General features: G+C 47.1%; 1 protein-coding gene and 1 long non-coding RNA gene across 2 annotated transcripts in view; both read left to right on the top strand.

Moving 5' to 3' along the window:
* Positions 1-9,901, top strand: part of LOC120103470 (uncharacterized) — a 23,537-nt gene extending 13,636 nt beyond the window's left edge. Inside the window, exons 5-8 of the mRNA XM_087555186.1 lie at positions 3,432-3,575; positions 7,453-7,553; positions 8,501-8,588; positions 9,444-9,901. The gene's annotated coding sequence lies outside the window, so the exon portion shown is untranslated. The remainder of the gene's footprint in view (positions 1-3,431; positions 3,576-7,452; positions 7,554-8,500; positions 8,589-9,443) is intronic.
* A 25,541-nt stretch (positions 9,902-35,442) lies between these two features.
* Positions 35,443-43,666, top strand: LOC148005049 (uncharacterized). The gene is made up of 3 exons (XR_015622213.1): positions 35,443-35,541; positions 41,806-42,895; positions 43,014-43,666. It is a non-coding gene; the product is annotated as an uncharacterized LOC148005049 (long non-coding RNA).
* The last annotated feature ends 28,423 nt before the right edge of the window (positions 43,667-72,089 follow it).

Raw genomic sequence — 72,089 nt, 5'->3', positions numbered from 1 at the left:
GGTATGGGAAGCTTCACTGGGGACAAGAGATGTCCAGTTGGGGCTTGCTCTTCCTTTGATCTGGGCATTTCAGTTAGGTCATCTCCACACACGCACATATTTTAGGAAGCTTCCACTGTGTTAGGATTGCAGACTGCCCCTCCAATGGCCCTTCATTTTAGCTGTCTCTCCTCACGTTCCCTCTCTCATCCCTTCTCCTCCCCCTCACCACTAGATCCTTCCGATCTAGCACCACTGCCCAGTCCATCCATAGTTCTGTTTCCTTTTCCTAAGATCTGTCTGTTCCCTCTCATCACTTTTTGTACCCACTCTCCATGGTTTCATGATTGTAGCTTGGTTATCATCTTAGCAGCTGATAGCCACATGTAAGTCAATACGCACCATGTTTCTCTTTCTGGGTCTCAGATAGCTTGCCCAGGATGATTTTTTTTTCCTAAACTGAATCCTTTCACCTAGAAATTTCATGTCATGAATTTTTTTTTAACAGCTGAGTAATACTCCATTGTGTGAATGTACCACATTTTCTTTATTCATTCTTCCATTGATGGACATCTAAGTTGTTTCCGATTTCTGGCTGTTATGACAGCAATGAATATGGTTGAACAAGTGTCTCTGTGGTGGGATGAATCGCCCTTTGGGTGTATGCTCAAGACCCAGTAGAGATGCAATCTTCCTGAGGAATCACCATACTGGTTTCCATAGTGACAATACATGTTTGCACTCCCACCAGCAATGAAGGAGTGTTCGTTCCCCTTTCTCCACAGCCTCGCCAGCATGAGCTGTCACTTGTGTTATTAATCTTAGCTATTCTGATGGGTGTAAAATAAAAACCCAAAAATGGTTTCGATGTACAGTTCCCCGGTGGCTAAGGATGTTAAACAATTTTCAAAGTGTTTCTCAGCTATGTGAGTTTCCTCTATTGAATATTCTCTATTTTGATCTGTACCCCATTTCTAAATTGGATTGTTTTCTTGATACCTTTTCTTTTAGTTCTTTATATATTTTGGATATATGGTTGGCAAAAAAAAAAATTGTTTCCCATTCTTTAGCCCGCAGCCTTGTCCCATTTACTCATTGATGATCTTAGTGCATGTTCTGTTAGTGATGATCTTAGTAGGTGTTCTGTTCAGGAAGGCGTCTCCTGTGCCAATGAGTTCAGGGTTATCTCCCACTCTTTCTTCTATCAAGTTCAGTGTATCTGGTTCTTTACTGAGATCTTTGCTCCATTTGGATTTGAGTTTTGTGCAGGGTGATAACCATGGATCTATTTGCATTCTTCTACATGCAGATAGTTAGTTTGTCGAAGATGGTTTTTGGCCTTGCCAGGCAGTTGCTACTGAAGCTAGCCAGGCTGTGTCTGCTTTGTCACGCCAGGGGCCGTATCGATGTCTGTGGTCCATGTTACCACCAAGGCCATGTGGACGCCCGTGGTTTGTGCTGCAGCCTGAGGCCATGTCTATGTTTGTGGACTGTGCTGCCACGGGGGTGGGAGGGATACTGATCAGAGAGGCCTTAGTGCCACTTGAGTCCATGGTGATGTCCAGGTCCCTGCTCTGTTGAGGGCCACGTGTGGGTCCATGGTCCAGCCAGGGTCTGTGTTAATGTCCTAAGGCCATGTAGATGTCTGTGGTCTGTGTTGCTGTTGGGGGTAGGGGGTAGGGGTGGAGAGATGTTGATGTGGGATGTCTGTGGTACTGGCTGCCTCTGAGGGCCTTGACTGGATCCATGGTACGACTACAGCCATGAGCTGTGTTCATGGTCTGTGCTGTTCCCAGAAACAGCTGGAGGCTCTCGCTCCATGCTCCTGGTGACTGTGAAGAACAAGGAAGCCACTTTTGCTGTGATATTGATGATTGCAGCCACATATTTGAGAGGGAAGGACATGGAAGGCTTCCGTGTCACTACCTACCCCTACTCCAGTCCCTAGACAGGAAGCCATCAAAGAAACTCTTTAAAGGTATGACACGGATGCTCTCCACAGTTGACGGCTTCTGGAACGGGCGCAGGGCATGCTGCTGATCTTGTGGCTCTTGTCTTTCAGTCACGATAGCATATACTTATTGATTTATGTATATTGAACCACCCCTGCATCTCTGGGAGGGAGCCGACTTGATCTCGATGGATGACTTTGTTATGGCTTAGGTGTGCACCTGTTCTAATGAGAATGTTTGCATCTATTCTCATCACGGTGTACACATATATCGAAAGTGTGTGCGTGAGATTTATGTCAGGACATTTTTATATTAATTAAAATTTATTTTAAATGCATGAATGCTTTGTCTGCATGGGCATGTGGTGCCACAAACAAACGTGCTGCCCTAGCAGGTGAGAGGGGGGCACAAGTCCCCCCGGAATTGGAGTTACAGTTAGGATCTACCATGTGAGTGCTGAAAGCTAAACCTAGGGCATCATGGGTGTCTTCACTGCTGAGCCATCCCTCCAGCTCCTAGAACGAGTTTAAAGTCAGGAAGGAAGGGAGGAAGGAAGGAAGGGAGGAAGGAAGAAGCTGTGTTAATCCCAGATACGGGAGGGGAAAGATCACCGTCCCAAATCATCATGGACAATAAAGCAACCAAAGCAAGCTTTTTGATTTGAGTACAGCGTGCTTTCCCCCAGGTGGGGTTCTAGGGTCAGCCTTAGATTCGAGGAAGACAAGGTTTTTATAACTCAGGGGTAGGGGGATTTGGTGGGCAAAAGAGGTGGGGTTACAGGAGCATAAACATAACAAGTTAGTCATAATGACCTCCGGAGACAAAGACATGGCTGCAAGGTGTGCAGAGGTGGGCATGGAAACGTTTGAAGCAAAGCTCGGGTTGCAAGATGGTTAGAAACAACTCTGAGACAGAGACACCATGATTGTCATTCCTGGAACCGGAACCATTTGTGGTTAAGGTCACAGGTGGGGCACAGCCCAGCCCTTGAGAAACGGGTTGGGTCGTGGACAGGGACGAACCTAGTTTGTCTTTGTTGTAAGATGCTTTTAAGCCTCAGACGGAGTCGGGCTGGTTCTTCATGTGCCCATGCAAGTGAAACTTGGAAAATTGAGATAAGACTGTGGGTGGTGCTGATGTGCGTGGAGGAGTGGTAGTGAGTTCCAGGACAGCCAGGTCTACACAGAGAAACCCTGTTTTTGAAAAATCCTAAACCAACCAACAAACAAATATGGGTATGCTGTCCTGTCACAGGAGCTCAGGATCAAACCCTAGACCTTGGTCCTAACTGCCTTTTTGAGCTTAGGAAGTTATTTTATCTCATACGATTGGATTTCATCAGTCATAAGTCAGAAGACCTTATGGACTTCATTGATTTGTGACTGGTAAATGAAATAAAATGTGTAGTTCCACTGTGGCACTGTAGTGATTAATTTCATTAGCGCTTACTATATGCCAGTATCCTAAGTAGGGATTGCTATTATTGTCTTTTAACTGCAGCTTAATAAAGCCATTTCTATCTGCTGAAGTAGCAAGACTTCTACTCCTCGCTGTCCAACTTCCTGTTTCCTGATATCCCGTCATCCACTCTTCAAATTAATATGTGCAAGTTCTCCGTGGGGATGGATACACACAGGTATCCGGGTGGGTGTGGGCTAAAGTGCCCTTCCATTTTCATCAAAGTTTCAGCTTTAACCATTTTGGGCAATTTCGAATTGTATTCTTAAAATGTTTTCAAGGAGCGGGGCAGTGGTGGCACTTGCCTTTAATCCCAGTACTTGGGACGCAGAGGTGGCCTCCTGTGCCATTGACATGTGCAGGGTGGGTGGTGGTGGCAGGGGGAGGACGAAAGAGAAATGTTTTGAGCAGAGGTCTGGAGGTGGGATACACAAACGAGACTTTAACAACAGAACCTTGAAGGAATTTGGTTCTAGAAACCCGAAATGAAGGTTCTTTCTCACCCGAATGACACTGTCTCTGTATCTAAATCCAGTACAACTCTGATCCCACAGGAGCCGGATTTACCATCCGAAGGCCATCCGTCACTCAGGCAGCCCCAAGTCTCTTCTCACCCTCCTCCCTCATTCCCTACACATTTTCCATCTGGACAGAGCGGCTGTGCAAGCTTGGCTGGCGCCAAGCATTGCTCGCACGCCTCCCTCAGGAGTTATGGTCATTAAGAAATTCTCATAACTAGCACGTTGGCTCCAAAGCACCCAGCCTTCCCTGCCGGTCTCGGTCTCGGAAGCCAGCTTTCAGGCTCCGCCCTCTCTCATCTCAGACCAGGCACCACCTTCCTACTGTGGGAATTGCCTTGGCTTCCCTTCTCCGCTTCCTTCCTCTGCGAGCCCTCCTTTCCGGAAGTCTAGCGAAGGCTCAAGGCCAAGGGGAAGAAACAGCAATGCTCAATCAGTTCTGCTGCGTAAAGTGTGAACTGTCTCAGCACGCAGACCTAACATGCCTCTTATCCCTAGGCCGGTTCCATTTTCCGTTTCTAATTTTAGCTCTCTTTCTTCAGGCCCCGGGAGTGAGAGTACCCCCAGGGCTGCCCGTTTGCTCACCACCACTGGAGAACTCTAACTCAGGGCCGAGGGCGCATTGGTGGTTCTGTAGCAAGGGGCCTCGTGAACTGAATGGGGACCTAAGAGTTATTTCTTGAGGTTTGCTGTGCCCGACCTCAGTGACAGCCAGAGCTTCTGAGGCTTGGGTGCTGAGAAGACATGGCTTCTGGAGGCTTTCCTGTGGCACGGGCATTCCCCAGAGTCCCACAGTTCCCTCCATCTCTCCCTTTGCTGCTCCATGGTAATTCTTCATGAAACTCAGAACTGGTGTGTTCTTTCTCTTCCCAAATTTACTTTGATTACTCAGGGTTCCCTTTCTGCTACTGACACTGGCTTCTTCTGAGGAACTCTGAAGAGGAAATGCTGGCTGGACGTCCTCTTCCCACCACACCAACTGGCCACACCCTGTGTATGCCATGGTCTCTGCCTTGCAGCCCTCCTCCTTACAGACCTTAGTTTTCAACGGAGACTTTGGTCTGCTTACAATGAGTGGCATTTCTCCTTAGCTCACCCTTGTTTATCTAGGTTTAATCATAGGTGCACAGATAGAGCAAGGCACTACTTCTCAGTGACTCACCCAATCATCACAGTTCTGCTATCTTTAAGCAGTGCCAGTGGTTTATGAAGACCTTTGTAGCCTTACCTCAAAAGAGCCTAACATGTCTCCATACAGTGAGACTCATTATCCGGTGGACGACTTATTCTGATAACAACTATAATGTCAGTGGTGGGCGGGCGGCAGGTGACTGTGTATACACACACACACACACTATATATATATACTCAGCCAGCCAGGTGCACGGTGCAGCCCTCCAAAAATCTACTGGCTGTCATTTAATCAAGCAACTTTCCCACCTACTATTCAGATACTAATTCTAGTTTCCTTTTTCTCTGTAAGGATGGACAGGAACCTTATGTAAATGGTAACCTCATTTTTCATTTCCCTTTCCCTAAGAACTATTGTATCCAAAGCCATGAAACTTTGTAGTCTAGGAACCAGTCAGGGCAGTCCTAAGGAGCCAATAGCCTCCCTTACACCTTTGGAGTCTTAATTCTAATGTCTCTCTTCCAAGGCAGTAAATTCAGGGAGCAGGGACCGGCGCCCCAGGCCTTCCACCAAATCCAGGGCTAGGGGCAGAAACACAGCAAACAGGGCAGCACACTTGAGCCTTGGCCTGCCCGGATAGTGAGTCAGCAGCCTGTGGTCAGCCCTCTGGCTCCCCTCCCCTCCGCTGGGCAGTGGGAGAAAGTGCTGAGTCGTACACCTTTAAGACAACCATCGGTCTCCACAGACCCCAGAGGGCTAGGCGGCCTTAAATCTGAGCCTAGCCTTTATTGAGAGGCCCAGCACCCACCAGCCAGCAACAAACCTCTCTTTAGAGCTCCCAGCTAACAGCCTCCCTCAAGGAGGATCTTGGAGTCAGGGGGTGGGGGTAAGGGTGTCAATGCTCATACCTGCGCAGGCGCACCGCCCACTTCCGGGCCATTGATGGAAGTGGAGCCGGGCGTCATCCATTTTACCCCATGCAGGTTTCCAGCCACGAGGCCAATAGTGGCAGGAGGATGGGAGCTGCACCTTTTAGCTAGGGCTTGAATTGGCTTGCACAGAGCCGGTGAGGTGATGTCATAGCTAAGCTATTCTCTCTAATCTGTATGAGAAGTTTTATTCAAAAAAATTAGCTGAAGGGGAAAGTAAAGAAAGCAAACCAACAACAACAATGACAACCTCAGAGACAGCCTGTTTTTGCTGCCTGCCTGCCAAGGACTGAAGCCATGAGGCAGCCAGTCCCTGCAGAGGAGAAAGACAGCTGCAGGGCTTCAGGTGAAGAGTCAGCGAATTTCCACAGGCCCTGCTGCCACAGACCGCAAAGAGGTTTCAAACAATGATTCACTTCATGATGCGTGTGTACATGCGTGTACGTGTGCATGCATGCACGTGTGCCTGTTCCTCTCAGAGCCTAAGAGGTAAAGGCGGGAGGGTGGGCATGACGGGAATTGAAGTGTCCTCACGCGGCTGCAGAGCAGGCAGGGGCATACTTACTGCGCAGATTAATGAAAACGTTTCTCTGGCAGGAGGGGTTTGATTGCCCCACTGCAAAATTGCTTGCAGATTCGAAAACAGCATGTTTCATTTCAAACCCGTTCTCTCGTCATACATTAGCACTTGTCAATGTAACCATTAAGCGCAGGCAGTGGAGAAATTTAATTACAAAACCATTTATTTTATTGAAAGAAAAATAAACCCAAGCTACCTCAAATGCATTAGGTAGGTTCAAAACATGTTCAGCTGATAACACCCAAGGGTAGGGAGGCTGCTGCAGGAATAAATGCTTCTTTCATGTGTGCTGAGGACTCGATATTAGAAACAGCTGCCTATAGGTTGCTCTTTATTTACATTCAATTATGAATTAAGAAACAGCTGATTTAATGAAGGGACTTTTTATATCTGAAGTCACTGGCCTGTGGTTTTCATGCTCACTCCAGTCTTGCCTCCCCTTTTAGTCACTGGAATTAAACATGTTAATGAGGCGAGCCAGAATGTTTTATTGAATGGGTTTCCCCCTTCTGCACCTCCACCCCCATTTCAGACTTGTCTTTTGTTCCCCTAATGGTGGAGGAATGCAAGGGCTGTGGTATTAAAGGAAGTCACAAAAAAATGTGCTAAACACATCAAAAAGTCCCCAATCTGTATCTTATTTATGCCTCTTCCCATGCTTGTCCTCTCTGAATTTGGAAATCGGGAGAGCACAGGTCACTGGTGAAAGGCTGGATTTGGGTCAAGCGGTGGGCTGATGTCACACTGCAAAGTGCCTGTCCTTAGCGCTAATGTGCTGCCAATAGAGTCTGCTGTACTATTCTGCCAGGGATGGGGGTTATAGCCTCAGCGGTTTGGACCGATTTGTCAATATTAAAAAGCCCACCCCCGCCCTTGTCTGAGATACCTACCCCCAATTTTGCAGACATTCCCCACACAATCCACTTGGAGGAAGAATCTGGAAAGAGAAGTTCCTTTTATTTTAATTTCCCCAGTGACAATACGAACGTCTAAGGTTTCTAGAAGGTATCGTTTGCTCATATGCCTGGGGGGGGGGCGGGGAGCGTCTACTGAAAAAACATTTTTAGCTCTTGTAACTAAACCCACGTACAGCAGCAGACCTACGTGCCCTTGTCCCAGTGAGGGTCCTACATGTGTCCTTACCTCCTTGGAGGGCTTCCTGACCTATTTCAGAGGGGGCTTGGACCCCTGGAGCATCCTGGAGAACCACTGCCAGTGCTCAGGGACACCAACTCACAACGAGGCACTAAGACACCTCCCTAGGAATAAGGTCTGAGCAGACATTGGACACATGGTGACCTCAGGCCCAGGTCTTCTGTTCTGTTCCTAACACATGCTCAGCATCCCAAAGACCCTAGGAATCTGGGGCAGGAAAAACATGTTCAGAAATAGAGCAACTTACTACTCCAGGCAGCCAGTCCTTAACCAGCAGTCTACTAGGGGGAGTGATAGAAGGGCCAATCAAAGAAGCCCGGTTGATGCACTGTTGTAGACTTTCTCAGCATCACTGTACCAGCAAAAGTACCTACTAATACCATGTGGTTCTGCTGATGTCTCTTCCTGCCTTAGCTTCAAGCTTCTCTTCTGGGGTTACAAGTTCATTTTCTATTTTGTAATGTTCCCCAGGCCTGGACTTCAGGCTGTGGCATTTAAAAAATATATATTATATTTATATATATATTATATATTTATATATACACACATTTAATATTTAACATCAAAATCAATTTAATCATTCAACTAGTCATTAATTATTAATCATACTATTAGCCATAATAATCATCAATAGTTGATTAATGACACCTACTAATAATAACAACTAATAACAGACAGTTGTTGATATTAATATTAAATATTAATATATTAAAATCTGTTTAATACACATAATCCTAACTTTAGAAATAGTAGTATTAAAAAAACTTAAGTAATGTAAGAATGACCCCATTTTTCAGGACAGGGTTTCCCTGTGTAGCCCTGGCTGACCAAGAACTCACTCTGTAGACCAGGCTGGTCTTGAAATCCCAAGTGCTGGGATCAAAGGTATGCACTACTATGACCCAGCAAGAATGACTTTATTTTTATGGTCTTCTTTATTAGTAAGAAGTCAATTTCCAGAGAACAGGATAGGTTTCTTCTCCTAAGGGTGTCGTGACAAGGTGGATGGAGCAGGCACATTCTTCTGAACATCCTTGGCCCAAAAGCAAGAGGAAGGTGGGATGGGCCTGCATGTACAGAGCCTGCTGGGCAGTGTGAGAGGACAGCATGCCCAAGAAACAGGGCAGGCAGACACTTTACTTAAGCATCTGTCTCACAGTCAAAGACACTCCTTTTCCCTAAGGGACTTTGGTACCCATAGTCAGATCATGAGAGTTACCACTAGACTAGTGGTAACAGGGCCAGCCCTTCAAATGGAGCGCTTTTGCGCTCGCTCTCTCTCTTTCTCTCTCTTTCTCTCTCTCTCTCCTCTCTCTCTTCTCTCTCTCTCTTTCTCTCTCTCTCCTCTCTCTCTTCTCTCTCTCTTTCTCTCTCTCTCCTCTCTCTTCTCTCTTCTCTCTTCTCTCCCTCCTCTCTCTGTCTCTGTCTGTCTCTGTCTGTCTGTCTGTCTGTCTGTCTGTCTGTCTCTCTCTCTCTCTCTCTCTCTCTCTCTCTCTCTCTCTCCTGGTCTTTCATCCAGACTCATCTCTCTTCCTCTGCGATCTGCAGAGCTGAGCTGATAACATAATTTTAGTATTTGATTATAACCATTTATTGACAACTATGTCTTGGATATTTTTTACATGCTGGGGTACTATGCATGCATTGAAAGAGCAATCGAGGTGAGGATAGATTTTTAATCATGTTATATTCGAAATCATGATATTGCACAGTTCATATGTACACATCTCATTCTTACAGATGTCTACTGCACTTAAAACTTGAGTTGTAGCCTCAAGCTTGAATGGAAGATAGAGTTAGCAGAACATAAATAACTCAGTCTAATGAATGACTGCGTTGGTGAGCTGGAAGATTAATCAACAGAAATTATCCTGTCTAAAGACGAGAGACAAAAAAAGATTGGAAAAAGAAGAGCAGCTTCAGTGCATGTGGGACAATGTCCAAAGTATATAGTTAATCGCAGTTCCAGATGGAAAGGACAAAAATAATGAGGCAGAAATATATTTGAAAAAATACTGGCTGAAAAGCTCCCATATTGAAAGATGGGGATTATACATCCCAAACCAAAATATACCCTAAACAGACACATTATGAATAAAACTTCAATATCATTTTTAAACTGTTGAAAGCTAAAAACAAAGAAAAATCTTGCAAAATAAAATGCATCGAAAATAAAATGCTACGTACATGGTGATGACACTTCCTATGTCTGTGGACTTACTGTGAAGGGACGGCAGGTAGACAATAAGGCAATAAGGTATAATGTTAACTAAGTGCTCTGGGTAAATCCAAGGGTGTTCACTGTAATCACCAGGTCATTTAAAGGAATTAAAGATGCTATGGCTAAAAAAAAATTAGCAAATAAGTTAAAAAATATAAAAGACATTCGAGCCATCCAAAAGAAGTTAACTAGAAAATATCATCCTGAGTGAAATAACCCAGGCACCGAAAGACACCAACGGTGTGTACTCACTTGTAAGTGGACATTAGCCACAAAGTGCAGGACAGCCATGCTGTACTCCACAGGCCCAGAGGAACTGAGAAAGGAGGGCCCAAGGGAGGAATGAAATAGACATCAGAAGTGAATGGAGAAAGAGAAGTGGGTGGGAGAGGGGAGGGAAGTTGGTAGGGGCATCTCTGGGGCAAGCCAGAGACCTGGGATGGGGGAAGCTTCCGGAAGGATATGGGGGTGACCCTAGCTGCGACTCCTGGCAACGGGGATATGGAACCTGAAGTGACCACCTCCTATAGCCAGGCGGGACTTCCAGTGGACAGAAGAGGACACTAACCCACCCACAAAACCTTTGACCCAATATTTGCCCTGCCTACAAGATGTGCAGGAACAAAGGCGGAGCAGAGATTGAGGGAGTGGCCAACCAATGGCTGCTCCAACCTGAGACCCATCCCGTGGAGAGAGCCAACCCCTGACACTACTAATGACACTCTGCTATGCTTGCAGACAGGAGCGAAGCATGACTGTCATCTGAGGGGCTTCACCCAGCAGCTGATGGAAACAGATGCAGAGACCCACAGCCAAACATCAGACAGAGCTCAGGGAGTCTTGTGGAAGAGTCAAGGAAAGGATGGAGGGAGTCTGAGGGGTCAAGGACACCACAAGAAGACCACAGAGTCAACTAACCTGAGTCCATGGGAGCTCATAGAGACCAAACGACCAACCAAAGTGCACGCATAAACTGTACCTAGGCCCCCTACACATATGTAGCAGATGGCAGCTTGGTCTTCATGTGGGTCCCCAACATGAAGCAGTGGCTGTCTCTGACTCTGTTGCCTGCCTTTGGATTCCTTTCCCTTAGCTGGGCTGCCTTCTCTGGCCGCATTGGGAGAGGATGCACCTAGTCCTGGTGAAGCTTGATGAGCCAGGGTTGGTTGGTACTTAGAGGGGCCTCCTCTTCTCTGAGAAAGAGAGGAAAGGCAACTAGGAGAAGGGGGGGTGAGAGGGTTGGATAGGAGGGGAGGAGGGAGGGGGCTTCAAGATTGAGATGTAGAGTGAATAAATGAAAAAAGTTAAAAGGAGGGGGGTGTTACAGAAAATCTTAATTCCAATCTGTGATTTCTACCCTACCTTTGACCATTTAGTTCCCAGATAAAAGACACACAAAGTTTACTATTTACAATGAGCCTTAATCAGCACAAGAGCTGGGCAGATATCTACCCTCTATGCTATTAGAATCTACTTTCTTATCAATAACCCTAAGTTATTGCTTACTGTATTTTATCTGGGCTGCTCTTAATTCCAACTGGCCAATTCTCAGGGCCGTGCTTTCTTGATTCCTAAGGCATGGTGTCTCTCTCCCTCATGGTTCCCCCATGCCAACCCCAGGAACCCTGAACCCCACCTAAGTCTCTTCTTCCCATCTATTGCTTGTCAGCCTCTTTATTTGCCAATTAGAAATAACTTGGGGGCAAGGTCATATAGCTTCACTTGGACCTATGTGCAGACCCTCTCTGTCCTCTCTTCAGGTCTTGGGGGCCAGCACTTAGCATTACAATGCATAGCAAAAGACCCAAGCTCAACAGAGGTGGGTGGAGTTGGGGTAGAGGAACTAAAAACTGCTATTAAAAAAGACTTCTATCAGTGGGGGCTGGTGTGTCTCTCCCTCTTTTGCCTTGAGACTCTTTTTCTCCTATCAGGTGGCCTTGTCCAGCCTCAATATGAGAGCTTTCACCTTGCCCTATTTTATCCTGCTTTGTCCAGTTTGTTTTTGAGGCCTGCTCTTCTCTGAAGAAAAAACAAAGGGGGGGGGGAAGGGGGATTAAGAGTGGAGGGAGGGGAAACTGAGATTGGGATGTATTATATAAGAGAATATATTTCAAAAAAATTAAAATAGAGGGAGGAAATCACCAGAACAGATTTTTTTAATGTACTGACCAAGGAGATTAACTTAAAGAGTCAATTAGCAAGGAAGCCATGAGAATTCTAAGTGCCTGTGTGCCTAAGAATGGAGTTTCAAATTGGGCTCCTGGTTCACTCTCAAATCTTAGCTAGTTGAGAGGCCGAGGTGGGCGACCATAAGCTCGTGGCCAAGCTTGGGTAATTTAGTGAGATCCTTTCTCAAATAAAGTTTAAAGAGGATTTGGGACTTAGCTCTGTGGTAGAGGTCTTGGCCAACACATGTCAGGCCCTAGGTTCAATCCCCACTGCTAGGGCTTAGGGGATAGTAAGCCTTACAATACATGAGGCAAAAGTTGACAGAATAAAAGGAGAAGCTGAAATCATTACAAGTCTAGTAGGGTGAATAATCTCTTCTTTGCAAAAATGATATAGTGCAGGATAAAAAATTCACTGAAGTCATAGAGGATTTCAACAACAGCATCAGCACCTCACCCTATCTGGTTCTCAGGAAAAATAATTCAACAGCTGGCTAATATGCGTTCTTTCCAATTGCACAAATTCATCAAGAAAGACTCTGGTCTAGTGGAATCAAAGGGTTGAAGTAATAGGATTGTGTATCTGTGATCATAATGTGCTTGGCACTATTCAACGTGCTGGCAACTTAATGAAGAACAAGAAGGCAAGGTTCTTGCTAGTGTGACTTATATCCCAGCAGGGACAGCAGACAAGAATCAGGCCCAAAAAGAAGGCCACATATCCTTAGTGCTTGAGTGGAATAAATTGAATATTGTGACAGGCTTTAATAGGGCGATTCTCAGGCTAAGGAGGGTTTGTCAGAATGAAAGAGGGAACAGAAAATTTAAAACTATAGTAGAATATTTGAACATCCCCTTCTCTATAATAAGTTATCTGGGGAGGGAAAAACCAATATTAGCAAACAAAACCACACTTATAAGCAGTGTACAGGCAAAAGAAGAAATCGGACGTTATAAGATGTTTCAAACTTAATGGCATGAATATACAGAAGCTGTGAGATGTAGCTAGAACTACTTCAAGGAATTTTTATGTTAAAAAAAAAGAAAGACATAAGACACTGTTTCATCCTAAATCCAGAATAAACCAAAGTTGACAGATAAAACAATAGAGGTAAGAACAACAAAATCAATGTAATATTAAACAGATACACCACACAGAAAATTAACAAAACCTATTGGTTCTTTCCAAAGAATTGTATCTTTCTAAAAAGATGAATTCTGTAACACTGCTCAAAAACAGATGACAAAAATTGGTAATATCAGAAACAAAGAGGAGTTATCACTATAGATTTTTATAGATCTTAGGACAATAGAGTACTTAAAAATGTTATAAAGAACTTACATCAGTGACTTCTATGAAATGGAGACATTTAATATATATTGTAACACTATAATATATATTGTAATACTAATTGTAGGCTTAGATTTTTCAAGCCCTACTTCAGTAAGGGTTCTCAAATGTTTCAACCTCCCTTCTAGTCCACCATCCAAAGGTAGGGGAGAAGAGATGGAAAAGAGAACAAGGATATGTGGGCCTGTTTAGAATTAGATCTTTGGGGCGATGCCAATCATCATCATCAGGACACTAGCAGTCCAGATCAGTAGGGTCAGGATACCAAGCAGCAGTGGAACAATGCAGCAGAAACAGCCAGGCCTCTGCCAAATCCACGTGACCAGAACCAGCCAGGACACCAGAAGAACTTCTCTGCTATGCTTCTCTCAAGAAGCAAAGATGTAAAACCAACAAAGCTTTGCAAGGCTGGCTATGCAAGTGCCCAGCCATCGTCTGTTGAGTCCTACTCTCTCCAAACATCATGTGAGTCTGCATCACATGACACAACGAGAAAGTTCTACTTCAACTAACACTTGTACAAAATAAAACGGAAAACTTGAATTCTAGACTCTAGGTAATGTCGTAAATTTTATTCCATAACCATTCAAACAAGAAATAATACCAAACTTATACAAACTTTTTAAAAAAAAAAGTAGAGCCAAACAGAATATACTTTGCAACATGGTTTACGGTAACATCAATATTCTAGTAACCATAACAGAAATCAATTTTTTAAGAAGGGATATTACAAGCTAACTCCTGCCATGAACACAGATACTGAACATTAACAGTGTAAGTAGATTAAATATAATAATACATTAAATATAACACATTGATCACAATCTAAAAAGGATTTACCCCCAAAATACAAGATTAGATTAATATTTAAAAGATCCAACCAGTATCACTCAGAATACTAACAGAAGAAGGGAAGAACCATGCAATCATTTCAGAAGTGGAAACTTTTTTGGGTTTTTTTTGGAGACTCGGTTGTGTCATGTGATGTTTTTCTGGAAACTGTCGAGAGGATTGTTTGCTGAGAGGATGTGGGCAGATGTTTTGATGAGGACAGACAGGTAATGTTTCTCTGGAAGCAGCCTGGAAGAAGGGCACGTGATGCTTGGCTAGAGCAGACCCTGGAGAGAACATGTTTGGAAAGGGGTATAAGTACAACCCAACAGACAGTGGACAGTGCTGTGTGGTATTGGTTTGCCTTGCCACTCTTTGCTGATCGTCCTTTGTCATGACTTCATAGAGGAAAACACCACTACAAACTTCTGGTGGTGTTCTGGCGGCGGCCTCTTGCCACTTCCATAGACGAGCCAAATGGCAGAGCCTCAAAGTTTCTTCTGGATCAGACTATTGTTGCTGGTTTATGAATGGCGTTTGCAAGTGGACTGAGTTGCGCTGCTGCTGGTTTGTATAAATCGAACTGCTGAGATCCTGACAACACAGATTAGATGCGTTCCAAAGAACTATTTCTAAACATGTCCACATCCTCCTTTGTCCTATTAACCTTCCCTTTCCACTACCTCTGCTGGGTGGTGGGCTAGAAGGGAGGTTAAAGCATTTAAGAACCCTAGTTAAAAGTGGGTTTCAAGGGGTTGGGGATTTAGCTCAGCGGTAGAGCGCTTGCCTAGCAAGCACAAGGCCCTGGGTTCGGTCCCCAGCTCCGAAAAAAAAAAAGTGGGTTTCAAAAAATATAAGCCTACACCTATAGAAAAACCATTTGACAAAATTGTACTTGTATTCAAGATTTAAAAAAAAAAACTCTCAGCAACCTAGCAAAGAACTGTAAAACCATCATCTTAAAAGATGTAACACTGAACAGAGTTTTCCTTTGTAATTTGGTAATAAAGTTTTATTTGGTAATAAAGCAAGAGGGCCCTCATCATCTCTCTTCATCCGTGTACTGGCATTCATAGCCACTGCTCAAAGGGAGTGGTTCTCGCACCTTCCTGATTCTGCGCCCTTTGATACAGTTCCGCATATTGTGAAGAGCCCCAACCATAAAATTATTTTGTTGCTCCTTCATAACTGTAATTTTGCTACTGTTATGAAGCATAGTGTAAATATCTGAATGGAACCCTACGGGCTTGTGAGCCACTAAGAACCTCTACTCTAAAGCCAGAAATAGGAAGATTGAAAAATCCAGAAAAAAAGAAGTGTCTTTATTTGTTGATGTACTATTTCTTATAAAGAAACATCTAAAGATTCTATAAAATTACTCTATGACCTAGTAAATGGTTTTATGAAGGTCCTCAGTTATAAGACTAATATAAAAATAAATTTTATAACGTGTAGATTCAGCGGTAAGCATGTAGAAAGTGAAAGGTAAAGGTTAGCTTGTAAGGGGCAGAAATACGAGTCTGAGAGAAGGAAGGGAAAGTGTAAGGCTCTACCACCACTGTCTTTGCTTTGTCACAGACTCAAAGCAGAGAATGGAGCCCAGATCTGAAAATGAACTCCTTAAAGTGTACAGTCTGTAGAAGGAGACATAGCAGAAACTTTTTATGAACTTGGCAAAGACTTTGTTCAGTGATGGCACCCAAACCATAATCCATGAAAGACAAAGATAAACTGGGTTTCACCCAAATGAGGGAGGAAGGCAGCTGGGTGACATGTTATTAATAGCTTTAAAATTCACGCTTACACAAGTCACACAGCCAGCGAGGGCTAGAAATTAACTCAGAGCAATCTTTCTCCAGAATTGACAGTTGCATGTGCAATGTTCTAGAATGAATTATTTTCCAGTTGCAAGCTGCCATGCATGGAGCAGACTTCGGCAGCATGGCTCTACCTCGGGACTCATCAATCCCGGACGCCTTCAGCTACAGCCTCCTCCTGGATCGGGGGCAGCCCGAGTGCTGGAGCTGCAGCGACGCCCAGCTTTCAACAGGTCCCGCGATGCTTCATCACCAAAGAAAAATGTTATGACAGAGGTTACAACGGCCATCTCCCCCGAAGCTTGCTAGCTCAGTCTTAATGACTTGTTACTGCTAGAAACAAGGACTGTCCTCATGTCATCCTCAGCTAGGCTAGAGCCTGGCCCTTGGTCAAAGTAGTTCTTGGAGGGACAGATGGGGTTTGGTTTGAACTCAGGCAGTGTGGGTCCTATCAGCTGGCTCTGCTTCTGTTTCCTTCTTTCCTGCCAATGTTAAACTCAGGACAAAATACGTAGTAGGTTTCAGTTAAGAGTGTTTGATGGAGAGATGGCTTGTAGATACCATTCTCGTATTTTATGTTATCTGTATTTCTAAGCCACAGACCTCAGATGGCCACAGTAGCCCTTCTGTGTTGTATAATAAAGCACGCACAACTCTCTTTAAAATTAAGGCTCCACCGTAGTAGATGGGGGGTCAGGAGCTTTCTGACAAGCTTCTAAGTGTCGAGACTGCCCACACATGGACCACATCGTGACCCCCAAGGCCAGAAGATGTTAGTTCCCAAGTACAGTGTCCTTCTTCCTTCCAACCAAGTCAGAACCCAAGAACAAGGCACTTCAGTCCTTCCTGTCCTGAGAAGGAAGGCTCACCTGGTTCCTCTCAACTCTAGTGAACATTCATTTGATTTTGAAAACAGCAAGAGCACACACTACAGCAGCAGGAATGCCACCGGACCAGCTGGAGACCCGGGACTGCCAAGGTCATGCTCACCACTTGCTGCTTACCACGGCCTGAGCAATGGTGTCCCCCCACCTAGCCAGTACATATACTGAAATATTTTCCTCCCTTTCCCTCTCCTCCTCCTCTCCTGTTCACTGAGGTAGGTCAGACACGAAGGCAAAACCCTCATCCAAGCGGTTAGTGTTTCTACAGAACAGGCCTGAAAAAGATCCCTCACTTCCTCTGCGCAGGCGCGCACCGGACACTACAGTGCCTTCGTTATAGACTTCGAAACCTCCAGGATCATGAGAAATGTTTCTGCTGTGTATAGTCTACCTGGCTTGCAGCATTTTGCCACAGGGGGCTGCACAAATTAAGAAGGGCTCTTAAAGAAACTGAGGCGTGTACATTTGAAGGCTGTGCGGAGCTTTGCCTGGGGAAGGTGAGATAGCCCAGGCTACCTTCTTTTGGTCAAACTTATGTTCCCCCGCCAAAAAATACTGGAAGCCTCCGTTGACTGTCCTCAGGGCCCCACGTATGAGCTCTGTGCAACTTGCTGCTGTTCTTCTCATGTTCTGCAAAGAACCTAACAAATACAGGATTTCCATCGTGGTACATGGCCCTAGGCCCCTGGGGAAGGATAGCCCATCCATCACGTATTCGGTGTGGCATACTCCACCTGCTGACAATCTCCCGAGCCATGTGTGGGTGAGGAGAGAAGACTTTCGCTTCCAGGAGCCTTGCCCCCTGCTCAGACGCAGAAAGCCTGCAGCTAGGCAGTAGGAGTAGGCTGTTACACCTCAGATCGTGCTTCCTACACTATAAGTACTATATGGGTCAGCTCGGGGCACTACAGCTGGGAGGAGCTTCGTGGAAAGGGCTGGGCCAGGTTTGATGGACAGGAGCATAAGGTGAAACCAGACAGGGTGAACCCAAAGCAAAGAAGAATGCATAAGGAGGCCTCCAGGAGGCCATGAGACATTGCCTGGGTTTTGAAGCCTTTCTATCTGCATGTTTCTCTAAAGGGTGCCCGGTGAAATGTTGCCCAGACATTTCCATCTCGGTACCTGTCAGGATGGGGTAGTTTGTCCCACAACGGGGAGGGACCAGAGGATTTGACCCCAGTAAACAAAATGGAGGTAGGAAGGAAGCAATGCTTACATTTTCCTCCCAAACAAGGAGGTGGCTATCAGTAACCTGGGCATTCAGTAGGACAGCATCAGGAACTGGATTAGGCGACCTGTGAGGAGTCGCCTTCCATCATTCCTGGGTCTCCTGCAGGAACCGATGTGAAGGTCAAGCTCCAGACTTTCTGGCCCATGGAACCACAGCAACACTGCTTCCTATGAGCTCCTGCTGCTCTTCTGCCTTAGAGAGCTCTGCCCTTACACGTGTTAAAGTGTCTGTGGGATAAAACGCCTTAGCTGTTTGGCAGACGATGGAAGAAACCAGGGAAACCAAGTGGCCCCAGCTCTCCCACCTGACAGGTTGCTCTTTAGAAGAATAGGGAGACGTAGACTTCCTTAGAGTCGGCCTCCACAGTTGCCAAGAACCTCTACCTGGCCGGTAAATTTCTTAGGCGCTGCAGCTGAACCACGAGGAAGGCCTTGGGGATTTACAGTGACTGTAGAATCAGAGCCACAGCACAGGCTTCCACAGGAGCAGCCAGCATCCAGCCCTTACTGCTTGCAGCTTCTGCTCAGGATGGCTTTGAGGACCTTGAGCTATGTGGCATTCAGAGGTAGGTAGGCAGTACAATGGTGGGAACAGCAGTGCAGTCTCCTGCCGTGGATGCTCTAGGTGTATGGGACATATTGCTAACCCATAATGACCAAGAATGCAAGGTCTTTAAAATACAAAGTGAAAATTTACATCTCTTTCATTTCATTTGATTGCCCATACTGCCATGTATTTTTTGCTCACAGAACAAGGCATTTTCCTTTCAAGGCTTAAGTCTTCTAGATCGGCACTCAGCCAGCCGTTCTCTGTTCATTTGCCTAGCGACACTCTGTCTCATACATAAGGGTTTCTAACCTTGTCTTATCATCCCCTGAATTGGAATCTCCTTTAGAACAGGCGCGAAGGATATGATGCAAGGAAAGCTGTCAGGGTAGCACCTAGAATGTAGTGGTAGCTCAACACATGTCAGATATTGCTATTGTCATCGTCGTCATTGTCATCGTCATTGTCACTATCACTGTGCTTTGCATTAAACCAGTGAGATTTTAAGTTTCTTCAGGCAACAGACAGGAGCTAAATAAGTACTAGTTAAATTTTATTGAGAGGATACAGTATCAAGTAAATCGAATGGTGGGTTAGAAGGTAGCATAACATAAAGACAAGAAACAGAATATCAGGGTGGCACATGCCTGTAATCCAAGCTAACGAGCTATGTGGGGGTTGAGACAGGAGGATCTCAAGTTCAAAGCCTTGGCTAGCTTAAAGAGACCCTGTCTCAAAATGAAAAGCCCTCCTCTCTTGTCTCTCTCTGTCTCTGTCCCTCCCTCTCTCCTCTCTCCCTGCCTCCTCCCCCCTTCCCTCTCTGAGCCTGGCCATAGTTGAAGTGTTTGAGCACTTGCCTAGCAGGTGTGATGTTGGAACCGACTGTCCATCCTTGGGAAGTCTCTGCTTCCCTGACTACTGTCTCACTCCCTACCATTCATAAGAACCGAAGGATTATCCAATGGTGCCTCCAGCTGTGACTCCAGCTGGACAGCCAGCTGTGCCTGGGCCCCAGCGAGTCTCACAGAGGTGCCTTAAATGAAAATGTTACCAACTAGAACTAGGTAGACGTGTACCTTAAGAAAAAAAGAATCCCAACAATATCAAGAAGGTTGGCGCTCCATTCTGACTGAAGAAACTAAATTGCCTTTTTCTCTGCTTGTCTTTGCAAACCACTTCGTGTGTTAATTTTATGAACCTTCAGTTCTTCCCCCAAACAGATGCAGAAAGACTCACTTTAAGGGTTGTATTTTTATACACAGACTTATGTGAGCCCTCCTTCCCTGTAGCCCTCCTTAAGGGAGGGAGTTTGTGTGGCGCCTCCTTATATCTCTTTAGGACTCTCTGTAATGAGAGCGTTACAGAGGTCAGCCTGCATCCCAGATCTCCTGTCAGCTGGACAACTCTTGGGGACAGCTACGTCCGAAGGCAGTAGCTGTGGAGACTAGAAACCTGTGCTCTTACCCCAAAGTGGAATAGCTCTGCAGATCGCTAGACTCCAAAGTGCCCGACAAGGTCAGCCAAGGCCATTGATGAGAGAGCATGATGACCAGTGATGACCAGCAGCAGCTCCTACTAGAACTCCCTCCCACCCGCAGGACTGTCCAGGATGCTCCCTCACAAGTGTTCTGCACACTGACTCCCACCCCGGGGAGCTCAGCATGGGATTCCAGCCAGGGGGAATTAATTTGTTCCTATTCCTTGTCCTCTAGTGCACAGTTGCCTGGATTCTGTCTGTTCCTAACCACAGCCTGGTTTTCCTGGGACACCCAATGCTTTAATTGCTATATTATTTCATTCCATGTAGCAGTGCCTTTTGTTTTCAAAGTATTCCCAGTTTGAACAATAAATCACGTAGGACACCCTCGTATCCCCGGGCCTCGTAGACAGGGGGCAGAAGTTAGATCATGTTGACATAATCTGAATTTCCTGAACACACACACACACACACACACACACACACACACACACACACACACACACCTTACAGTGAGTCTTTCACATCTGTCTGGAAAAAGAGCTATACCATTGGAATTCTCTTAAGCATGTCCTTGGGACCTCAGCATCCTCAGAGGCTGTATGGGCTGGCCCTAACTGGCTTCTTCCCCAGGATACTGTGTGACCTTAAGAAGCCAATCCACTCTCGCTTGGTCAGACCGTACCTCAGCCCCGCAGTCAACCTCCTTTGAGCTGTTACTCATACCACAGTGTTGATGGCCTCCTCCCCAACCCACACCTCTTCAACTGCACAGTCCTGCGTGCAGCTCCTGTGGTTCATGTGGCCTCTGAGCACCTCACTACCACAGCTCCGGGAGGCACCCGCATGCTCACCCAGGCTAGGCTTCGCCTCTGTATTCAATAATTCCTTCGGATGTCCATAGCTCATGGAATAAACCAGCACCTTTCTGGGCAGAAGAGCGGACCCCATGTGTGTGCGTAGTCTGTCTCAATGTACCTACAGGGCTCATTCCAAGAACTCCCAATTATGTCGGAAACCTTTACTTATACCAATCATATTGGCTCACTTTTTCCTTCCAGAAGTTTTCTCACACCCTGTATAAGCGTCACAAACAGATGTGGGGAAATTGTATCTAACTCTAGGGGAGCCAGGTCTGGGTATAGGCAGCCCTTGATTGGCACACAAGTGCAGGAACCGTAAAAGGTGACTACGTAATTGAAACCATACAAGGTAACCTTAATAATCAGGAAGGGAAATCACAATTGCCCTGTGACCTTTAAAAGTTTTTGTCAAAACATAAAAAAAATAAATAAACCAACCTTGTTGTTGGTTGTAAATGCAGAGGGAAATGAAAAATTAGTAAAAAAAAAAAAATAATGATGATTTTATTAGCCTATAACTTAAAACATTAGAAACACGGATAATTAAAGTATTTTATTCCTGTGTTAAAAGCTTATCAAATATAGTCCGAGCAGCCCTCCCTCCTCCCTCTCGGCCTGTGACACGGATCTCCACCACCAAGCATCGTTCCTGCCCTGGGGAACGGCCACACTTTGTTCTAAGTCTGGATCTGCCTGCGGATTGCCGGTTATGCTCTTGTGATGCCATAATGCCCCACGAGGACTCTCTGAGCTGCAGTTTCCTGCTGGCTATTTCAGTTCTCTGGGGCCTGTGCATACCTATGCTTGACCTCCTCCAGTCCGTCACTTCCAAACCTGTGGTCCAAGGTTCGTTTGACCAGGCCCTTCCTCTGTCTACTTATAACCACCATTTTCTATTTGTGCAGCATCTGATTCCATTGGGCAAATTAACTAGTATTTTGAAATATCAGTTGCTGACCCAAAGCAGAAGGCGGCACTCTATTTTGACCTCAGCTCTCTATGCCTACTGTGATGTGAACGGGGGATGCTGAGGTGACTGTACCCTCTCCGGTACCCTCTCTGGGTTCTTCCAGTGTGGCTTGGATGAGACCTTCATGCTGTCTGCTTCATCCTAACTTTGCCCTCGTGTCCCCGCCGCCACTCCCAATGCCTTCTACTCTCATTCAATTTCCTTTTCAGCGGCCATCTCTTTGTTTCTTGGTTGTATTTCTGATTTCGGAGGCTCACCCTCTATTACCCATCGTATATATAATTTAAACCTACATATTTAGGCCTACATATGGCTTTTCACTGGCAGACGAGCTGCTCTTACCAGCCCATGCTTGGCTGTCTGTGTATGACCTAACAGATGAGCAGCAACCAATCACAGACAGACCCTCAAAGAGGTGCCGTGATTGGCCACGCCCTGGTACGCCGACAGTCTTTGCCTTGTGGTTTGCGAGCTGACGGTAAAACAAATGGTTAGCATTTAAAACACAGACTTGCTTTGCATGGAGAGATACGTACAAGTTTGAGATTAGTTAAAAAAAAAACGGTCCCTGGCAACTGGGTTCAAATTGCAGTAGAACTTAGACCGCATGCAGTGACAGTTAATATACCGCGGTGGCTGCAATTCAAGCAGGTTGTTGGGAGTGGTATTAGTCGGCAAAACGAAACTCATGCATACCAGTGCTGGCAAAGCAAGACGTGTCTTATTAATGTCATTTACCCAGCATCTGTGAGTATATTCACAGCCCTGGGTCCCTCCTTGTAGTTGGGTGGAGTAGCCCTGGGGAATGGTGAGGAGACGTGCCACATAGAAGTCAGACTGTCAGAGAAGGACATCTGCGTCTCAGAGTGACTCCAGAGAGGAAGTCCTCTGCCAAGCTGTCTTAGGGTAGAAGCAGCCCTTTGCTTCATGGCACTGAGGCACTGGGGTTATTTCAATAACACAATATCCCATTTGTTTGGATTGACATGAAGTGCTTTGGAGAACTCCTGGGGGAGCTGGGGAGACCGTGGCAGCATTCCGAACCCATAAGTTGGCAGCCGAGAGTCTGAAAAACTCCAAATTAGTGGCGGGAAGATAGAAAAGAATTGCAGTCATAGAGATAAAGAAAAAAGAAAAAACTTTATATGTTAAAAATAAGGGAAAGTCTAATTATAGAAAGTATATGCATAGTGAAACAAATTATGAAAAAAGAAAGTCTTGCAACTTGCTGTGGAGTGAAGAAATGAAGTCCTGGGATGTCCAGGTTTGCCTTGCCCCTCCACAGCCCTCCTCTCTGTCTGCGAGTCACCCCTTCATGACAACGTTTCCCTTCCTTCCTTTAGGATATTACCAGTCCCCGTGCACATCCTTCAGCACGGGATTTAGCTTTTACTCTGTAGGGACTGTGCATGCCAGTGAGCTACATCAGCCTGCTTTTAAAACAATGTGTGTATTTGTTTTATTTTCTGTGTATGCATGTTCTGTATGTATCTATGTGTGTACCCTGTGCAACCTGTTGCCTTCAGAGATCGAAAGAGGGCATTGGGTGCCCTGGTCACAGGCCATCGTGTGGGCACTAGGAACTGATTCTTGGTCCTCTGATCTGAGCCAGTGAGTCATCCCTCCTGGCCACACCAGCTCATCTCATGTTATCGAGATCAGGGTCTTACTAAGTTGCACAGACAGGCCTTGAACTTACAATCCTCCTGTGTCTTTGAACATTGTATTTTTCCTCTCACACAGCTAGGATTGCAGTCCCCCCGCCTCTCTCTCTCCCTCCCTCCCTCCTCCTCTTCCTCCTCTTTCCTCCTCCTCCTCTTCTTCTTTCTTTTCTTTTTTCTTTTTCTTCTTCCTCTTCCTCTTATTTTTCTTTCTTCTTCTTCTTCTTCTTCTTCTTCTTCTTCTTCTTCTTCTTCTTCTTCTTCTTCTTCTTCTTTTTCTTCCTCCTCCTCTCTCTTCCTTTTCTTCCTCCCCCCCGTGTGTGTGTGTGTGTATGTGCATGTGTGTGTATGTGTGTGTGCATGTGTGAGTGTGTGTATGTGCATGTGCGTGTGTGTGTGCGTGTGTGTGTGTGTGTGTGTGTGCACATGGATGCTGGAAGACAAGCTTAGGTGTTGGTCCTCGTGTGCCATGGCCCTATTTTTAAGACAAAGCCTTTCATTGGCCTTAAGCTCACCAAGTAGGTTGGGTTGGCTGGTGGTTGAGGCCCAGGGATCCACCTGTCTCTACCTCTCCAGTGTTGGGATTAGACATTAGACATGACGCCATCACGGTCTGCTCCACCCGCCCAGGGGGACTGAATTCATACCCTCAAGCTCAAGGGGCAACCACTTTACCCTCCAGTGCACCAAGACTTGTCTTTAGAAAACATTTTAGGGCCCCGCTTATAGTACAGCCACCTCCCTCATCCCGCTCCTCTCCCCTGTGTTTGTTACCTGTTTGTCTGTAAAACTTCCCACAATTAAGCATCTCAAGCTGCTATTGGTGTGTTTCCTTTAATTTCCTGTCTGCTCACTGGATCTATAGGTCCAGTTTAGATCTGATTCTTTTGAGCAAGATGGCCTCATAAGAGGTGAGGTACATAATCACCTACAAAAACACACACAAACTCACATACGCGTGTGCACACACACATACAAACACATGCACATGTGCGCGTGCGCACACACACACACACACACACACACACACACACACACACACACTGTAACACTCTTTAATTCTAAGATTGTGCCTAGATCTACTCGTTTCTTGGGCTTTCCAAATGGTGAATTCAGATTCAGAGCATGTTCTGTTCTGTTTGATTCGCTGCTACAGTTAGCCCAGAAAAACTAGGATGAATGCCTGACTTTCTGGCCTTGAGCTCCAAGCTCTGTCATACACGGGTAAGTTTCTGAGGTCTGAACTTTGCAAAATAATTTAATCAAGGCCAAGATGTTTCCATTAGCCTTTCTCTAAATCCTCTCATCTTAGAGGTTGGGCCGGGCCCTGAGCACCTTACAGGAGTCTGAACACTAAGGCCCATTTCTCAAACATTCCCTCATGCTATTTTTTGGGTTACAAACAAGTTGCCTCAAGCCCAAACCCACCCTGCAGGAATGTCTGGCTTGGGCCAGCACAGAGTGCTTTTGCTTGGTGGTTTGTTTTGGTTTTAAACTCAACAAGACTGGAATTAGGTAGGGGCCATATTCTCCAGAGGTAGCTCAGAGACCCCAGCCTCCTTGTGCATTCTGTCTGCCTGGTCTCCCCAGCCAGTGCTACACAGACAGAAGCCCATATTTCTTTTTCTTTTATTTCACGAGGACCACTCAAGGAAGCATGATAAGAGGAAGCCTAAGATAATATTTGGTTGTGGGGGTTATGTTTTTGATGGTCCATTTTCATTACATGCCAGGCAGAGAAGTAAAGAAAGACCCACATGGCAGGTGGCAGAAGCTGGAGTCCAATGCTAATAGCTGGAAATATAAGTGATTTCGGTTACACTTCCTTTTAGGAGAGATTTCTTCTTTCTTTTGTCTGAGGCACTCCACAGGAGGAGACACAATGGAAAGGTGCAAGGGAAATCCAAGAAGTTATGCAGGCCAGAGGGTGTTTAGCCATGAAACTTGCTTTTGCCACTCCCAGAATGAAAAGTCAGCCAGGAGGAAAGGATTTATTTCACCCTACACATCACTGGAGGAAGTCAGGGCAGGAACTCAAACCAGGCAGGAGCCTGGAGGCAGGAACTGATGCAGAGGCCATGGAGGATGCTGCTTACTGGCTTGCTTGCTCAGACTGCTTTTTTATCGAACCGAAGACTATCAGCCTAAGGATGGTGCCACCTACAATAGGCTGGACCATCTTCCATCAGTGACTAAGAAAATGCTCTGCAGGTTTGCCTGCCGCCTGATCTTATGGAGGCATTTCCTCAATCGAGGCGTCCTTCTGTCCGATGGCTCTAGCCTGTGTCAAGTTCACATAAAAATAACCAGTACATATACTTTTATTTTACTGTGGGCACACACCACCACGCCCAGTCAGAAGGCAGAGGGCAGCATGGGAGAAGCTAATTCTGCCCTTCAAACATAGTTGCTGGGGTTCAAAGTCAGGTCGCTAGGCTTGGTGACAAGAACCTTGACCCACCAACCCATCTCAACAGCCTCGGTTTGACTTCTGCATGGTGTTGCCTTTCTCATCCCTGCCACACAGGCCCACAGTTAGCAGATGACTTACTGTAGATGAAGGAGAGGGAGGTTGAGAATGTGGCCCCCCTCCCAGTTATGCATTCTGGGTTTTCAGGTCACAACCCCAGCTCTGGCACTGACTGGGTTAACCTGAGTTAATTCTTCATGCCTTGGTTTCCTCCCTTGTAAAAATGGAGAAACCATAAACTCTTGTGGACTGCTGAAGGGATCCGGTGGAAAAAGTGCTTAGGCAGCTCGTGGGCAGTGTCAGCAAACACTTGCTAGTTCCAAGATCTCAAGGTTTCTGAGTTCATCCATTTATTACACGCTACTCTGCAGTGATCATCTGTGTTTGTCAAAATAGATACACAAAGAATGAAAAGACGGTCCCCTCTGCACGCCATGCTGCACTCTGCCCATCCTCTCTCCCAGTGAGTCTCTGCACAGCTTCATGGGCAACCCGACCTTCCTCTCACCAACACACCCTACTTCACAAGGCACTGAGCCCAGGTTACCCTCTCCCTTCGCCTACATCTTCTCAGATCGAGTTCAAGGCCTACCTTGCAACAAGATGTTTTGTGTTTCAAGAGGACCAGCCCAAATTCTCATAAGAACAGATGGAATGTTTTAACTACACAATTGAAAAAGTCCAGGGATAGACGTGGGTCTTGGCTTCATGTAGGGTCTCATTGGAAGTCTTGAGGACCCAGCTTCATCTACTGGCCCAGCCTGGTCTCTTCTGTCCCCACTTTTAGAATCTCTCCCTTGTGTCAACAAGTTTTCCATGCAAAATGGACTGAAAGTTAGAGAGAGAGAGCGAGAGCGAGAGCGAGAGCGAGAGCGAGAGCGAGAGAGAGAGAGAGAGAGAGAGAGAGAGAGAGGAACCCTTTCCTAGCTACTTCAGCAGGCAAGCATGTGCTCCTTGGTGGTGAATGGGTCACAAACCCATGCATGAGCCAATCTTGCAGTTTGAGATTTAGAGAATTCAGTGTTCCTACCTACAAGCCCTGCCTCAAAACATCTCCTGGCTGAAAGCTTCTTTGACCCTTAGCTCAGGGAAGGCACAAGGTCTCTCTAGCTCTCCTCAACCTTTTTTTTATCAGGTGAACAAATAACTCAGGGCACAGACTGGGGACCCAGTCAATAGAGTCCTCTCTCACACAGGAAAGCCCAAATAGGCAACATGTCGCCCACTACCACCACAAGCTGCTGTGGGAGCAGGGAGAAGTGTAGGCATAGCCTTATTTTTTTAGAGGAAGAGAAAAATCACAAACCAGTTGAAAAGACTCGTTCAGGAGAACACAGACCACACTCCTGTCACCCCTTTTCCAGCTGTGTACCTCTGAATAATCTCTCCGGGCATCACCCCATTAACCTTGGTTAGAGGGCTGCCAGGTCACATTTGATGACCTGCTGTCACCTGCTCCACGGAACGCTTACAAACCACATCTCTATCTAACCACCACAATTCCCTCAGCGGACAATGTAGGTCAGTTCCCTACTCGGGTCGGGGCTGGAGAGAAGAGCAAAGTGTGTCAGAGGTGAAGGGTGCCACCCTGGTGATGCTTCTGTGCTTGCCCCATAGCTCTGATCCCCCTCTGCCTCAGCCTCCCCATCTGTGAGAAGCACATAATTCCTGCCTTGTCTGGTCTAACCGTGTGCAGATTCAATGAAGTGAGTTAGACACGGGCATTCAGAACAGGGTCTGGCACTCGCTAGGCACAGACACCATTGGCTGTTGGTTCTGCATGCTTAGGGGCCTGCAGAGCTCTCAAAAGTGATGTCTGAGAGAGCAACAAGCCCAAGGCTGTCACCTTAGGAGAAGGTGTATTTCTGGCCAACCTGAGACCAGGAGGAGGTGCATTTGGGGATCTCGCCTTCATCCTGGACATTGAGTACTCGCTTCACGGTAGAGATTGGACACTGCTTCATCTTCCAATTCCAGGGGTTTGGACATTGTGTTAGCCCTGAAGTGTCGCAGCCTGCGTTTCCCAGGTGTGTCCTGACAGGCCGGATGTGGCCTCGTTCTCCAGCAAGCTCATGCCAGGAGCAGCTCGATTACGGTGGGTCTGTTACAGGTCCTCTCGACATTATCAGCTTCTCGCTTTCACATGCCAGACAACGCCGGAACCTTCCCTTCCTCCGTCATCCCCCTCAGTCTGGTGTTTGCTTTCAGGGCGACCTGTCCTGTAGAGGGGAGTTATCCACCTTCTGTCCTCCGGAAGGTCCTGCTCAGACACACCCAGAATCAACCCTCAGCCCTCATCCCCAAAGCTAGACTCCCTCCTCCTCCCATGGACATGAGAATCAGATGGGAGCTGAAGGAAGGTCTGGCTGAGTCTTAACTCTCCGGCCCAGGCCACAGCAGTTTGAGGCTCTGAAGAAAGACATTTTTTTCCACACTCATGCAACAAGAAAGGCAAAAGAATCAACGGACGTAATAGAAAAGTAAAAAACAGGTGGGAGACATTGGAGTTAGCATCTCTGCTGTGGTGTGGTCCGCTCTCTCGTCTCTTCATGTCCTCCCCAGGTGCAGCAGGGGACCTAAGTTACCATTCCTAGATCAGGAAAATTCCCCTTTGCCAGACTAGTGTCTTAGAGTAGGCCCAGGGGAAACTTCATCTTTGAATAAACAAACCGTTCTTTCACTCACTAAAGAGCTCTAGTGAGGTCTTCCAGGGAGAGGCGACCTTTGGGGAGTTGATCCCCTCCCTCCCCCTGAGCATTCGCTCCTCATGACACTACTATGCTTTCTCCTCACCACCAGACTTGTCTGCCTTGCTCTCCAGCCCAGGTGTTGGCTACACCCCTGCTGTCCCCTTTAACAGAGGCCAGACAGGCTGGAATTCTCCACAAATAACCTCAGAGAAAAAAAAAACCCATGAAATGAACAAAGAGAATATAAGCAGCAGAGCATCCGGATGCTTACCCCACTTAGGCACCTAATCCTAAAACAACCAGAGTCGCACCACCAGTGGGCGAGTCCCTCGTGCCCACTCACTGCCCCAGCCAGGAAGAACATCTACATAATAGTGTGTAGAACTGTCCTGATCCTGTCTAAGCAGTCACGGGTGGGTCTAAGTGAGCTAGGCAGAGCTCAGTAAACAGCTGGGCTGTGTATGAGCTGAAGCCAAAGAGTAAAGAGCCCTCTTCCCAGTTTGCCTTCTAATGCTGTGACCAAAGGAAACATGGAAGTCGAAAGGGTTTATTTTAGCTTACAGTTTCCGGGTCTCAGTTCACCTCAGAGGAAAGTCATCGGAATGGACTCAAGGCAAAAACTGATGCAGAGGCCTGAGAGGACTGCCTACTGACTTGCTCCTCGTGGCTTGCTAAATTTGCTTTCTTATAGACTCCAGGATCACCTGCCCACAGGCGAGTCCTTCAGCGTCAGAAAATGGCCCACAGACTTGCCTACAGGTCAATCTTAGGGAGGAGTTTTCTCAAGCGATATTCCCTTTTCCCAGATGACTTGACCTTATGTCACGTTGACAAAATCCTGACCAGCACAGGTCCCCAGATTGCCTAAAGGGAAAAGAAGGCAGTTGAGCATGAGTCTTCGGAAAGGCCCGTGGAGGAGAATTCAGGCTTCAAGCTGAGGCCATTTGGACATTTGGGCACAGATGCCTGGCTACAGATCTGCCTGTCATTCTGGTCCCTCTCCCTCAGGCCTCAGTTTCCCCACTTGTAAAAGGAGGAAGTTTGAATGGTGGCCTCCAGTGACTTCTCTACGCCTCCTGTTTCTGCTTTCTCTGCGTTTCATCTTCAGCCACAGGTTCTCAGAGGTTAGAAATTCCTCAGTGTTCACGGTAGGTCAGAGAGATAAGTTCCCAACACGATGGGAAGGATCTTCCTGAATACTGAACAGGCACCAGAAACTGCTGGGACCACCTCCAGCACACTGAGACATCTTCTTGGAATAGCCTGAAACCTGGCATCCTCACGGCACAGGCATGAGGCAGAAGCACACCTGGGGCAATGAGCTGAAAGGACAGGGCCCGAGGCCGTGTGGCTCCAGGGAGTGGACTCTGACCTCTCAAATCTCAGGCGGGTTAGAGGGCAGTGCACACAGCGGGCAGAGAGAATAGGCTGGTGTTTAGTAGCAACAGTGATTCTGTTTGGAAGGATGAAAATGGTTTAGAAATGGATCACAATGATAACTAGATATTATAAATGCCACTGGGTTAGATAATTAAGGCTAGATATAATCGAAAGGCTAGATGTAATTATTAAGTACCTAGCAAGGCACTGTTTCATTGAGTGCTTTGGAAGTCAGCTTATTTGACCTTTGCCACAGTCCCATAGGGCAGCTGCCATGTCCCTGAACCTACATTTTAGTCAAGGGGACAGAGGCTCAGGGAATCAAATCTCTCAGGGCTCACAAGCAGTGAGTAGCAGAGCTGATATAGAAGCCCAGGTAACAAGGACAGTGAACCCTGAGGAGAGGGTGGGGTGAAATCTGAGAGATCTGAGACAAAGCCTCAGGACTAGCTGAGACGAACCAGGCTGGGGTCACCTACACCCACCCCTACCTGTGCATGCCAGGCACCCTGAATTCCACATTTGTCCCTCTCACATTTCACCTTTGTCTTCCAGCTAATCAACACCTCCCTGTCCTGTTCCTCGCTAACATCCCCTGTGCCTTCCATTTCTTTGCCTCCCGTCCCCCCCATGCCATCCAGCCTCTCGGGGCTCTCTGGTTGGAGGATGGTGGAGGGTTCAGGATCTGTGGAGGCTCATTCTGTGCTGACAGAAAGGGGCTCATGTACAATGGGAGACTCAGAACAAGCAGGCCCACCAAGGTCCTACAAAGATCTGGTGATTATTGGTAACCCCCATTATTCTATGGGGCACTTCTACGGCCATAGTGGGTTCCTAGTCCAACCCAGTATCAGCTGTCCATGCATGAAAGCAAGTCAAGGCAGCAAGTTCCCCTGACCTCTTTAAGAGCTGAGTGCGTTGCCATTGAGAGAGGACAAGCACCTCCACATCTAAGTTTAAATATAGTGCATGTGGAATCACCCTGTCCAGGTGCCCATGAGACTCTGACCCAGATCTCAAGTCTTTAAAAAGTCTTCGTATGGAACAGTACAGGTGAAATATTTGGAAGCCACAATGGTTTTTACCTGTGTCTGACATGCTCTCCCTGGCCTTGCTTCCCTGGGCAGTTTGATCCCTAGTACCTGAGCCCAGATGCTGCTTGTAAATCCCCAGAAGATTCCCACTGATGAGCTGTGACTCCTTTCACAGGACCCTGAGAAACTGCCACCAACCCCCAAAATGAAGCCCACGGGGGTTGCAGCCACAGGCACAGCGAAGGGGAGAGATGTTTAAGTGAACACCCCTTTAATCATGTCCAGGAAACATGATTGCTCCCAGATGGTGGGTTCAAAGCACAAGCCCCGTGCTCCCGGGAGTCACCACTGCCTAACAGGCAGGACTCTGGTGTCTGATGCCTGCTACTAGCTGACTCTGCCAGCTGTGTGATCTTAAGCAAACTGTGGCAGAGCTCCCTCACTGAAACTGGAGACGACAACAATACCCACCTCCATGTCAACCACGGATAAATTTTTCTTAGCTTGGCATTTGGTGCCCTCTCCCAAGCTGGGGTCCTAGACTTCTCTACTTCTGTACTTTATTCACTATGGTGCCAAATACACCAGAGATTCAGAACTGGACCCTAATTTCCCCGTGCAGGATTTTAAACAGCTTTACCAGGATATGACCCTGTACTAAACAATTTACACCCATTAAAATGCATAGTTCAAGGGCATTCAGTGTATCCAGAATCCATCATGATCTTCAACTTTAGAAGAGCATTTTTATTACCCTCCAAATTAAGACACCATTTAGCCCTGTCCCCTGCCACCAATGTCCCATCCTTTACCCCTCTAGGCAAACATGCCTCTATGTCCACATGCTTAATTTATATAGAGCCATACGACACATGCTCATTTGTGAATGGCCTCTTTCACTTACGATGTGGGACGTATCCTGTATTCCAGTCTAGCCATGCCAACCTTGTGGCAGGGCATTTATTTTATTGCTGAGCAATACGCCATCATGCAAGTATAGCCCGTTATACTTACCAGTTCACCAGCTGGTGGATTTTGGGGTTATGACAAATAACATTACCCGTTTTATTTTTGCTTTTGGACAGCTTCCTTCCAGAATCCCATCTGGCCTTGCTATGTGACCTAGCCTGGCCTTGAACCCTCTATCGCCTTGCCATAGCCTCCCAAGTGCCAGGATTATGCACGTTCACCACCACACCCAGCACGATGCAGACCTACGTTCAAGGGTTGAGTTCAATACATGCTCTAACTTCTCTCAGGTAGATACCCAGGGATTGTCGTCAAGCAGTAACTCTTGTTTACATATTTGAGAAATGTCAGAGGGGTTTCCAAACCAACAGTTCTACTTAAAATACTACCAGCAGCAGGTGGAAGTTTGATTTCTCAACACTTTTGCCAATGTTAGCTGCTCCCTGCGGTTCTGAGTGTAAAGATGAGATAATATCTCATTGTGACTTTGACTTGCATTTTCCTGATGGCTAAGAACACTGATCTATGAATGTTAATGATACTCTCTCTCATCACATACCTACTGGTCAGTTACATTTCCTTTGAGGAATGCCGTCTATTTGGATCTTTTGCTTAATTTTCATTTTTTATTGAGTTAATAGCATTTCCATTCATTCTAGGTTCATATATCTAGATTAAGTACATGTTTTTCAATTTTTCTCCCTTTCACCTTCTAATCGATATCTTTAATTATTAGTTATTGCACGAGTCTTCGTCTACACAAGTATGAACGTCTATTGGTGCCTACAAAGCCCAGGAGAGGGCAACAGGTCTCCTGCAGCTACAGGCAGTTGTGAGCTCTCCAACCTGGGTGCAGGGAACCTAACTCTAACCCAGCAGAGCACTCTTAACCACGGAACCGTTTCCCTAACCTTCCAAATAGTTTAAAATGTGATGTCACTGTGAGTGGCTTTTATATGTGATGTGTCAGAGACAAGACTCTGATGGGTTAGAAGTAGAATGATTTCATATCATGAAATCCCAAGAGAGCCTGCTAAAACCTGCTGTCAGTAAGAAAGTCCAATAATGAAACTAGTCCTAAGTGAATATTGTAAACGGCACCCTTTATACTCACATACAAATAAGGACATTGGAAGGCACAGAGCTTAGAATCAGTGGTTACTAAAACATGAAATGGCTGGTTGTAACCCTGATAATGTATAAAGAATGTATGAAGAAAGCTTTAAAATACTCCCAGGCCAGAGGGGAACTGGGAAAAAAGGGAAAGGTGTATCATATCTCAGACAGAAGAGTCATCACCATGGAAGTGTCCATTCATACCTTGCTGGAGAAGCCTCTGTGTAACTGAGAGCTCCCTTTTCGAAAGTTCACAGAGCAGCCAGATGCGCTGAGAAGCAGCTATGACCCTAGCACTCAGGAGGCAGACACAGGACCACTGCGAGTTCCCGTGAACTGCGGGTACACAGCAACTCCAAGCCAGCCAAGCTACACGGTGAGACTCTGTCTCAGACAACCAAAACACCAAGTTAAGTAATTCAAAGAAAGCTCATTAAGAAAAACAAGCAGTGGGGCTGAGAGTGGCTCAGTAGACAAGCAGCTGCTCTTCCAGAGGACCCAGGGTTCGATTCCCAACACCCACATGGCTGCTCCTAACCGTCTCTAGGACTAGCCCTAGGGGATCTGATACTCTCATCAGACCTCTGTGAGCAGTGCCTGCATGCGACACACAGACAGATATGCAGGCAGAACACCCCCACCCACAGAAGAAATGAAGGACGAGGAGGAGGAGGAGGAAGAAATGATGATGGTGATGATAAAGAATGTCACCATAGCAACTGAGGTAAGAAGAATATTAAATGTTATGTTTGGAGAGTCAAGAACTCAGGCCTTAGCAAACTGAAGGAATACCCATCATTCCTGCTGGGGTTTGAGTACCTCCTCAGTACAGGAAGCCCGCAGGCTAGATGACATCTAATTTAACTTTTCTAGAATGTTCTGGTTTCCTCTGTTAGAAGACTCTTCCTTTAAATATTCTATCCTTAGTTGGTGCTGATACTCTAAATAAGTCCAGGGGAGCTCAGTGTAACAACACTCCTGTCATAGGGTTTGGGGACATAGGTGACCTTCATGGTGGTAGGGGGGCCAGGTCTCAGATGACTCTTTGCCAAAACATGGTTGGGTTAGTCGGTCTCTGCTCAGTATGAGGAAATAACTGAGAAGAGCAAACGAGAGAGTGTCTCAGCTACTTTCTTACTGCTGTAATCAAACACCTGACGCCAGGCCACTGGAAAGAAGGCCTTATTTGGCTCACAGTTAGAAGACTTACAGCCCTCTATAGTGGAGAAAGCACGGGAGGGACATGAACACTGGATCACACTGGGTCTGTAGTCAGGAAGAAAAGAGGTCACGAAATGGGGTGCAAGTACAAAACCTCAAGACCCACCCCACATCCTCCAGCAAGACTACTGCCTAAAGGTTCCACAACTACCCAAATAGTGCCACCAGCTTGGGACCAAGTGGCTAAGCAGACAAGCAGCTGCTCTTCCAGAGGACCCAGCATACAATTCCCAATAGCCACATGGCCTCTCCTAACTGGTTCTAATTCTAGCCCTAGAATTAGACCAGTTTACATGTAAGACTATTTTGACTATTTTGCAATAGAGGAAGACTATTTTGGGGGTCACAGTGTCTGAGGTGTTGGTCCTTCATAGCAGGGAGGACACGGTAGAATAGAGATGCTCACGTTGGCCCCTGGGAAGAAAGGAGAGAATATCGACTGACACCAGAGGGAGTTTTCCATCGGTTCCCTTTGTTCCGCCCAGAACTCTCAATTTGTGGTGGAGAGTTGCGCACATCATAGTCCTTCTGTCTTCACAGACACCTCCAAGGGGTGTGTAACTAATCTCTTAGACGCTTCTCAAAGCAATCAAGCTGACAATGAAGATTAATCTCTACAGTGCTCCCGACTTCTCTTCCCATCGCCTGCCTGTGGAAGAGGAGTGACGTGTTTTATATTGGGAGCCGATCTAGATAGGGAGATAGGAGAAGCCAGTGACCAAGAGGTCCACAAAAAGGGTGAGGCATGCAGGCCTCACTGTGAGAAAGCAGTCACACAGCAAACACGGAAGTCCTCTTAGTGCTCAAGTCCTTGCTGAGAGGGTCAACCTCATTTAGCTAATATAGAAAGGCATTTATTTAAGCAGAGAACCCAGAGGAAGATTCAAGGGAGCCAGACTGGCATGGAGGCAAATGGTCCAGCAGCTTTGTGGATGGAGGTACGCGTATTAGAACCTGGTGGGCTGGATTTGGGCTCGGTCAGCTTTACAGGAGCAGAATCATTTTCACAAGTTGAAGAGGAGAATGTAGAGAGGGCTTTGTGGTTCATAATGCTTCCTGCTCTTCGGGAAGACCTGAGTTCAGTTCCCAGCATCTAAAGGCAGCTGTCATTCTGTCCCCAGAAAGACAGACACCCTCTTGGCTTCTGCGGGCACATACATGTGCACATATGCACACATGTACATATACACAGCCATACTTACAGATAAAAATAAAATTTAATCATAAAAAAGAAGAAGACAAGAGGGAAAACCAACTTTGCTCTACCTAGCCAGAAAAGATTTTTTCTGGAATGGCAAGATAAAGAGTACCTTGAAGGAAAGGGAAGGGGATGCTTTGTCCCCCAAACTCATCGAAGACGCCTGGGAGAGGGGCAGGAGGAAGAGTTAGGAAATTAACCTCCATGTAAAGATAGGGAAGAATGGAAAACTAGAAAAGACGCTGGCCCAGGATGGCCAAGCGCAGTGGCAGTCCGGCAACACAGGGGACACTGGACAGCTTTTCTCAGAGGGGGTGGGACAGTTGATTCTTTAATACAAGCTCCTTTTTGGGAGTTTTGGGGGTAACATCTGGATAGTGGTATAATTCCCTGTGATAGGATAGAGTGGGCATCTGGAGGCCTGTGTATCTAACCACCTCCTATCATGCTTCACCTAACCTCAGAAACGAACATTTGGGGCTGGAATTAAGGTTCAGTGCTTAAGAGCAATGCCCGCTCTTCCAGAAGACCTGGGTTAGGTTCTCAGCATCCACCTCAGGTGGCTCAGAACCCCATGGAGCTCCAGTTCCAGCTGACCCAATGCCTCTGACCACCGAGGGCCCCTGAATGCAGGTGCACGCACCAGCTAAGGGTGGGACCATAGCTTATGTGCGGGTCAATTCACGTCCTCACCAACTTCTGTTCTGCTAACGGCAACAGTGTACAAAAGACAAGCGTGGGGAACGCCCTTGCTGCCAGGAAGTTTATATCTGTGAAAGAATTCCATATTGTAAATTGTATGGTTTATATCACTCACCCAAGTCTAAAAATAATGTAAACACATGGGAAGGACTGAAGGAAACTGGAGTTTGGAGGGTCAGGGAGGGCATCAATGTGGAGTTTGGCCCCATTATGTACTTACGAGCAAGGGCTCCCTCCCGGACCCTTGGACCAGGCACTGGAAGGTGAACCCAGAGGCCTAGGACTGAAAAAGGCTGCTGTCCTCCAGAAGATTAGAAGCAGGACCTTAACTGAGGCTCCTTTTCCAGTGCTGCTTGTTTGGAAAGGGAATTCTTTTTTCCTGTGATAACAGCCAAAAACCAGAAAATAAATTTAAAAAAAAGGAGTGGTGCAGATGGGTCTGGAAATGAACTTAAAGTAGCTAAGCTTGTTAAACATGGCAGCAGGGCCTGCTTCTCTCGGCCCAGAGGCTGCTCAGCCATGGGGGGCAGGGTGGGTGGGCATGGTGGGTCCCTGCAGTAATGGATTTGAGGCCTGATTCTTGCCCTGACAAGCCCACCCTTCCTTCTTCCCACTGGCTCTCCAAAACCCTTTTGCAGATGGAGTACTTCAGTTCCCAGAACCAGTCTGCAGTAACGATTAAAAGACCAAATTTCCAAGATCCTTTTTTTTTTCTTCCTTTGCACTTTGGCAAATGCACTACAGTGAGACCCAGTTAATCATTTAAAAGCAGCAGTCATGATGCCAGAGAAGTAAGGATTCTGCTGGGAAGGAGGCCAGTCCTCAGAAATGCGGTGGTTTGAGGGAGAAAGCCAGGATTCTGGAACATTCTCTTTGGGAACTTTTTATCCCTGTAGGTGCTCAGGCCTCCCTCCTGTCTTACTACTCTCTCTTGTGTTCTCCATTTCTGTAGACAGAAACCATTCCCATTTCCCACATAGTACAGAGTTACAATGCTGGGGAGAGAGAGAGAGAGAGAGAGAGAGAGAGAGAGAGAGAGAGAGAGAGAGAGAGAGAGAGAGAAGTTTCAGAACCCTCTAGAGCTGGAAGACCCAATGATTCTATGATTCTTCCCTACAACACACACTGCCCCTCCAACTTCTGCTCTGGATCCTTTGTCATTTCAGTTTTTATGCTTTTTTAAAATGTTAAATATATATATATATATATATATATATATATATATATATATATATATATATATGCCCTCCGGAGCCAGAAGAGAGTGTTAGCCCTCCTGTAACTGAAGTTACAGGTAGTTGGTAACCCAACCCAGGTCCTCTACAAGGGCAGCCAGTGCTCTTAACTGTTGAGCCATCTCTCCAGCCCCTTGGGGTTCTGTTGTCTATTTGAGAGTCTCTCTCAGACTGTAAAGGTGAAGAAAAAGCGACATACATTTAGAGAGACTATAAATTCATAAAAGAAAATAAGACATCGTGCCTGTTTTGCTTTGTTTTGTTTTGTTTTACCAGACAGGGTTTCTCTATGTAGCTCTGGCTGTCCTAGAACTCACTTTGTAGACCAGGCTAACCTTGAACTCACAAAATCCACTTGTCTCTGCCTCCCAGTACTGGGATTGAAGGTGTCACCACCACTGCCTGGCTGATGTGCTTATTAATTGGATGTGACTCGAACAAGAAATTCAAATGACAGTCAAAGAACTGACTTAGAGGCTACTTAGGGATGACCACTTGTGCATCCTCCCCTTCTCTACAGAGGCTGTGACAAAGGACCACACACAAACAAGGGGGATAAACCAACAACAGTTTGTTCTCTCACAATTCTAGAGTCCAGAGCAACAAAGTCAACACACCACAGGCTCTGTGGAGGAAGGCTTCCTGCTCTAGTGGTCCCAGTCCTTGTCAAGTGGCAGGACAACCCCTCTCTGTCCTTGTGCTGTCCCTGCTGTGTCCCCAATCTTCCCCTGGCCTTCCCTGTGTGTGTCTCTTCTGCTCCTCCTTTTTCCTTAGGAGGACACCAGCCATTGGATTTTTGAGCTCCCCCTAAGTAACTATGATTTCAACTCAAGACCTCTTAGTCACAGCTTCAAACAACTTCCTTCTAACTAAGGTTACATCACAAAGTGGCACGTGGCCATAAATTTGGAAGAGGCAACCTACTGAGAAGTGGAAATAGTTCTTGTCCCTGAGAATGAAAGAAAGGGAAGCAAAGAACCGGTGGAGAAGGAGGGAGGCTGAGGAGAAAACGCTTCTGGAGAGAGTGTTCCCAGAATCCTGCCCTCCCCGCAAACAAGCACTTCTTTGAGGGCTGGTCCCATGCCTAGTGGAATTCTTAAGCCTCAGTACCTCACCATCTACCAGAGGTAGGACTCATATACAAGAGTGTCTCAGTGACGCGTGCTGCTGGGCGTAGAAATGTAACTCAGTGACCGAGACACACACACATCATGCCACACACAGACACACAAAATAGACACTTCTTGCTTTTCCAGAGGACCCGAGTTCAGATCCCAGAGTCTAGGTCAGGTGGCTCACAACTGCCTAGAATCCCAACTCCAGGGACTCCTGTGCCCTTTTCTGGTCTCCATGGATACCCCCCACACACACACACTGGCCCTGCATTCACATGGATACACACATGTCAATAAAAACAAGTTAACATTTTTTTTTTTAAAAAAAGCAGAGTCTGATGTTTTCTGACTGAAAGTTGCTCTGATTTTGGCTGTCAACCTTGACAGCGGGTTTGGATTGACTAAGTTAGATAAAAGGTAAGCAAAATTTTCAAACAAAATGGACTTAATTTATAACTCCAACAACATGTGTTTAAATACACAAACACACACACACACACACACACACATCATGTCCCCCCACAAAATAGACAAATAAGGAAAATGCTTTTTAAAAAAACTTTGTATTTGCAAGATGCATTAACAATATTTTGATTTTTTTTAACTTTCTCAGAACACATTAGGTAAAATAAGGTACATCATATGAGAATAAAAATGACATGATTAAGTTTCAGGCAAATCTCTTCCTTGGAACTTTCAAAGATCAATGTGTGCAATGACTACAAGTCATTTTTCTTAGCCATCCGGCTAATTTTGCATCCAACCAATTGGTTGGATCGAATCAACTCCAGGTCATTAGCAATAATGTCTGGAGTGATTTGCTATACAGCTGGGAAGGGTTGAGGCAGAAAGAATTGAGCGTCAACGCTGTATCTTCCTTTATGCCCCCCTTGTATCTCATGAACACAGTTTCTCTGTGTATTAGGAGACAGTAACAGAGGCATGACACGGTCTCGGGCTGATGCGAATGTAGTCAGGGTGGCAAACTGGCAAAAGAATTCCCTCCTGCAGGAGGGCAAGTAAATCCCTAGTACCCCTCTATTTTAATTATTCGTTTAAATTTCTATTATATTTATAGAATTTTGATCAGTTGCAAAAAAACCATCTCATTTGATATTTGATAAAACGCTGAACACAGAGAACTTTGGATCACAACATATTTGTCAAGTTAATTTCACTAAATACACATATTTTTATTACAAAAAACTATAAAACTCATAAGCACGTTACAATGAAATTGTGAGCAGGAGTGGCTATGCGGACTTAGGCAGGAGGGGAAACCCTGTGAGCTGGGAAGAAAGCGCCTCTCCCTGTGTCTAAAGATGTCACGGCGGGTTCATACTCAACCACTCTGCTTCCCATAGCCCACTGGCCACATTCAAAAGGAAATACTAGAGTTTTGTTTCATAGTTGAATTTTCCATAAATCAGAAATTCCACTGCTTGCAATTACTATTTACGTTTATGATAAACAAACCCCAAACCCATACAGCAGCAGTGCATCTGTGTTGCGCTTAGCTTAGCCCCTCCCTGTACCTACAGTACCGTACAGTGAGGCCCAGGCTCCCAACGCTGAGGTGACCCAGTGAGAATAGGGTGTGTGAGCAATGCCAGAAGCTGAGTGACAAGTATCCCAGTGCTGACAGTGCTCTCATCCTGGTGTCGGCCAAGAGCCAACTAGAGCAAGGACCCTCACCTTCCCTCAGTACAGCAACAGGCAGTGTCCAAAGACATGAAGGGTCCCCATGTCTGTCAGGCCCCAGGCCCCTATGCTGGCCTTCGCCTTCATCAATGATGCTGGGATCTCTTAGAGAAGTGTGCTGAACAGGGCTGGGCTAGATATAGGCACTACACACCACACTCAACATCTACCCTCCCACCTACCCCTGTGTCCATCCATCTGTTCCCTCAGTGAGCACTGGGTATGTATTCTGAGGAAAAAGAGGCAAGACTAAAGCTCTCACACAGCTAGAGGCGGCTGTCTCCGCACAGAGCCTAGGAGTGGATGCTAGAATTTACTGTCACCCCTGTGCAAACAGTGGAACGGACATTTGGAAGATCCCAGCTTCTGAGCTCTTCCCAATGTCCTGCAGGGCCAGCTACAACAGAAGGAGCTACCCACGGAAGCTGCAAATCTGTGTTAGAGCAAGCCGCATATTAGGGAACAGCAACCCTGGAAGGCTGCCCGAAAGAGCGATATTCAACCTAGTTTTAAAAGACAGTCTGGGGGATGGGGATTTGGCTCAATGGTAGAGCGCTTGCCTAGCAAGTGCAAGGCCCTGGGTTCAGTCCCCAGCTCTGAAAAAAAGAAAAAAAAAAGACAGTCTGGAGTTTGGGGAGAGGCGGTGAGAGGCAGGGGTCGGGGGAGGACAGAAAGAGAAGACCACAAGTCCTATCTCAAACCCAGCCACACCGGCCTGCTTCGCTTCGTTACCGAGAACAGGGCTCATGAATGACGACGACACTCTAAGCTGAAAGGTGATTCCCCTGGGAACAGCATATCAGTTGCCTCCGTAATTACAGACCTGCTTCCTGCCTGCCTTCAATGCCCATCTTTGTCAGCTCTGTGACCGGGCCACACCTTCCAGAGACCGATGGCATTTGGCTGTGAAAGGTGACAGGCTGCACAGCACTGGGCCTCATTTGGCAGCCCAGGGAGACCCCACCAAAGAACCATAGTCCTTGGTTCCACCAAGGCAGGGCTGAGGGAGATATCAAGACCTACAGCCTCTCCTGTCCAGGCTCTGGATGCTGAGTGAAACCTGACTCAGCTGCTTGCTCTATCCCTAGCTCCCTGCTCTGTGCTCTGCCTGGGCTGTCTAGATGGTAGAAAGGGACATATCTTTAGCAGAATTCAGCCTAGGAGTGAGTGACCATGTGGCACCCAGCAAATGGCATTCAGCACCCAGTCCCTGAACACAGGGAGTATAACCTTTATTTTATCTGTCTTCAGGCCTGGGAGGTCCTCTGGAAGCCAAGACTCCTGGTGGCCCCAAGGGAGTACACAAAAAATATTCTATTCACAAGCAACAGGTGGTTCTGAGAAGCCAATGAATGTTCTAGATGCTCTCTGTAGAAGTGCACAAAGACATGTGCAAGTCCAGTTTGGGGAGGCCCTGTGGTCTCAGAAGACCATCGTGAAAGCAGAACCACAGCTTGATCTAAACAAAGGACCTTCAGTGCGGCTGCTGGGGAAGAGTCTAGAAAAGTGGCCCACTGACGGTGTGCAGAACCAGGTCGTGGGTCCTACGGATGCCGAGGGACAGCTGCTTCTACTCTCTGACAGTCAGAAGGGCCAGAGCCTACCTACCGGTCATGACTCATGCACAGTGGTGCCCTTTGGTGTTACTATGCCTGTAACTCTACAGTGACCACAACCATCGCCAGAACACTCCCCAGGGGTTAAGGACAAGCACGGAGGGAGGAGAGGGGGCAAGGATTGAAGGCATAGAGAGAATGGCAGAGAGACTTCCCCACTGGGCCTCGCCTCCCCAGAAGAGACGTTCAAACTCTGAAGCCACGTTGGGTCGTCAAGAACGGTGTCAAGTCAGAGTGGCCTCAGGACTGCAGAGACACAGAAATATTCTAGAAAATCTTCGGAGACATAATGAGAACTGACAAGGTCCCTCGGGTCCCGGAACATCTTGATGATGGGAACAGAAAAGAGGTTCCCGAAAGAGGTGCACGGGGACATTTGTTGTGCTCCAGCTATGTACAGACAGTTGGTTGAGTCCTCACAAGGCCTGGAAAAGAAATTATCATTTTCCTTATTAGCAAGTGAAGAGACGTGTGGCAGATATGCTCAAAGTTTCAGTTGGTCACAGGTTCAATTTCCACACTGTGAGGTCTCAAGCCTGAGAGCGTTCTCTACATACGATGAGGGGAGGGCATTCAGCTCTGCTTTATTCCAGGACAAGACACAGATCAGGCCCCAGTCACTTCTGCTGGGTCCACACTGCTCGGAATCCCGGATGATGCAGGACAGACACCTGTGTGGATGCTACATCCGGGATGCCAAGAAGTCCAGCTGCCGAGACACCCAGGTGAATGAGACCGAGCACGATTATCTATAAATTTTATGGTTAAAAATAATGCTGTCTGGGAAAAGTATTTTGTCGCCTGCACACATATCATTTCAGTAACTCATTTTTTTCTTTTTAGGAAGAGCCAGTTTGCCTCTCTAGTTTTCACAAAACAGGGGTGCTCCCGTGAACATGAAAACTGTTGCTGGAGTTGCCATTGCTCAGGACCTCTGCAGCCTAAAGATGGGCCATCATCAAGGCCTGCAAAACCAATGCTGAGGAAAAGATCATTGTTTCTTAATAATAAACAATTTTAATATGTTTATTATGTTTCATTCTTGGATCCTAGCCATCCTCTCTCTCATAAATAAAATTACGTTTAACTAGATGTTTTTGAACAAATTACCCTCCTATTGACCCGGTTAGACAAGGAAATACGAACCAACCAGGGTATTTGATGCAGATAAATATTTCTGCACACCGAGATGATAAATTTGAGGTCTACTTGGAAAGATTTCCCAGATAAAAGCCACTTGGAGGAACTTAAAAGAAACAACTCTTTTCTCACTTAGTAGAAGGTTTTGCAGAAAACGTTTTTTGGCACCTCAAGTTGTCTCGTTGCTAATCAACTATTATTATAGGGGTTTACGCCAGAAGTTCTTTGTCTCAGTTACACAAGCGGAATGGTATTTCAAAACCTCATTTTTAAAAGGCATTAGTCACCACTATAACAAAACACATGCTCTGGATCCATAAAGTTTAATGTCAAATAAAAAATGCCTGTTTACATGCATTTTATTTGCCTTTGTATAAAAGAAACCGTGTTCTCCTAAGATGTTCTTTCTCCTAGATCACTGGGTGGTGTCTCCCACTTTTCTCCGCTGCATGCGAAACCCACCCCCTGTCCCTGGAGAGAAGACTGGCTTCCTAGGGGTCAATGCAAACTCAGAACTAAAACATGACGATCTGAAGCTTAGCATTAACTCTGATGAAGTCAGTGAAGAAACGTTCTACACACAGGCTGCCGGAATGATGTTTCTCACACCTCTTCCCATAGATCTGCCCACTTGGATTCTGGGAGTCCACTGTGCAAAAGGATCCGTCTCTCCACAGTAGCTGTGAGACAGATGCACCAAAACAGTAACAAGGGGTTGAACCCCCCCACCTAACCTTTACACCACACCCCATCTCACCCCACTCCTACCCATTCTCACTCCATCCCCACTCCAACTCATCCCCATCTTCACCCACCCACACTCTCCCCACACACCCCCACTTCACTGTGGTAGTCTGAATATGCTTGGCCCATGGGAAATGGCATTATTAGGAGATGTGGCCTTGTTGGAGAAGGTGGGGACTTACTAGAGGAAGTGAGTCACTGGGGATGGGAGGCTTTGAGGCTCCTTTGCTCAGGCTCTACCCACTGTGGAAAAGACCCTCCTTCTGATTGCCAGCAGAAGACAGTCTCCTCCTGTCCTCCTGGCTGCCTTCAGATCAAGATGCAGGGCTCTAGGCTCCTCCACATCACGTCTGTCTGTATCCTGCCATGCTTTCTGTCATGATGATAATGGACTGAACCTCTGAAACTGTAAGCCAGCCCCAATTTAATGTTGTCTTGTATAAAGATTGCCCTGATCAAGGTGTCTCTTCACAGCAGTAAAACCCTAAGACACCTGCCCATCCCTCACTCCCACTCATCCCATCCCTACCTCACTGCACCCCTAACCCCCACCTCACCCTATTCCCCCTACAACTCCCCCTAGATCCTCTCCACCTACTTGACTCCATACCATTTCTCTCTCTCTCTCTTCAGAAAACAACCCGCCTACCCACCAACTAGAATCGAACCCAGAGTCTTGTCGTTGTTCACAGAGTCTAGCACTGAGCTTCCCATTCTGACACTTCACTCTTCCATTCCTTTTCTAATGTCAAGCCCAGAAGAGCTCTCCACCAGAACAATCACTGCAAGGTAACGCCCTTAAAGTTTGCAGCATGGACGAGCTAAGGAGCTATTAGCAGCAGTTGGTGCCTGGCTTGTCTACTAGGAATCCCGTTTTTAGGAGTGTGGCCAGCGGTAGGTTCCCCGCACCCCCAGTGGGTGACCCCATACTCATGCAAACATGGACATCGCTAATTGGCCTCAGTAGGTTAAATGAATAAATATGGACGATCACAGAGTCGGGACGGGGGATGGGAAGGGGTTCCTGGGGGGAGGGGATGATGAAGATGTGCCTTTTGTTGTTCTGTTCTGCTGGTGTCTTCTGGAGAGAGGGGAGAGAGAGAGAGGGAGAGAGAGAGAGAGAGAGAGAGAGAGAGAGAGAGAGAGAGAGAGAGAGAGAGAGAGAGAGGGAGAGGGAGAGAGAGAGAGAGAGAGAGAGAGAGAGAGAGAGAGAGAGGGGCAGGCGAGAACGCAGTCTAGTGGTTGGAGAAGTGGAGAGGAGAGGATTGGTGGAAGTTGTAATTGGAATATACAGTAAGCATTTTCAATAAAAAGATACATTGTATATATGTATGGAATTTTTCAAAGAATAAATAAAAGTTCAAAAGAAAGAAAAAAAGAAAACATTGCTCATTAAATGTAACCTTTTACTTCATCCCAAGAATAAATTCTCAGGGGAGAGCTGGTTCCCTTCAAGACACAGTGTCTTCAGGGTCAGACCCCCACCCCACCCCCTCCATCATATTTAACCTTCCTGCTGAGAGCCCTGGGCCAGCCTTCTCAGATTCTCCTCTGATGCTGGGTTTGCCTTGTTGCTCGCATGCTCACAACCCAACAGTGTAAACGTAGAACCGGGTCACTCATAGATATTAGTGCTATCCCATCAGGGCTCAACAGCAGTTTCTTACCGGTAGTACTTTTCTTCTGGGTGCTATAAAAATAGTTAGGAGCTTAGCATTTCATTCCATAGCAGTTTAAATAATTCATTAGGCTTGTAAAGTAGACACCAAAACCTTAAAAAATAAAACAAATTAAGCTTCGCAGTGAAAGAGAAGGGCTCCAACGGTAGAGAAAGATACCCTGGAAGCTCTCTTTGTGGGACCAACGAGTGTAGCCGCCACTAATTCTTCTTTTCCTTGCCTAGAAGCCTTGCAAATTCTAGACAACCCACCGACTTCTCTGTCAGGGTTCAAAAAGTAAGTGAAAAAATAAAACTAACCTGACACCATTTTTTGGCCATGATGTCATTTTCTGTCTCCCAAAGCCCGTGGGACTGATTTTGATGTCAGGGTGCGTAACTCTGCAGTGACAGCCCCAAACGTGTTTGAAGAGGAAAATAACCTTTCAGCTCCACCGCGCTCGTTTTCCCTCCGTGAAGACAAATATAGCTTGGGCTGAAATCACTTAGTGTCAATCAAGGTAACCAGATCGGCTCAGCGTTAATAATGAATTTGATCACGTGCGCCCTCGGAGCGCAACGTGCGAGCTAGCCGAATGCTGCTTCCCTGTGGCATCCACAGTTCTTCCAGCCCAGCTGGGAAGCAACAGGGTAACTTAATCTGCCAGCCGCTCTAATTGCTAAACGGAGAGAATTATCAGGGTTGCCAGGAAGGGGCCCTCGGAGCACAGGGTCCATCCAGGCTTGATAGCTAGGTGGCAAACTGAGTCATTGTAAGGGGTACACTCGGGATTTTTAGAATCTGAAGCTTGTACAAATTGAAATTTCTCTTTAAGGAAGAAAATACAGAACATGAGAAGCAGGACCTTGAAGTGACACTGAAAGCTCAAGCTTCTGGTTATCAGGGGAAGCTACCTCTGGTTGTCATGGAAACCAAGAGATCATTAGTCTTTAGCCTATGTCCTGGATTCTGGATTTTCTGATTCTGTGGCAGCTTATGCTCTCTGTTCTTGTGGAACTGCTTGAACTTTTCTACAATTTCTCAGGTATGGATGAATAGAATATATATATAACATTATATTAATTATATTATATTATAGTCTCTTGGATCATAAGGAGAGCTACTGCCAATTGCTCCACCCATCCAACTTCCCGTTAGTATGCTCCCGTTAGCCCTCTAGGATATCAACTTTTAAAAGTTAAGGGTACATCCCAAATACCTTTATATCTTCCTACAACCTTCAACAAACCTCTGAAGAGAACGACTGTGGAGCCTATGACCAAAAGCCAAGTATGCAGATCAACCGAGTTTAGTGGAGGCCAACAAAGCACTTAGCCTCTAGGCAGCTCACACAACTGCCTGTCCGATTTGGGATTTCTAAGCAAACTAAAATCACTCTCAACACAAATGAGAAAAATCAAACAGAACGTACTTCCTGGGATGTCATGTTGGTTCAACATTTCAAAACAGCGCTCAATTAACAAACCAAAAAGAGAGAGAAAAAAAATCTATGATCATCTCAACAGAAGCAGAAAAACCATTTCATGAAACATAACACGCACAGCAAACCAACTCCTCCAAGCTGGAAAAACTTCCCCCTCGAGACGGAGTGTCAGCTAGAAACCTGAGCAAACATCACACTCAACGATGAAATACTGTGATTACTGTCTCTGGCACTCCCAGGAACACCCATTCCGATGACGTCATCCTGACCTGGGTGGAAGTCTTGAACAAATCGAAGTGGAGAAAAAGAAGTAAAATATAAAGATGCGAATCTAGACTGCTAGTGTGGGCATGCAATAAAATTAGGTTCCTAGAAAGTTTGGGAGACGCATTTGGAATACAGCACGGGGAGCAGAGTCGATTCCGTTAGACGGGCAGATGCAATGTTAACATCTGAACATTGCAGTTTGCTTCTGTTCTACTATAACTGGTGCAAAACACCTCAAGAGGCTCGGTAGGGATCCAACTGAAGAAAAATGATAAAATGGTTTTATCAAAAGATATTCAGGAAAACCCAAATAGCGAAGGGAGTGTTTGTGTATCCGCTTTAAAAGATGCCCACTGTCTTCAATCACTCTGTAAATTCAAGATCCGCTCACTCACAGCGGGACTTCTCACAGGGCGAATAAACGGGGTCTACGTCCTCGAGACGGAATGGCGGACTGCGTAAGCACGTTTGGGAGGGGCTCAACAGAGAACATGCCGTTACTCCCAGTTCCTGAAGCTGGCCTGGAGAAGTTGGCTCAAGAATGAGTGAGAAGGACACACAGAGCACACACTCTATGGCCTTAAATGACACGGGATGCCACGAGGCGTAGAAGCATAGCTCTTTGGTTTTCCCTAACTCCACCATGAGAACTGAACTTGAATGCCAGCCATGGTGAGCCGTCAGGGGAAGCCTCCAGGAGATAAAGTCCTTAACAGATTTTTCCAGCAGAGCCGTCCTCAGCCACAACACTGCCAAATTCCAAGATGGCTTTACAAGCCGCATTAGCCAGACCACGATCAAGTTCAATTTCTGCTATATTGCTATCGTGCCTCAATGCTGCACTAAACACAAAGAAAATGACAATAAACAGACACAACACGCCCGGCACTAAAACCACACGAACAGGCCATGTGGGGTGCCTGGCTATCATCACCGACCATCCTCGCGCCCGTCTGGTGCTGGACCGCTTGAGAAAAGTAAGAGAGCATGTTCTCTTCTTTTGAGTCCATTTTTCGAATGTCAGACACTTGTATTCATCCACTAAAAGGAGCTGAGCAGGACAAACCTGTCTGCCACCTTATCAAAACAAGAACTCGATAGGAAACCAAACGCCACTGCCGCTGCGGAGGAGGCTACTCTCGTGATGCCCGGCGTGCGTGCGTAGGTGGGACCTTGTACTTGAGTGACAATAAACCCTCAGCCAGTCTCAGCCTGTGACTGTGGAGCGGACACGGTGGTGTGTACAGCGTATTACAAAATCACAACAAGAACAACAACAAAAAAAAACCAAACAAACAAAAAACAAAAACAAAACATCTTAAACTTCCCATCTCACTAACAGACGGGAGTCTTAGAGACGAAAGGGAGGAGAAAGGAGAGAGGCCCTTAAAGAACTTTTTTTCTGATCAAATAAACTCTTAGGACATCCCTGCTGCAGAGAAACTCTTATTTTTGTGAAGGCCAGTGTCGTCCACAGCCTGGAGCAGGCCTGGAAGACCGTTGTCTTGTTAAAACGTTTCTTTCTAACTACAAGGTCAAAACTACACCAGAGCTGGGTGAGTGGGGTTTTCAACAAAAGTGTCTTTTAAACAGAGGCAGGTGGGAGATCTGCAGGATTTTTCCACACTCCACGGTACTTTAATTATGGTGACAGTATAACAATCCACAACACCTTTCATGTGAAGTGATCAAAAGCCTTTTTACCACACTCGCGCCTTTATTGATATGAAGAAAATCTCTTCAGATTTCAGTGAAGAGGTGAGGTTTATTACATATTTGCATCAAAGCTACCAACTCATATACCTGACAGTAAGTCATATTTTACCAAAAATGAAGCCTTAAAATTTTACTGTCATAGGCTCCCTATCCCCGGCTGGGTTTTAACATTCCTGTCAAGCTTGCCAAGAGGGACGGGCCTTGAACTTCTCTGACCCTATTGTGTCAAACTCGTCTTCCGTGTGCTTCATACCTCACCTCTGTTCTTTTTTGACAGTCATGTCTGAAGCTTAAGAAATTCTCCACAGGAAAAAATCCTCTCAATTGGGCACATTCTTCCTTCCACTCACATCTGGAGCCAGACACAGAAACTGACCTCCCAGCTTTCTGCCTTTTCCTGACAGAATGTCAGGGAATGTCGGTCTCCCGACCTAGGAGCTCACTCTCATTCTTCCTTCCTTACTCTAATCCTTGTCTGCATTTAGAGGTCTCTTATCCCTTCTGAGGTTCAGAGTCCTTGAATATACTAGAATCCCCCAGATACAGCAAGAACCCCACAAATATTTTATTAACCAAATTAGTTTCCCAGCAGGGTTCGGGGGCAGTGACCCACACCTTCAGGCCTTTCCTTCTTGAAATTAGACGGCACCATTGAGAAAGAACAGGACTATGCTAAATGCTGGGGCCCAGAGATGTGTGCAGCACCCCAAGTGTCTTATTTAAGATTTCTTTTGCTATGGAGAGAGACTGTGACCACGGCAACTCTTATAAAGGAAGCATTTAATTGGAGCTGGCCTACAGTTTAAAGGGTTAATCCAATATCATCTTGGTGGGAAACATGGCGGCATGAAGCAGACATGGTGCTGAAGAGGGAGCTGAGGGTTCTACATCTTGATCCACTGGCAGCAGCAGAACTGAACTGACTTGGGCTTCTGAGATTTCAAAGTTCATCCCTACAATGACAAACTTCCTCCAGCAAGGCCGCACCTACTCCAACAAGGCCACACTCCCTATGGGTGTGGAGGCCATTTTTATTCAAGCCACCAGATCTTCAGTCAGGTTTCTGACTCACTGGTTACATGGTCTCTCTGGACAGCCCACAGCTCCAGAGACTGCTAATGGGCTACAGGAGTAACCTGCTCTCCCTTCTTAACAGATGACAGCATAAAGCACAGTTGCTAGGTCAGGAACGGCACAGCTGAGACTAGTGTCTAGACCTCCAGGCAGCATGGGAAAGAGCTGTGGCCAACCAGCAGTGTCCTCCAGGAGCAACAGGGAGAAGGGCATTGGGGACTCCCCACAGCCCACTCTAAGACACGGAGGAGATCCCACAGGGAGAGACGCAGGCACTGATATGGAGTAGTCCTACCAGTCGAGTGGTGGGATGGTTCAAAAGGCGTCTAGCTCTTCTCTTTGTCAAGTGTGGCTCGCTCTGGAGGTTTCCCTTTCTCGTGTCTGGCACCAGAGTTAAGGCCCGAGTGGTGGGAGGGCAGAGCTGGGATTCGTTAGCTGGTTTGTCCCTTCAGCAAGTTAGCTCGAATTCATCAGTGGATAGTTGAGGTGCTTAGGACAGAAAAATAAAAGCTTCAGCTTTTACAAGGGTTATGTGTGTTACACGCGCACACACACCACACACACACACACACACACACACGCACGCACGCATGCACACACGAGCACATGTTTGTATGCATGTGTGCTGTATTTAAATTTACACTTAGTTATTTTGTGTGTATGCTTCTGTGTGGAAGATCATATCCACACGCTACGCCTGGCAGCATGAGGCTGGAGGTCAGAGGGTAACTTGTGGGAGTTGCCTCCTTCCTTCCACCGAGGGAGTCCCAGGGACTTAACTCAGGAGGTAGGAGGTCAGGCTTATGTGGCAAAAAATCCTTACCTGCTGGGCCCGCTTGCAAGCCCCGGATTCTTCTAGATGGAAGGCCCAACCTGCACACTGAGGGGCACAAGGAATGGTTGACCACCACATTGTAGAGAATTTACCCTACATTTTACTCAGCCTATCAGATGATCTGAAAAGCTGGCCTGAAAAAAATCGTATTATGAGCTAGGTGAAGGGCTTATGTTGCTATCCTTGAGAACTCATCCTAGTTTAAACTGCTTATGTATTACTCTGAGTGCATACACAGAAAAGCTCGTTGTGCTTATAAACATCTATATTACTGCTTTGGCTAACATCTAAATGTTGCTGAATGGGTAATTTGTTAGATCACTATCTGTACTTGTGACTACCAATAAATGACAGTGTTGAGGGGTTTTGACCGTCGCTGCTGCTGAGAATGCAACCAAAAGTAGATTACAAATGCAATGAAAAAATGGTCCTTTCTTACCCCAGCTCTCTCCCTAAACCAACACTGGCAGATAGAGAGGCATCATGTCTGCCATGTGCTACAGAGCTGTAGGGGCAGAGAGGGAAAATAAGCCTGACCCGGTGAGGGTCTCCTGGGTGCTGCAACCTGTGGGTCGCAACCCCTTCGGGGGACAAAGACCCTTTCACAGGAGTCGCATATCATACATCCGGCATATCAGATATTTACATTATGAATCATAACAGTAGAAAATGACACTTACAACCTCACTTTATGGCTGGTTCACCACAGCATGGACTGTATTAAAGGGCTGCAGCACTAGGAGGCTTGAGAATCTCGGCCTTAGGGGTGTGCTCATTTGTCCAATCATTTGTCCAGGGGACACTGTTTGATTCCACTTGGTTGGTGAGGAGGATTTCTTTTCTCGTTTTCTTTTTAAATGCACGTTTCAAAGAAAAGCCAGCCTACTTCTTGATACTTCTTGAAACAGTGTCAGCAACAGTGTGGCGAGCCCTCAGCTCAGATGGAGACATTGGTTGCCAGTTGAGCTCACTGGTTGAGTCCGCCATGCCCACGACATGCTGTTTTGCCTCAGTCCTCTCTGCCCACTGGCTCTTACACTCATCCCACCTCCTCTCCCTCCATGTCCCTGAGTCCTGCGTGTGTGGATGACACAGATGTTGCTCATCTTCGACTGAGCGCCCCTCTGACACTCAGCACCTTGATTGGTTACAAGCTTCATGCTCAGGAGCTCACAGGCCTCGGGGGCAAACCTACGGCTGTCATTCAGTTAAGTGGACACAGTGTCAGCCTAACCTCTAAATTCAGATCTCTGTACACACAGGGCCGTCCAGCTCTCAGACCTTATCCGAGGGGTTTCTGTGTGCAGTGAATGGTGGTTAGTGAACAAATGCCTCTTTATTTTTAAAACCACAAGACCACTCATGGATGGCCACCAAGCAACAGTTAGCAGACTGTTTGTCATGAGCAGTTTACTGAGGGGAAGCAAAATCAATGAAGTCACAGATGCCACATTACAGACTTGACTCTCAACGTGACACAAGTCATTATTCCAACATGTGTGTATTAGGAACATACTATGTCCTTGACATGGTGTTAATCACTGAGAAAAGGACACAATAGGACACAACAGGACACTTCTCTGGCTCTGTGAATCCAGGTAGGGAAGGCAGGTATACAATCTACTATAGTGAGCTCTCAAAAATGTCCCACTGCCTACCCTGCAAGTCCTGGGTCTGCAGTGAAACTGTCATACAAGAAGGACAGGGAAACACATCTTACCTCCCCAGTAAATTCTAAAAATAACAAACAATATTCATGTCATACTTACAGATAAGACATTGTCCCAAAGGTTCACCTTACACAAACTGCTTGGAGTAACTGCATGCTGTAGATTCTTTTATTGTTTCTGCTTTGTCAACAAAGAAACTGAGGCACAGAGAAGCCAGATGACCAAATGCCTCCAGGCTGGGATTGCCACTTTCCTAGTTTGGCTCTGGAGATCATTTTAATAGCTATGATCTGGCATAGAAAGCTGCTTATCAGTGTGGGGAGCTGAGTCATCAATGTTGCCATTCGCAAAGATTGGGGGCAGGGTACCAATTGGTAAACTTGAGGTCAGGGAACTCCTGAGGGCAGGTCAGCTGGACTGTGATAGGACTCTAGGGTCAGGGGGTACTGAGGGTGAAAAGCCCTGTGTCCTTTGATGACACCCATTAGGGACAGCCAGCTTCCTCTATTCATAGAGCTCCCACCTAATTCAGATCACGATCCTAGAGGTGACACAAACCGAATCTGGAAAAGTGGGATGGACAATCAAGGCCATAAAATCTCACGTAGAGAGGGGGAGAGGGAGGGATGGGGGGAGAGATAGAGAGAGTCAGTCCAGTAAGTAAGCCTGTGACCCAGACCCAATATCTGAAAGTTTAACACAGTCTCTCCTCCTAGTGAACTCTCAAAAATGTCCCACTGCCCACCCTGCAAGTCCTGGGTCTGCAGTGAAATTGTCATACAAAAAGGACAGGGAAACACATCTACAACACCGGACTCTAGAATACCAGACTCTAGAACCCTGGCCTCTAGAAATGGCAAACAGGCATTTATTACTCAAATGACACTGGAGTGAGAGACGCTGAATTTGAAGTTAAATCTCCCCGTTGCCTCAAAGTCACCAGTGGGCATTGGTACCATCACCTGTGAAATAAAGAGCCAAGATGAGCTCCAGAGGGCCCCCTTCCTGCGGGACCTCCCACCACCAAGAGTTCACACAGTGAGCTTGTTCCATTCAAAACTGAGCTGGCAGGCCCTGCCTTCAAAGAGGGAAGCTGGGAATCCGGTACTCAGCTCAGACATGCCTGCTTGGAGCTCTTCTTTTCTGTTTAAGCATTTCCATGCCTCGCTGTAGGACCTGCTTTGTAGCCTGAAATAAGATACCTGTCTCCCTATTAATATCCTCGCACCGTCTGAACACATTTTCAAAGCGCGCGGAGCTAGGCAACCCGTGGGTCTGGTTTTGTTATTGTTGGTTAGAGTCTTACATATTTGACTTAAAAATTAGCACCGAATATAGACTTATCTGATCAGGAAAGGGCGAAATAGAAAGAATGGGTAAACTTCCTTTGCAAAACAGACAACCGTGAATGTGTTTTTCAGGCTGGAGATTTGCATCGACTTGAATGAACAGCACCATAGTTCTCAGCAGGCAAAGTGAGTGGCAATGAGGTCAGAGGGAGGGCAGCAAAGGAAGGGAGCTTGGGATGATGGCTACATCGCTTGGGTTCCCTGGTCACCTCTCACCTCTGCATGACTCTTCAGTTTTTAGATCCCCTCATTATCTACTTCATTCTACCACCACAGTGATAGGCAGGTGAATAGAGCATAGATAATTTGGTGTAATGACAAGAAGCCGAAGATTTAGGAGGGCGGGGCTCTCCTACATCCACTCCCTCCTGCTGGAGCCCCTCCTTCCTGCTGGAGACCCTCCCTTCAGAAGCCCCTCCCTTCTGTTGACACCCATGCCAGTATTTAAAGATGAACTTACAAGGACAGGCTGCTTTACTCATCCATGTGGCCTTGGAGCTCGGCATACAGATTCAAAAATAATGTGCTGAATTTCTTAAACTCTATTTTGATTTATGAAAGACACTGATCTTTATTAATGACCTTCTTCTATTCCATTATATGCTAGACACACTCCTACCTCAAGACCTTTGCTTTGGCTATTTTTCTCCCCAAGACAATCTTCCCTCTTCCCTCAAGCACTCTGGGCTTTCTCCTTGCTCTCTCTCTCTCTTTTTTTTTTTCTTTTCTTTTTTTTTTTCGGAGCTGGGGACCGAACCCAGGGCCTTGCGCTTGCTAGGCAAGTGCTCTACCACTGTGCTAAATCCCCAACCCCTCTCCTTGCTCTCTTGAGTCTTGTAAGCAGCTGTTGCCTTCTGCCCAAGGCTTGCCTCAGCGTCCTATGTATGTAAGGATGTCAGCCACTCTCTACACCAACATTTACAGTTCTGGCCTTCTCTGTTCTACACGGTGACATTTTTGGCCTTCTGTATATAATTCTTATGTCATATGGTTATTATTTAATTTGTTTATTCTTATGAGATGGTAAATTCTAATAAGGCATGCATTTTTAATTCACTGGTATAGTCTAAGGACTTAGCACAGTGACTGACAAAAGCCAGAGAGTGATAAATGTTACTGAGTGAATGGATGAGTTAGTGAACAGATGAATGGATGGTTGGGTAGATTTTTAAAACCACAGCCAAGTCCTGTCTCGTGGAGACTTTTTTTCCTGACCTATCCAATGTATGTAATGTAAGAGGAAATCAGACCACTTGGTGCTCCTGGGTCACTGAGGTCAGGGACTGTGCTGCTTTGTCCAGGGGAGAAGGTGTGGCTTAGGACACTGATACAGTGTTTTCTCACAATGGGCACAGGACCCGTGAGTCCAGATGTCTTAGAAACCGAAATGGAAGCAGAGGGCAAAACAGAGAGACTGGTTTTCCACGATAGATATTCAGAGGGGCTTCCTTCCATCAGAGTCAGGGTGCTATATACAGCAATCTGAGGTGTCAAGGAAGAGTCGGGCTGTGCCCTCACCCCGGCGCTCGTGAAGGACCAGCACCAGACTAAGTGAGGATACAGGAAACTGAGTGGCAAGTGTAGCTTCTTCTGTACCCGAGCAAAGGAAGCGCTGAACAGGAGACAGTGGGCAGGATAGGAGAAATTCCCAGAAGCGTGGAATGTCACCCAGGATGCTGAGCCCAAACGCACGCAAGCTGTGGACCTCTGTGTAGAGCCAACTTGGCTAATAGGAGCTGCAGCCCTTAGGCTGAGAAAGCAGAGCCCAAAACCAGCATCTCCTACCTAGACCTGTACTAAGAAGTGAGCAGAAGCTATGCTGGATGAAGGAGGTAGCCAGGCGCAGGCGCAGGCGCAGGCGCAGGCACAGCTTATGGAGAGAGGAGGGGCCAAGGAGGGTAGAAGATGGCCAAGTCCAGCTCCTCTTTATCTGGTAAAGCATTGCGGAGAGCTTGACCACAGATCTCAGAGCTCATGGCTTAAAGCTGGGCAAGTCTCTACTGCATCAGTTTTGATGTCATTCCAGTATTTTCTCATGGAGTCCTTGAGTCCTGGAGAAACTGACATGGGTGGGGGGGCGGTGCTTCCGCTGACGCATGCCCTATGGAGACCGCAGCAGGCACAGGCACCGGGTACCCCAGCTCCCTCCCTCCCGCTCCATGCCCCGGCACACTGATTGTTGGAACTAGACTTAGAAAATGAGACTGCAGCAGCCCTCCCCTCTCCTTCCACGGAGCTGGCGGGGGCCTGTCCTCCCGTCAGCGTCAGCTGCGGCAAGGGCGCCCTGTGTACAGAGATCCTATCAGGCACGAAGAAAGCAGAAATATTAGACGCAGCTAAATAAGAAAACACAGATTACTGCTGCAGACCCCTAAGGCCTACTTTGTCTGTGCAATAGTTTGTTTTACTTTTCACAGAATTTATTTTGGCTGCAGCCAGATTGATGGTGATTATATCTGAAATCCCTCCCACATATCTGTCACATAAACACTTCGTTTAATTCAGGTTTGTAAAAATCTACAGGCCAACTGGGAGCCGGCTTTTGGATTAATTAGCAGACATTAATGCTAGGCATCTTGTCACTGAGGTCCGACCTGGTGACTTTCTCAGGATAAGGAAAACCAAAGTGGGAATAGAGAGGGAGGGGAAAAGCCACCCTCTGCCTGGCCCGACTAGGAAAACAGATTCCCACTTTCAGAGTGGACCCAAATCATCCGTCCTGGTCTGCCCAGAGGAGGGATCTCCGTAGGAGTTTTGAAGTATCTAGATACAAAATAAACCCCTGCTTCTGCAAAGTTTCTGTTGATACCATCACTGGATCCAACACCTTCCAGAGGGGGAAGGGCCTTAGGGGCCAGTGCTGGGAGGGAGACCCCTACTCCAGCAGCTGAAGGGAGTTAGGAAACCAGGAGCCCTAACAGCAGGCACTCTGAACACAGAGCCCCAAACCCCAATCCCTCGTGGTTACCCTGGATCTGCCAGCTCTGGGCAGGATTTCCTTCTGTCTGGAGAGAGCGTGTCCCTAACAGGCTGCATATGCCTGCCAGCTGCTGCTTCCCTTCTCCCAGTGCAGGCCAAGACAAGAAAAGCATTATTTCCTACTGGTCTTCTAATCGGCAGGCCCCTGACTCCACAGGCCTGCTCTGCGCAGGGTAACTTAGGGCCTCTGGGGCCGAATTCCCCTTTGCTTAGAAAGGGCTCCTTTCTTCTCCCCGATTCCATTCGCTTTCCATTTAGGGCAGTGCTCCTCCACCAACTGGGCTGTGCTGAAAGTCTGTGGGACTTCAGCAGGGCTCTCTGGTTTTCAAAGGCTTCCTTATATCCTCTCTGCTTTGGAAAGCTTGCACCCCCTGTGTGGATAGCACTGAGAGAAAATGATCGCGAGCATGCGTGCGCGCATGCGTGTATTTATATTCATATACTGTAGATGTACACACGCATACGTGTGCACAGCGTGTTCAGTAGCCAATGTTGGGTTTCTTTGTTGATTGCGTTCCACTCTAGTTGTCTGAGACAGGCTCTCTCACTGAACCTAGAACTCACCAAATGGCTAGACTTGCTGCCCAGGGAACTCCAGGGATCTGCCTCTCTTGCCTCTCTCCAGCTCTGAAATTACTTATTGATGTATGCTGCTAGGCCTACTTTCAAGTGTGTTCTGGGACTCTGAACTCAAGTCCTCATGCTTGTGCACAGGTGCTCAAGCAACTCCCCAACTGCATCCATCTCCTCAGCAGAGAATAAAAAGTATCAAGTACTGAACCCTCTGGGCATTATGTGTAGTGTCTGAACCCCAAATCCCAGCTACGGAGCTCCGTGTGGGCCCATTTCACAAAGGAGACCTAGTAACGGTGAGGTTAAATGATCTGTAAGTCCAGTCCAGCCTAGAAGGATCCAAAGCAGGAGCTGAGCCCTGCCATTGCTAGGACTGGCTTCTAAAGCCCGACCCTGCTCTCCAGAAGAGGTGTGGGGGAGGGGAGACCACCTGTCACTCACCCTTGTTTTGGCTAGGACACTAGGACAATCTGACCAGAATCAGGTCGCAGCTCTCTCTCCCTCTGTGTAAAGGAGTGTGCAGCACTGTTCTGTGCCCTGACTCCCGGAGCTGCCTGCCTCTGTTCCACCTTTAAACAAGCACAAGAACTGGGCCATCTTCAAGCGCTCAACCTGCAGAGGGACCGGAGGCCAGAAACCGGCTCCAGCCCTATCCAGTTACTAACCAAACACTTGTCTTTCTTCCTGGCTGAAACTGGACGTGCCTGACTCTTGCTTGGAGTTCTTGACTAAGAAAGCTAAACTTTAACCCTTTCCCAACAGCATTTTTTTTTCCTTCCACAGCACACAAAACACAAGGTACCAATTTGTCTGTCTGACTCTGCTTAGAGCCCAGTTCCCCTTGCAAGGAGAGAGGCCTTCAGGAGCCCAAGCAGAACACGATGTTTTTCAGCTTAGCCTGGCCTAATTTTTCACTCTTCTTTTTTTTTTTTTGCATGTGTCGCTTTGGATGTGAAATTATTTCACCTCCTTTTAAAACAAAGGGCACCATTGTCTAGAGGGCAGGAAAGGGGCAGCTGGTTGGGAGGTAAGAGGAAGGTGGCGCAGGAATCAGTGTCGGGGTCACCCTTAGTGCAAACATAGATATTCCCCAAGATGGATACCCCAAGTGTGTGGGGTGCTCCCCTCTAAATTTTCCTTCTAGAGTGGTGTGACTGTTAACCCTTCCTCTCAGGATCTTGTCTAGGGAGGAGACTGGCTTATCATTTTGTTGTTCTGACCAAAAAAGATTTTTAAAAGCCATCCCCACCACCCAAACCAAACCAAATAAAAAAGCAACCTCGGGAAAACTGTGGAAACAGTGAGAACCCAAATTCTCTCCACCCCAGGCTGGAGGACATTAGCTGAAAAAGAACCAGTGAGCGGAGTTTGGGCTTCTGGCTCAGAGGCCCAGTTGTTAGACCATGGTGCCAGATGCAAGCTTTCTGCCTTCAGCACAGACTTTTTCTATAACAAACCCACTTTGGGGTCATCCATCAATATGTAAGTACACACCTGGGAGATGGGGGACAAGTCCCCATTTTTCTGTCTTTGTAAATATGGAACTCATGTTTCTACAATTGATGTTTACAGAGGAATGATCAATTAATTAGAGCACCTTTCCTCCTGGGGCAATTTCAAAAAACTGGTGCAGACTCTTGAACCCCATGCTCTGCAGAGGTGACAAGCCTTCCCTGCCAACATCCTCCTCCTCTGAGTCCAGAGGGCTGCCCTGGCTCCAAGCTTCTCACCCTGTGCATCAAGGGAAGGAGAACGTAGACTCGTTCACTTACTATGGTAAATAGGCAAACCGCCAGTCCAAACCAAAGCACCAGGGCCTCCACGACCACCAGAAAAACCCGAGTGGCTGAGAACAACTGCATGAGGGACCACAGCGACCTCTGTATGCTGAGCCAGGAGAAGACTGTCAAAATGGAGAGAGTTGAGGGGACACAGGCATCACTGCCTAGCCTGAAACACCAGCTGCCCTACGTCACAGATGGGCACTTTGGGTTAGCTCATTCTCTAAGGTTGCTCTTTCCCCAGGTAGCAAAACACTCCTTTGAGTGAGTACATCCTTCAGACATACTTCCACTGTGACAGGACAGGGGCCTCTGAGAGCCAGGAGCAAGGCCATGAAGACTGCCCATCCTGTCTTCAGGAAGTAGGGGAAGTGTGCTGGCTACTTTGATGTCAACTTGACCCAAGCTAGACTTATGAGGAGAGGGAGGACTTATCACGGAGGGAGCCTCAATTGAGAAAATGCCTCTATAAGGTCTGGATATAAGGTATTTCCTTGATTAGTGATTAATGGGCGGGCCCAGCCCATTGTGGGTGGGGCCATCTCTGGGCAGGTGGTCCTGGGTTCTGTAATAAACAGGCTGAGCAAGCCATGAGGAGCAAGCCAATAAGCAGCATGCCTCATGGCTTCAGAATCAGCTCCTGCTTCCAGGTTCCTGCCTTACATGAGTTCCTGCCCTCACTACTTTTTGTCAATGAACTGTTCAATGGAACTGTGAATGAAACAAACCCTTTCTTCCTCACATTGCTTCTGGCTATGGTGTTTCATCACAGCCATAGTGAAGAGTCCCTTAAGACTCGAGGGGAGGCTCAGGCTGATTCCTGAAGGATGAGCAGGGGTTCAGGGTACTCCTGGGAGAGAGCAACACAACACAGTGAGCCTCCAATGAGCAGAGACATCGATGGAGCTGGGGCAGGTTGATGGACAGGCTGTCACAAATGAGCATTCAATCAGTGGAAAGTAAGAACTGTTGTGTCAGACCCCTCCTGTGGGCGTGCAGTGCACACTCCTCCTAACTGCACTCCTCCTAGCCTCCACATCCAAGAGGCAAGTCTGACAGTGACCTGTGGGGCTAATTCTGCAGAGTGATGGGTTGGACACCACCAGGCTGAGCTTGGAGCACATGGGACCAGACCATGGGTGGCTCTGTTTGTCGGGCTGGTCCGCAGCTGCCATCTTCACCTGCGGAAGTTCCTGGCTAAGTGCCTCTGTTCCCTTCATTTGTGGCTGACAGAGAAACGCATACCTGGAATAGCCCTGCTGTGGCAGACCTGACATTCACCCCCACTTCTCTTCACCGACCCAGCACCTCAGGCAAGCAGCACATTTCCAGTGTGACAGGCAGGTACAGCCTCCCACTTAATTACATTGTCACCCGAGCTCCCAGAGATTGCTTGAAGAGAGTTTTCTGAAAGAAACTTCACTCTCCTCCCAGACCATTCACGGGCTGTGCTTGCCCTCCCAGTAACACCCACACTCTAAAAGCTCCGGAGAAAGTTCCCGGAGCCCAACCGCCTGCTCAGTGTTGAAAGAGGGTGACACCCCCCACTCCCGCGCGCGCCATCGTCCCCCCCCCCCTTTGTTTTTCAATCACTCAAGTCTCAAGTTCCTATTTTCTGGGGCTGTACAAATGACAGAGGTGGAGAAGCCACAATCAGCAAAGTTCTGGAGAGAAGCAGTTTGGGGGAGGGGGTGTGAATGGGGGTAAAAAGCTGTTACCTCTATCCACAGGCTTCAGCTCGCTTATCCATTAGTCATCAAGACCCCAGGCCACTTAATCTATATGACCCCCTGAGGTTTTGAGGGTCCCGTCGAATATGATCTATCATAGGACCTGACAAAAGTCCACAGACCCTCCTCCCCCAGTGTTCCGGTTCTCTCACCGGTACTTCAACCCAAACTTGTTTGGGGGAAAGGCTCCATTTATACTCAACCCTTCCTGACATGCAGAGAGGAGCAGCTCTGTTGAAGGTGCCCGCTGGGCTCCTGCTTCAATCCCAGATGCTTCCGGAGTCCAAGGGGTTGGGCTGCATTTGTTCCAGTTCTCTAGCCCGCCATTACCTCCTCCCAGCGCACCTTCACATCCTCGCATCCTCGCATCCTCGGGACCCCATCCTCCCAGCCTACCTCCATCTCCACCACTCCCACCACCTTCCTGGCCTTCCCCAAGTTCACCTCCCACTCTGTTCCACCTCCCTGGACCATCACCCCACAACTGTTCGGGACTCTAATCTTGACTAAGCCATAGTTTGCGAAGCACTGAGCAGTAGCTGTGGTGCCCCTTAAATAAAAACCTACCATCGGCGACAGACACCAACTCATATATAAGCGTGTTCTGGCTCCGAGTCATCTTAAGTAAAAATTACCACAACACAGCTCAGCTATGAAGACCTTTCTTTATTTCAATCAATATTGCCTCCAGCTAGCAAACGAGGAAGGAAATCACTGAGAAATGCATTATTCATGAGCTCGCCAGAGCGCTGATGACTGGCAGTGATAAGAACCCCAGCGTGAGCCGAGCACAGGCTGATAGCTCCCTATCAAGTCAATCTATCCAGCTTGCTTCCTGTTTTCAGAGCAGGAGATCAGCTCTCATCACTCCTCTTCTCCTTCATTTAGGAGAGTGGGCTGTGCACCTGTGGGAACTGAACTTGTCTACTGCCGGGGTCATGACACGTGGGGGGAGGCAGGAGCAGGATGGGGCTGGGGAAAGAGCCACAGATTTCCTTCAGGGGACAAGCTGATGAGAGCTAATTAGAGTTCTGCCTTGCAGCTCTTTAACTCAGTGTTTAACACAAGTCTTCTTGTGAGCATGAGAGACTCCCTCCCTCTCAGCTTCTGAGAAGTCCCACAAAGAGACAGAATCTCTGCGTTCATCAATATGGAAGGATCCCTTCCCCCTGTAGAATTTTAGGAAAGGGTCCCAGAAACCTGAACACAAGAGGAAAGTTTGGGATGTTCTGTCCATCCGGCTTCCAACTCAGCAGCAGCCTGTGAATGGTCTGGGAGGAAAAAGGACAAAAAAAGAGAACCCCAGGGATGCCTGGGTTTACCCAAGATCCTTTGCTAACTAGGTTCCCTGGGTGCTCTACCACACCTTAAGATAGAAAGTCTGAGGCCACAAGAGAAGAGACCCCAATTATTTCTGTCTGCCCTCCAGTGGAAAGGGGAAACTGAGGAATAAGAAAATTTGTTGGGTTCGAATTCAATTCCACATCAGCCTCATGCATATACACACACCCAAGAAATATGTTATGTACATGATCACAATGTTCCAGAGAGCATCGGTCAACACCACACACACTCACGCATGCACACACACACACACACACACACACACACACACACACACACACACACGCAGTGCTGTGAATTCCAGGGTCACAGACAGGGATGCATGGTAGGACCTTTCCAACCCTGCTAACGAAACAGCACTATTCCTGTGCTAGAATCTCATTTGCTCCTGAACTTCAAGCAGGGTACGTGGTTTGTACGGAGAACAGAGAACACGCATCAGAGATCACTGGGTAGAGGTCCAAAGTTAGGGGGCTGGACAGGAGGACCACATTCAGGGGCCAACCCTCCGGCCTCCTCTGTGGAATCAGAGGGGAGCCCAAGTGGTAGCCCCACCTTTTAGCCCTGGGGAAACAAAGATTCTCAGAAATCTTTGGGGTGGGTGAGTCAGAAAGCAGCCAAGGCAACACAGGACCAGCAGTAATCACGAAAGCGGAGGAAGCAAAGCCACGCTCAGCCCGGCCGTCACCAGGAAATCTTCATTCTTCAGTGTCGCTCCCTGCTGATATTCCATATACACATAAGGCTCAGGACAAGGACTGAGAAGCAGACACAGTATCCTGCTCACCAATAGAGGAAGGAACTCCTCAACAAGGATCCTTCCTCAAGCTCGACAAGGATGCTCTGGTTTGAGCTACATATTGTTCACACCACAGCAGTTACCCAAAGGCGAGTCCTGCAGGATTCTCAAGCACAAAGAACCAGGATCCCTCCCAGTGGGCACTGAGTATCAGAGGGACAAATAGCTCACCCTGAACCCATGCACCATGCTCTTCAAAAGATGCTGTCCTCTTAGCTCTTGTCCACATGGGGCATCTAGGACACAGGACTAAGGCAGCTGGGACTCATGAGACAGTCTTGTTAGCTATTTCCCTGGAGACAGTCCTGTTATCTATTTCCTTTATGGGTCACAGAATGGGTATATTTTGTGTTGGAATGGAGTGCACTGACCCAAAGCCTCTCCTTCCTCAAGCAGTCCCAGGATACATGTTCTGCTACAAAGTAACATGCAACAAGAGAAGAAACAAAGTGAGCTGAAAATCATCCGCTCCAACCTTACACATGGGTTTCTCAGAACATTTCTTTCCCAAGAACTGTTCATCAGCAGAATGCATTAAAAAAACCTCTCAGTTTCAAACACATAATATTCCTCAGACGTAATCAATGCACAGTGAAATACTGAAGGCACCGGGTGCTGTAATAAATAAACCTTGACTTGGATTTATTCAGCAGCTTACAATGACTAAGAACGGAATAATTTTTTTTCCTGTTGTAAAACAAAGACCCCACCCCCAGACTGGGATTATATTAGTTAGAGGTATATCAGCCTCCCCCTCCCCATTTGATCCCCTAAACTTTCTTTTCCCCACCTCACCCAGATAAAACCAAGACCCTAAAAATATCGGTTGGGTGTCCCAGAACGCCTGCTTGACTAAGGCAGCTTCCGCCTTAGTTTGGTGGCCCCAGTCCCTCCCTTAGCCATACAGCAGAACCACTCCATCATAACTTCATGGGCTTTCTTACTATGTGGCTTGCGTAGCCCTACCTCGACCATACTCTACCTCGTGTGCTTGGATGGCTCTCGCCAGTTGGTGAGCCAGCTTCCAAGCTGAGCCTCAAGGAGCAGTTGGTGGCTCCTCTTTCTCTTCCGCCTGTGCCATTGTCACAAGGCCACTTCAGGGTGGCCTGTTGACAAAAGCAAAGGCAGGCAGAGCAGAAGCGATCATCTTTGTTGACCCAAATGAGGCCAGCCCGGACCAGCCAGTGACCATCTGCTTACCACTAGACATATGAAAGAGAGTGGCTGTTGATCCTCAGTGGACTCCAAGGCCTGACCCATATTGTCATCATTGGAAAGCAGTGCCAGGGTGATGGGCAACTGATATTTCGTAATAGAAATAACAAGGGCTGTGGCGTCAGTATCAGCCGTGATTTAACCTAGCTGCCCTGCCTGCCCACTGCAGTCCCGTGTGCTAGGCTACTTCCTTTAGTGTTAGCATCTTCATCCACCGAACAAGAATGAGCTCTGCGCTTGAGCATCAGAACCAACTGAGACAGTGTGTGACTCAAGCACCAGAATCGGGCCTGGCACACAGTAGGTGATCGACTCTCCTTGTCTGGAATCCTGTTTAGCGGAGTGCGGCTTTGGGGCTGTGACTGCGTTCCTTTGGAATCTTCACAGACGTGAAGAGCTGATGCTGGCTGTGCCCACCCGGTGACCATAGTTCAGTCCTTGCAATTCCTGTAAAGGTAGGAGGAGAGGACCAGTTCCACAGAGGTGTCCTCTCACCTACACACACACACACACACACACACACACACACACACACACACACAGTGGCACATGTGCCCCATCCTACCCCATATCATAATACATATAAATAACAATTATTATAACTAAAATAAAAATGATTGTAATACAGCCCGGAAATCTGTGCCCACCTAGATTAACCATGGGAAGAAGTCATCCTGATGCTTCTTTTTTTTTTTTAAATACAGGTTGGAAGCCAGGGGGTGGTTTATTTATTTATTTTTTTAAGATTTATTTATTTCATGTATATGAGTACACTGTAGCTGTCTTCAGACACACCAGAAGAGGGCATCAGATCCCATTACAGATGGTTGTGAGCCACCATGTGGTTGCTGGGAATTGAACTCAGGACCTCTGGAAGAGCAGTCAGTGCTCTTTACCGCTGAGCCACCTCTCCAGCCCCTGAAGCTTCAATTTCAATGCTAGTGGCCTTGTGTGTGTGTTTCTGACAGCCATGGGAAGGCCCACTGAGTGCATGCGTCTATATCATTTGGTTGAGGGAAAATGACACAAATGCTAGGAGAGATAGGGTGACAGTATTACCTACCTTGTCTTGTCACTGTACTACTGTACTCGACAGAAACAGCTTAAGAGAGGAAGATTTATCTTGATGCACAGTTCGGAGGGAACAGTCCCTATGGTGGCTGTGGTGTCGAAGTTATGAAATGGCGTATCGGGAAGTATGGGGGGTTATAATCCCCAAGGCCTGCCTCCATGAGCCTACCCCCACCAGCTAGGTCCCTGGTATTCCACGACCTACCCCAAGAGTGCCACTAGCCAGGGACCAAGGACTGAAAGCCTGTGGGGGACCTTCCACATCTAGACAGTAGCGAGGATGTCATTGTAAGTAAGATAGCACATAGCGAAGAAATGTATAGCCAAGACAGTCTCGGCTGTGACTGCGGAAGAGAAACCATAAGTGAAACCTTTTTAAAAACTGCAGTTCTCCGGTGTCTAAAAGAGAAGCTTTGTTGCCTAAAGGAAAAAAAATTGTCTGAGAAATTTCATTTCTGAGGTGCGCCAAAGCCAGAAGGCTCAAATTTACCTCTAGACTCCAGAGAGCCAGCACGCAGGCCACTCTTTCAAGGCTACAAGGGGTTCGGATTGGGGACACTGTCCTCCTTGATGCCTCCACCTACTTCTTATTCCTGCTGCTAAGCCGCTGTCTGGCTTCGCCCTGAGCTTATACTTACCGCCCCTCCGCACTTCGTCCTGTGAAAACAATAAGGTTCTGAAACAGCCTGGCCAGCCAGTCCTGAGGCGGCCACACTCCATCAGCGCCGCTCATACAGGAAGTCATAGGGTCCTACAGCGGAAGTCCATTTCCAGTTATTACCACTAGACAAATGGCTTTTAAATTACACCCCAAAAGGCTAACAGGCCATTTGTCTTTGCAAGTAATGGCACAGAAATATAGTACCACTGTGGTCCTCGCCTTGTGGAGGGGGGGGAGGGAGGGAGCTGGGAGGAGGGGGCGTGGGGGGGAGGTGGCGTGCAGAAGTCCACTCCGGGGACTGTAATAAAAAAACAAAAAAACAAAAAAAACAAAACAAAACAAAAAAACAAACCTTGGTAGCTTTTCTGGAGCTAGGCTGGGGGCATTGGGTCCCGGGGCTAAACCTCTGAGAGGGTGGAACTCGGGTGCCAGAGCTCTGGAGAACTGAACCCAAACCTTGGAATGGGCAGGGAACTGAGCTAGGGAGCACTGCAGTGTTGAAGCATAGACTTTAAAATGACATGTGGTAACCACAACTGGCCCTCAAGCAGGTACACAACCTGGACTTTAGCCTCAAAGATTCAACCTTGAGGGCCAAGAACTTCCAAAGAACTGGCCGGCTCCCTGGCCAGCAGAGGGAGCTGTCCGGATTCCCAGTTCAGCCTGTCTTCTCAGGAGACACTAAAAGCTAGGAACTGCTACCCTAGTGAGTGAGGGAGACCAGGCGTTAGTTCTGTGGCATGTTATGAATAGGGAAACATTAAAGAAGGAATGCTAACATTCTTCCTCCAAGCTCTAAAGCCTTTGTTTGCCTTTTTAGTCGAGGCCTGTCAGCTCCTCAAGGCCTGAAAGGTCTAGAAGGTGAAGGAAGCTGTCACTACATGGTTTCTCCGCTGACAGTCTGTCTCCAAGCCATTTCAGCACACAGCAAGCATGGAGTTATCAAGTCATGTTCCTTCTCTCAGGCCCTGGCCTCCTTAGGCCCAGCAGACCCAGAGCACCCAGTCTGGAGCCCAGAGAGTCATACTGAGCAGGGCCTCTGAGCACAAAAGCCACCAGCTTTCAAGGACAGAGTCACCATCGCTTCCTATTTCAGGCTTCACTTCCTTTCTCGAGGGTGGGGGCTGGGAGGGAGGTGGGAGGGGTGGGGAAGTGTTGCTGCATAACCCTCCCCCTCCCTCTTGCTTCGTTTCCTGGAAGGATCCCAGAGGAGCAGTCAACAGCCAACAGTTCAAGACACTCCAATGTGCTAACTTCAAGTCCCTCAAACCAGACTTCCACACTCATATGCCTAGCATGCAATGGGCAATCACCATGTATGTCCAGAAGAGTTACTGTTAGGGAAGACACAGATACATTGAAAAAACAAAAACAAAAATGGATGCAAAGTTTCCATGCATGTGCCAAGGTAGTCAGCTGTTCTGAGAGAAGCCAGGTCCCTAGGTTCTTGCACATCAGTTCTATGTCTCTCAGCTGTTAGAGACACCCCAGTCAAAGTACAAGAAACACTTTACCAAAAAGACAAGTTGCTGGCAGATTTTGGAAGTCTACAGAATAAGTCTCTCAAATTCTTCCTTTAGGACAGTAAAAAAAAACCAAAACCATGGCGTTGCGTTTGGCTTCATCCTAAGCCCTTCATTTGGGTCACCTCCTTAAGCTCCACAACAGCCCAGGGAACAAAGACCATTATACAGGCTATACCATAGATGAAGAGACGCGCCCAAGGTCACACAGCTCGAGTGCTGACATCAAGCCCCAGAGTAACAATGATGCCTGACCCTGCTTTTCAAGCTGTTTGATCTCAGAGATCTCCAGCTACATGTTCTCAAGGCACAGAGAGACATCATTTCAAATAAAGATAAATCCAAGATGAGGCACCTTAGCTACTCAAGTATGGTATTTTATCGGCTGGGATTTCCTATTAGAATCAAGTTAAGCACAGTGGCGTCTGATTAGAGTTCTGGAAGGAAGCTCTTGGTGTAGCTTCAGAGGGCATGGATCTCAAGGGCTTTGCCAAGCTGACGCAGTGCTGTGTCAGGGCCATTTCTATAAAAGTGAGTGGCTTCCTGGTAGATAGCACATGAAAGAGATAACCAAGTAACAAGCATGATTTAAAATGAGGCGCACAGTTGAAGAATGGACTCAAGACAAATCCTGGACAAAGTGTCCAATCTCATTTCCAAAAGCTATCTCCTAGTTCAGGATATTAGCCTGCCTCCGGACTGCTTTTATATGAAGTAAATAAAAGTTGGTTTGATCTGCAGGTTCAAGGGGGAGGAAATATCCACCCAGAGGGTATAAGAAAGGACAATGGGAGAATCATGATGCAGGACCCTGTATGTGCGTAGTGGAGAGAGACCCTATCTTGCCCATGGTCCATGCACTGCTGTGTGGACAGCAACAGGCAGGATCAGAAGTCCCTGGTTGGATTCCCTGAGAACATGGGGCTTCTTAATAGCATTGACCTGAACTTTCTTTGCCCACCTGTGGCTGGATGCTCACCCTTTGTGGTTGGAATATGCTTGGCCCATGGGAAGTGGCACTGTCAGGAGGCATGGCCTTGTTGGAATAGTTGTGGCCTTGTTGGAGGAAGTGTGTCATTGTACAGGCAGACTTTGAGGGTTCCTAGTGCTCAAGCATTGCCTGCCTTTGGATCTAGAGGAGGAACTCTTAGCTCCTTCTCTGACTGGATGCTGCCATGCTTCCTGCCATGATGATAATGGACCAAACCTCTGAAACTGTTAGCCAGCCCCAATTAAATGCTGTCCTTTGTAAGAGTTGCTTGGGTCGTGGTGTCTCTTCATAGCAATGGAAACCTAATTAAGACACCGCCCTACCAGCAGTCATGTCTTCTTCTCCTCAAAACTCCCCCAAATCCATATCTTAAAATGAGGCCCTCAAGTCCAGGGTACCATCTAGCCAAGGAGGTGGAGAAGAAAGACTCTTAAAATCTGTCAACATTGCTATGACTTGGGTGCACCAACCAATCAGAACAGGGCTCCATCACACCTAGTCACGTTAAGCTTTTCGTTTTAACCTTAAGATTGCCCCTCCTCCCCCTTCCCCCGCACGATGGACAGAGTCATTCTCAAACATCTGCTAAGGAGGCAGCACCAGCCTTTCGGCCCTCAATCCCTCCTCATACCTCATTGTACTTTTCCCAATGTCTAGGTCTTCCAGAACAGGCCACCAAGGACACAATAAGGAACCACTCACTCTGCCTCCACGGCATGCTTCCATATTTTGCCCTTTCTTCTCTCCATCCCTGGCCTCTTCTCTAAGCCAATTCCAACAAAGCTTCCCTCTGTCAGCAGTGTTTGCATTTCTCCTGGGATTAGCGCTGATGTTACGAAGCTTAGCTTCTGCCTGCCCTTTGGTGACGACTTTAGCCATTAGTTCTACTTGACCACACCTCAGAGGCTGGGCGCTCACTGAGGCAAGCTCTTCTTACAAGCAGGGAAGGTCTGACCACTTTGTAGGCGTTCAAACAAATCGACAGGTGTCTGGCTTGGAGTTATGTCCAGACACTGGCCGTCTCCTCTAAAGACGGGCCTCGGCTTCCTCATCTCTATAATGAGGATATAGTCATCTGTCCATTAGAATCACCAGGGGATGGAGTCTTCATAGTGGAGGGATGTCCCAGGGATTCTAGTTGGACAGTAGTTGAGTCAGACTCAACATTGATTTTTGTCTATTGCTTCTTTGCTGTTGTTTTCTTTTATTATCTTAAGCATTCCAAGTGATTCCAGCGTGCAGACAAGGCTTTGAACCCGCTGGGTTAGGTCATCTAAAACAGTCCTGTGGAATCCCATGGCAGAAATGAGTCTTCTAACAAAAGTCTAGTTCAGAGCCCTAGTGACACACAGGCATGGAAAGGCGGCAGTGGATGCTGTGTCTGTCAGCACTCAGTCCTGGTTGTCACCCATGCCTGTGGCAGGTCCTCCCCAGGCTCTGTTCTAAAGCAAGGTCTATCTGCAAAGGACTCTTGGACCTCAATGAAAGGGTTAAGGCTTCACCACCAAATCCGTCATTCACCACACCCCACAACACATTATGTGCTCTTTAAAGTGTCAAGGAAAGTTCAGGATCGCTCTTGGCAGGTCGTGCCAAAATTCTTGCCTGAACATATTGGATTATAGAATATGTGGGTATGACAAGCATATCTGACAGGTCGGATGCCTAACTCGGAGATGATATGTAAAGGCAAGACACGGATTTTCACTGTTGTGGTTTTGAGTTTGGGTTGTTCCGTGTGTTTGCCGAGTGTTTTCATTCTTTGCTCCTTCTTAAAATACGCCCCTGACGTTGAGTTGTGACATCAATTAAAAACTAAGCTAATAAAAACCCTAGACCCACAGGAACACATTAAAGGCCACTTAAGAAAGCTAATTCCGGCTCCTTCCCAAAGCCAGGTCTCAGACACCAGACCGTGCTGAGCTACAGGTCTGCTTCTATTATTCCCTGGATCTACAGTTCTCTCTCTCTCTCTCTCTCTCTCTCTCTCTCTCTCTCTCTCTCTCTGTGTGTGTGTGTGTGTGTGTGTGTGTGTGTGTGTGTGTGTGTGTGTGTGTGTGTGTTTGCAACCCTCATTCACTGTGGGGTTCATAAATGGGGCAACTCCACATTCTCTTTTTCCTTCTCTCTTCTTCCCCTCTCCCCAACGTGTTGAAACAAGCTCTGTAATTGCATTACCAGATTCCCAGGGTTAGCTTTGGGTTCAAGGGAAAGAGCTGGGTTTGAGCTCAGATCTGTAATTAGTGTGGGAGGGTAATTAGTGGCGCACAGCTAGCAAAGCCACTGTCTACGAGGGGCCCAGAAGACACGTCTATTTGTTCTGTTTCATCAAACAATTTAATCAAACACCGAGTGCTTTGCTCAGAGGCTTCACAAAACAAATATTTGCTGACTGATTACTCAATCAGTCATCAAACAACTGGTCAATTCAGTTAAACCAGCTCTTCGCTGCCCAGTGAGCCAAGGAAAGTAAAAAGGCTTGAAGTAAATTTTTACATTTCAGAAGACTGCCTTACTGCAGAGAGGCTGGGGGGGGAGGGGAGGCTCTGGGACACTCTTAAAGCCTTTCCAAAGTAAACAGCATTTAACAAACAATGGGCCACAAAATGGAGCCCAGACCTACAAGGCACGTTCATTTCTCGGCTGAAGAAAGGTATACATCCTGAACAATGTGTCCCCTGGGGGTCTCCCTCATGAGAGACATGAAGACCATGTACCCCTGCAGTGGAGCAGCCGCAGACCCCGAGGCACGCTCTCTAAGTGCCAAGGCAAAGAAGCAGTGACCTCCCAGGTGTGGACGGGATGCCAGCGCGCATCCACAGACAGCAGGTCCAGGCGCCAGGGGTCCTGCCATCTCTGCTGTCTTTGCCACAGTTAGCAGAGAGCCAGTGACTGGCTGGAGTCCCTACTCTACCCTCGGTGGAGATGCCCAGTGGGGAGCAAAGTGTTTCAACACACTTTATTTTCCATTCTGGAGCCACTGACCAAGAATATTTGTGTCTGTTGGGGCCAGAAGAAAGCAGCTAGTCCCAAGCAAAGCAGACTCCTGCTGAGTTCAGAACACCTGCCTGGAGGCTCTCCTCCCGGCTGAGGAATGGCAAGGTCACAGCTTTCCAGAAAGAGCACCTTAAAGTGACATGATGTCAAAGTCCAGGAGTCCAAGAAACAAGAAACGGCAAACAGCCCGGCACCTGTGAGCTATCCCCTCAGCTGGCATTGTTGAGAAATCCATCTCACAAATCGCCTAGTGTTTGGCTTGAAGTCCAATTGTTAATTTGGTAAACATGGACATGATGCTGACAATACTTCCTTAATCCGGGCAGGAAGGAAGTATCTAGTGTCAGGCAACTCCAGG

Source organism: Rattus norvegicus, chromosome 6, assembly GCF_021556685.1.
Source record: "Rattus norvegicus strain SHRSP/BbbUtx chromosome 6, alternate assembly SHRSP_T2T, whole genome shotgun sequence".
NCBI classification, from domain to species: Eukaryota; Metazoa; Chordata; class Mammalia; order Rodentia; family Muridae; genus Rattus; species Rattus norvegicus.
This window is presented reverse-complemented; position numbering and strand designations above follow the sequence as displayed.